This window comes from Coregonus clupeaformis, chromosome 39 (assembly GCF_020615455.1).
Source record: "Coregonus clupeaformis isolate EN_2021a chromosome 39, ASM2061545v1, whole genome shotgun sequence".
NCBI classification, from domain to species: domain Eukaryota; kingdom Metazoa; phylum Chordata; class Actinopteri; order Salmoniformes; family Salmonidae; genus Coregonus; species Coregonus clupeaformis.
In genome coordinates, this window is record NC_059230.1 from 17,757,708 (window position 1) to 17,811,131 (window position 53,424).

A 53,424-nucleotide genomic window follows, 5' to 3' on the forward strand; every position below is an offset into this window, starting at 1 on the left:
AAAAGAGGATCACGTTTTAGCAGACAGTCACAGTCACTGTAAATCTTTGTCAGACAGACTGTTGACACATGATCTACGATCCCATTGCATCACAGGACACCATCTGATGCCAAGTCCACCACAACAACATGTCACCAAAGTGGCTCTAGTGAAAAGTGACCGTATGTCTGCCTGGCATCACTAAAAAAGCTTGTAAAATGTAATAGAGTTCTTTTACAAAAAGCAAGTCATCACATTTTTGTTTTGCACATTGACACTACCACTGAAGCCTAGTCATCTACTTTTGATCTGTTTTAATGTGTTTATACTACAATCTTTTATTCATTATTGCACTGCGGAAAGAATGCACACTCGAGTGTTCAGTACAATGCATAGCCTAAAGAAATAGTTCATAAAATGTTCCCTGTACTGTATTCAAAAGCAAGCATAATGTTCACAAGCATGTATTTGGTAGGCTAATGTGTTATGTAAGTGCATGAGAACTTCACTGATCAAAAAGGGCTGCAACCCCATTGGCCTAGGGGCTGGATCCAATTGAATGGAATATTTACTGCACTAAGTACATTTATGCAAAAGCAAAAAGCACTGCCTAATGACCAAAAGTGTTTAATGTATCTAAGACTCAATTAGAAAACACCATAACCCACATCGTAGTGCTATTAATAAGGAATGTAGCTTATTTACCCCAAAATTGCTATGCATTATAATGAATGAACATCTCAAATTGTATAAATGTTTAGTGTATTGTATAATCCATGTTCATGTATTATATTCACAGCGAGTTCACACACACACACACACACACACACACACACACACACACACACACACAAACACACACACACACACACACACACACACACCAAGGATAGGGGCATGGTAGACTGTGGAAAAAATCTTCTGCTATGTTAACGTTACAAAAAATGTACATTTAATTTCGCTCAAGCAAATGATCCGATTGTGACTTTTTACCTTCGGCATATGCATTCATTATTATCTTCCCCAGTGCCCTAATGTTCCCACAGACTTCAGAGTCCACTTGTATTGTTTGAACTTCATTTGCTTCAAGGCATGCACCTATTCAACCTTGTTAAATTGGGTTGGACTGTGGATGCATGTAAATAGATTTTGAAAGTGTCTGTTATTTTAAACAATGAAATACATAAAATTGGTCTAGACTAAACGAACAAATAATGATTCTTATAGAGCCCAGTTATAACTACTTTATCATGCTTAACCTAAGGTTAATTTGATTTGTGTCAGTATGACTAGCTATGCTACAGAACATTACGTTTACGATCAATTCATTTTGGCTTTATAATGCATAGATGAAGTAAATTCTTCCAGTTGTCCTTAGTAGAGCTACACAGGATGCTTCTCTTGCTGCAACCTGATCTGAAGTGGTTGTGCCTAAGGCTCCTCAGACCTTCTGTTGGGTCAGACTGCTCCGACTCACTGCCGTCTGGGTTCTGTGAACTGAGTGCCCTATTTTTCACCATTGCTCTCTATGAAATCCTCTCAGGTGTTTGGTAAAAACGTCTGGATGTATCGTACAGCATACAGCTATTGTCAGATGGAAGATGGAGGCAGACTTTTGTAATTTTCCTCTGGGTTTTATAGTATCTGTCTCAAGGGGGTAGAACTCACATGAGAATAACAGAACGTCTACATTACAAAGAGGTTGTTTGATGCTGCGTGTTTGTCATCAGTCAAATACTTACCTCCAGCAGTATTCTATTTCTTGTGAAAAACATGTTTGAAACCAAACTCTACCACTAAGGTTAAGGTGATGTGTTCACTTCTCTCTAGTTTATGGGGCTTGGGCAGACAACAGGGACTTGTCTTTAAAAAAGAAATCACATTTATTTCAGAAAGGTATGAAATTGAGAATGTTTTACTCTGAATCTACCTAACCCATAGGCCTGCTGTATATAAACTTAAAGTACAGTATAATATGACAAAATAAATAATTCATTCAAATCACACCTTCCCTTTCAAAGTGTTTGAAAGTGTTGCCAATTGAAATAAGTAGGTAAGCCTGAATGGGGTTAACGCTGGGTAGAGGGTTAGCTGTCTCACACTTTTAAGCTGCTCCTCTGCCAAAAGGAGGGGGCTACTATAGGGTCAGGTTCTGGCCTGGAAAAAATGGAAAGCCCACTCGTTATAGGGCCTCGCCTTTGATCAGGAACAACGAGGAAGTAGCAGAGCGTTTCAGAGACGGATCAAAACAAATGAAATAAAGACCCATATGTCAACAAACATGGCGGCTGGATCTCAGTCATCATTCACAAGGGGGTCAAATTAGTATTAGGGTCACGTCTGGACAGGCCTTTCTGTACAGTGACCTCCGGTCGTCACGCTTATGGAGGGAACACCAAATAAACCAATAGAAACCCATCCATCCCTCCATAAGCCTCCCCGGTTCATAAACCACTGGTGGTCAATCAAGCCGTAAGCGCCCTCTTTAGCTTCTCAAGGAAGTGACTTCCACAAACGAGCAGCTGTATTTCGTCTTGTTATATTTCTATTGTGGTCAGGGATCCCAACACTATTAAAGTGGAATCACCTTAACCCAGTTGGACCTGCTTTTGTTGTAGTTGAAGAGTTTTGGACAACGAACGATCTGCTGGTTTTTGTATGCGCTCACGCTCGACTTGGCACATTATCTCTGCTTCACGTGTTTCACCCAAGTTTGTTCAGGGTCTGTAACAAAGAAAGTGGCTTATTATCGCCCGCTAGAGAAGTTGTCTGCACATGTACGATTCAGTAATTGCTGCCGCTGAACAAGCAGACTGAATTGGACGTGACACTGAGCCATTATTAGGAAATCAAATGCTGTTTTTGCAATTATGTTAGTTTGGCTGAGCACAGTGAATCGCCCTTGTGAAGCCCATAAAAAGTTAATCTAGCCACAATCACAGGGCTTCAGTGGTACCACGTAAAGAACAATGAGGCCGATCAATAACAATAAGCTGATCCATTCCCCCAAATAAAAAAATAAAAAATAAAAAAAAAAAAAAAAAGAACAATGAGGCCGCAGGAAAAGTTTGAGAGGAGCGACTCGGAGCTCCACTATCCAAACCCAGACTTGTGGTGCCTCTGAATGTGAATGGGGTGGAGGGTTTGAGTGAAATAGTGGACTGGACATTAAAGGCACGTTTTAAAGTTGTTTTGTTTTGACTGTGGGGGCATCTGAGTTCATTTCATTATTTTCAACAAGAAAGGGTTATTTAGGGGATTGTGGTTATGCCCCAAATAACCCTTTCACATGCCCCATCCCATTCACATTCAGAGGCACCACCAGTCTGGGTTTTGAATTGAATTCAAAAACATGATCTGATGGTACCATAAATTACGTCTTATTTTGTTTTTGTTTTGAAGAAAAACAAAAGAAAAAAGACATTGAACAAAACAAAGGTTCAAACTCATTGTTACATCCCTAGTAGGCCTACAGTCCTATTTAGCAACATGATCATAGCATTGAATCTAAACACTGATAGTGAAATACTTCAGTTTCAGTTTCAGTTTACCTGAAAGCTGTAACTATTTAGAGTAGACAGCTGTGCTCATAATCAGTCTTAAAGTAGATATGGCTTGAGGAGAGATGTATTACAGCTGCTTTGGGAATAAACGCAGCAGATTAATTAAACTGAGCCGAAGCATTACTTTGAAATAGCCTCTACCTGCCTAAGCAGCCTGATGCTAATATAACATAGCAGAGAAGGGCAGCTCCATGCAACTTTCTCAGCCTTCCTTAGTAACTGGTGACCCAGGACCCCACCTCACATGGGTAGCTGGGGGAGAGCAGGTCCCAGCAAGGCAAACAGGTCAATGCCATATAGGATTGTCCTCAGACCCACTAGGAAGCATGTGACCTTCTTCCCATAACTCCCTCTCTCATAGTCAGAGAGGAAGGCCTTGGCTGGCCTCAGGCCCATGAGATTGCAGTTTTAACAGTGCACACTGTTCAGTTTGTCTTGAGCATCAGTCCGGTCAGACGGACAGGAGCAGCCTAATGTCAGTGTAGGCCGACAGTATGAGTCGGTAGGCCTCCAGTGCTTGTGTCCACCGTGTCCACACACAGTGCTCTTTTCTTTGAAACCTTTCTGCTATATTTTATTGTGTTATGTAAGGGATCATCAATGATGCTTTGTGCAGGATCATCAATGATGCTTTGTGCAGTTTTATGGAAATATACCATGACGCAGGAGGTGATACGGCTCCTGAGGCATAAATTGGGAAGTAGTATATTTCCATAGAAGTGGAGTTGATTATCCTGCTTATACCCCGGACTTAAACAAAGACTAATAAACTCTGTTCTAATCTATAGTACCCTAATTCCATGTAGATGAGTACCTTCAGGCTATGCTCAAACCTTACACACCAACCTAAGTACTCAGTTCTGCCAGGACAGCAAGGTCTCTGCACATCTTCCGAAAACGTCTGAAACCCTACCTCTTCAAAGTGTATGTTAAATAATCCCATAGAACCCCCCCCCCAAAAAAAAGAAAAACTCACTTGCATTTCCTGAAATAACACTTGCACTTTATTATGTTTTTCCTACTAGCACTGACTTTGCTGATAGCTACTTTATTGAGAAAAAATGTACATACTATTATTGAGATTTAGGTAACTGCCAAAATAAAGGAAACACCAACGTAAAGTCTCTTAATAGGGCGCTTGGCCACCCTGGGCCAGAACAGCTTCAATGTAACTTGGCATAGATTCTACAAGTGTCTAGAACTCTATTGGAGGGATGAGACACCATTCATCCATGAGTCCATCATTTGGTGTTTTGTTGATGGTGGCGGAAAACACAGTCGCAGGCGCTGCTCCAGAATTTCCCATATGTGTTCAATAGGGTTGAGATCTGGTGACTGAGACGGCCATGGCATTTGGTTTAAATCGTTTTCATGCTCATCAAACCATTCAGTAAACACTCGTGCCCTGTGGATGGGGGCATTGTCATCATATGGGGGCATAGCCATGGTAGCCAAAAGAATGGCCTGCCCAGCATTTTTATACATGACCCTAAGCATGATGGGATGTTAAATGCTTAATTAACTCAGGAACCACACCTGTGTGGAAGAAACTGATTTCAAAATATTTTGTATCCCTCATTTACTAAAGTGTTTCAATTATGGCAGTTACCTGTATGTGGTTCTCCCACCTAGCTATTTTAAAGATGCACTATGCAGAAATCGCTGCGCAATTTCCTGGTTGCTAAAATTATAATAGTTAGCCTAATTTCAGTTTATGTAACAGAACAAGCAGTCATTGTGTAGAGAATCATTGTTCCATCTAAACTGCTGTGAAATATATTTTCCATAACCAAAAATATAGTATTTTCAGCTGTTTGAAGCTGGTGTACAAAACCCGAAAGTAAAAGACTCAAAAACTAAACTTAAGAACGGGAAGCATAGAAATAGCGCACATAGAACAGCTCTACCACATCGTAGACTTGCATTCAATGGGAATGAAAGATCTATAACTCACATTTCTATGTGAATTTGGTCAGGTCGCCCAAAAGGTTACATGTAGCTTTAAGATGAATGCACTGGATAAGAGCATCTGCTAAATAACTAAAATGTAAATGTTATGTGTTATTTCTTTATAATAGACTGAATTTCATGAATGATAAATGCACAACATTGTGGAGCAAGAGAGATAATTCCATGCCATCGGGTTATCTAAAAGGGATACACCACCTAAATTACAATATTACTCATCATTTATTTTACTATGCAACATGTATGATTTGTGCATGCAAATAACAAAATGCTAATTGGGGTCCATCCATTCGAATATATTTTTTTGTCATGAATGCTAAAAGGGGCTGTGGGAAGCCATGTATGGCTAACTGTGGGTCACAATCACCCATTGCCAATGCATTCAAGGTAAAGAAACACACAAGTCATTTCATAATTTGTGTGAAGAATCCCTTTAAAATAATGTATATTTATGCATTATTGAAGTGCTTATAAATTCTTACCAGCAGCGGCTCAATGAGTGATGTGTTGGCCATGGTTTGGTCTAGGGTTGTGATCCAAGGAGATGATGTTTGGTCAGATTGGGTCAACGAACAACAGCCTAGTAAGTACAGCAGACAGTGGTCAACTGTTTAAGTATGTCAGGAGTGCTGACATCTGGAAATATACACAAACACAAATCAGATTAGGCCTCCGTTTACTAATCATAACTGAACATCAGCTCAAATGTGTGGAGGGAAGATTGAAGAAAGCATTTATTCTCATTGCTAGCTGCATTCTGTGGAGTGGTGTCCATGGTATTAAATAATGTAAGATATTGCAAGCCTATACAGCATCCTTTACCATTAACAAAGTCGATTGTTCTCTCCTTTCCAGGCACAGGCACAGTGTTTGCAGACCTGTAAAGGGGTTAGCGGAATGATATTCACAAGTTAACATCAATTGTGACATCGGTGGCAAAACAAGACATTACAAGATATGACTGAACATTTTGTTTCAGATCAATTCATATCTAGGTAAAATGTAAGACAAATACTGAAGATAACAACTAGATCCACAAGAGTAAATTGATGCTGAGCGCTATGTGAAATGACATACTTTCTAGTTCATAAAGCATGGTTGACTGGTACCACAGACTGGCATATCACTGCCTCTGGTTCTACTTGAACAGATGCTATACGTGGTCATGTGGTAGAGAGGGGGGGATGCAGTATGGGGTTGGCTGGGGTGGTTGTCTTTCCTGGGATGGCAGTTCAGTTGAACATGTAACATGGGCGACAACAAGTGGAATTACGCTGCCCTCTTATGGCCATTTCTGTTTCATTATATATTTTAAAGAGACTGGTCCCATTTACTACCATGTAAACACGTTTTAGGGACACTTATTGTAAAATGGAACTGGGACAGTCACTGTCTGAGAATGAGATACTTTATAGTATTATAAGAATTCAACTTTTAAACTTACCTCATTTTGGAAGATTTAAAGGGAGGTCAAATATAACTGAAGAGAATGTGTTAACATTGTGTCTCACTTTGATGTAACATACAAAGAGCCAATAGTAGCAATAGTTAACAATTAATGTTATTAAATCATGTTTTATTATAAACACGTATAAATATGTGCGGGTGGAGAGCCAAAAGGTTTGAGCCTTTTAACCTTCCTGTGTTGCATTATGGTCATAAAGTGAAGCAGTATAACAGGGTAAAAGCTTGAGAATAGGGGCTACCTTTAGGAGAAAACACTTTACATTAACTATGCCTTATTAAGCTTAGATATAGCTATCATGAACAACTTGATGGCCAGCCAACTAGCTATTTCCTCTTTTGCTTCAGTTATGAAAAGTTTGAAGCAACGGATAATAATGGTAACGTTAAAATGTGTCACTTTTATGATAGCATTATGTAAATCATATTCAACTCAAATAGTAGCCTGTCTTTGATCCTGTAATGCAGTGTTCTCAACTCTGGTCCCCGAGTAACCCCAGGGTTGCAAATGTTTTATTCAAGCCCTATACAGGCACACGTGATACAACTAATTATCAAGCCCTTGATTAATTGAATTATAATAATAATAATAATAATAATAATATGCCATTTAGCAGACGCTTTTATCCAAAGCGACTTACAGTCATGTGTGCATACATTTTTAGATATGGGTGGTCCCGGGGATCGAACCCACTACCCTGGTGTTACAAGCGCCAGGGTACTGTGTGCTATTATTGAGTTGTAACAGACATGTGCAACCCTTGATGGTACTCGGGGACCGGAGTTGAGAAAGGGGGCTATAGGACGAAGGGGAACCATAGAAATAGCCATAAAATATTATATTTTATTGGAGGGGAGGAGCTCTAATCAATTCTGAGAAGCCAGGTGGGGGCGGATCCGTGGGCGCGGCTAAAGTAGCTCCACCACCACGGTTTCTCCTGCCTCTCCTCTCTATTCTGGTTCTGCTCACTAATGGCATAGCGCTCAAACTGGTTGTAGGGGTCAAAGCGCTCATAGGTCCCCATGGACGGGATGTTATAGTCCTCCTCTATGTCAGGCTTCACCACAGCCTTCTGCAGAACAAAGTCCACCCGGCCTGCTTTCTGCATGCGTGCCGGGAGGTGGATCTTCTTCATGGCTCTGGTGTAGCCTGGTGCAGAGGCAGTCAGGATGTGGATGCCAGCAGTTAGCAGGCGCCAGTAGTCTCCGTTTTCAGCTAGAAAGAGAGGAGGAATGGAGGGAGAGAAGGTCTTTTGACTCAATAGGTTACACACAGCCTGACATCTCAAATAGGACGTGACTATTATTTTACACAATTAAAATGGGATCTCGTATTTAGTATTATAGAGCTTTAGTATTATAGAAAATGAAACTACTTGAGACTAAAATCCTCAAAGCTATGTATTCATCTAATAACTACCGCTTAGATTCCCAAAGCATTCAATGAAAATGACCAATCGCAATCTGTAAGGCTGACTATAGATATTACCTGTTGTGATGTCATGCCTTATTCCTCTGACAGATATCCTTGCGCCTTTGATTCCATTCCCATCCGCATCCTTTACTATTCCCTTTATTCCACGGTGGACCTGAGAAACATTGAGAAGCAGGGTTAGCGGAAAAGTCATCTCAGATTTGTGAAAAGGAGTGATTGAAAACAGAAGGGTTGGTTGGGGGATGTTTTGGAATGAATTGCTGGCTTTAAGGTCTCTCACCGACTCCATGAATGTGAGCAGAGCCTCTTTGTTGTCCTGCCAGCCTGTGTATAACTCCTCCTCAGCTGGGAATTTATCACAGCCCAACTCCACTGTCACTTCCAAACAGTTAGTGTGGAGGTAGTTGAAGTCCTGCATACCTGGCCACATGACAAGAGGAAATGCGTACCAGTGAAAGAAACTACAAACTCACCATTGCCATAATCCATTCATGTAGAAAGACAATAACTAGAAGCACCACCAGGTGGCATTCATACTTCATAATACAACTTGCTTAGTAAATTCCGGTTGTCACTGAGCCTTCATCAGCTATTTTAATCTAATGTTATAAATTAACTTCAACAGTCCTAGACTGTTTTTGATTTGACCATGTTTTTTAAAGTAAATGTCCACTGAAAATCTAACTTATAAAAGTTAATTTTCTGTTAACTCATACCCAAATAATGTTGTTGACTCATCTTACACTCCTATATGCTATTTGTGGCCAAAGCATAAAGTGGAGAAAAAAAAACACAAAGAAAACCCCTCAAATGTTTGCAATTTTCTCATAGAGGATGACGTCATGCTCCTGAGATTAGTTTTTTTTGGAAGGAAAACTTTTCCATTCAGCGAAGCTGTGAAACCTATTGTTATTATTATAATTGTTTTCCTTGATATGGTCAAATAACTCAAGCATAGATTGGTAACTTTTTTTGTAATTTGGCACACAGAAACTTGAGGCCATAAGTAACTTGGTCAGACATAATGGCACCGATTGTCCTATAAGTGGCGCTGTTATAAGCAGTCTCACTTAAACCCTCATATCTGTCGCCCCGTTTGACCTAGAGACTTGAAACGTTGTATGTAGGCGTCTTTCCTGATGCTGAACAAATTTGTATCAAGGACCCATAAAGTCTGTCAGTATAGATTTTGGAAAACCTTTGAAAAACGTATCATGAACCATAAGTCCAAATAACACCACATGTGTTATGCAGTAGGCCCATGGTACATCTCTTAATTTAGTTTGAGAAAAGCTAAGGCATTGGTTAAGAGATGGCTGAGTTATTGATAAATCAGGAAATCAGATTTTATGCGTCTATTTAAATCCTTTTAAAATCCACTTCACAATGGCTTATCAACTTGCAACTTTTTAGGGTCATCAAAGATATTACCATGATGAACCATGTTAGATTGGCATTGATATCTTAAAGAATAAGGAAACTATTAATAATTAACTTCTTTGACTATGTAACGCTAATGCTTAAAATACACTGAATAAAAATAGAAACGCAACTATGCAACAATTTCAAAGATTTTACTGAGTTACAGTTCATATAAGGAAATCATTCAATTGAAATAAATTCATTAGGCCCTAATCTATGGATTTCACATGACTGGGAATACAGATATGCATCTGTTGGTGGTCACAGATTCTTTTTTTTTAAGGTAGGGGCGTGGATCAGACAACCAGTCAGTATCTGGTGTGACCACCATTTGTCTCATTCAGGGCGACACATCTTCATATAGAATTGATCAGGCTGTTGATTGTGGCCTGTGGAATATTGTCCCACTACTCTTCAATGGCTGTGCAAAGTTGCTAGATATTAAAGGGAACATGCCGTCGTACACGTCGATCCAGAGCATCCCAAACATGCTCAATGGGTGACATGTCTGGTGAGTACGCAGGCCATGGAAGAACTGGGAAATGTTCAGCTTCCAGGAATTATGTGCAGATCCTTGCAACATGGGGCCATGCATTATCATGATGAAACATTTTGTGCTTATGGAACATTTCGGGGATCTTTTATTTCAGCTCATGAATCATGAGACCAACACTTTACATGTTGAGTTTATATTTTTGTTCAGCATAAAAAAAGAAAAAGAAGAGAAAATCTCAAATCTAAAAGTCAGATTCACTCCAAATTTGGTCTTTGGACTCATAACAGTAGTCCCTAAAGAGTTTGAGAAAATAATATTGATGCATTCAAAAATGGCCACACAATACCAGTAGATGCATATGAGCACATATGCTAATGTACTAAAATATTTGGAATGTCTTATTTTGAGAAAATCTGATTTTACGTGTCCATTTAAACCACTGTAAATCTACTCCACAGTGGCCTATCAACTTGAAACTCGCTATCATGGATGTAAGACACTGAATATGGTATTGATATCGCAAAAAATTAAGGAAAGTATTAACAACTCACTCCAGATTTTGTATTTAGACTCATTACATCAGTCTTTAATGGTTTTGAGAAAGAATGGTTGCTGCATTCAAATATGGCTACACTGTACCTATAGATGCACAGTAGCACATACTTTTTAGCATTAGCAAATTATGCTAATACAAAAAATTACACAAACAAAAAATATTCTCATGAATCATAAGTAATAGGGATGTAACGATTCACCGATATGCATCGGTCCCGGTTCAAATGTTTAATCCCGGTTCAAATGTTTAAGATACAAGTGCTTCGGTCCGCGGGAGCCCAAACCGATCCAAACGGTAAGAAAATCGATTAAAATGCTACGAAACATTATCCTGAAAATACCGCTAATCTGCTGTGACTGAATTGATGCGTCCTATCCTTCAGCCTATCAAACTTATATAAATTTAACTGTGTATGAGATTGATCTACAAGTCAGATAACAACTGTGCGCACAGTGCGGGAGACGCAGCTGTTCGTGCCAACGAGAGGTAGGCTTACCCTATCTCTGTTCTAATATTCATAGGCTACATCTGCTACTTCAGCATTCAGATGTTTATAAAATGGATTTCGCAATATGAAATCATAGGCTTTATTAATTGAGGGACAACCAATGTAATTTGCTGTGTCATTGTTACCAAATGCACTGTAGAAAATTGTGGACACAACTCATCTTGAGTGGACACAACTCACATCTTGCTGATTGCACATCTAACTAAATATTTACATATTACTAGCTCAAAACATTTTAATCTGCTCTATGACAAGTTAATCAGTGGGTGATGAGGATTTCAGATAAAAAGTAGGGGCACAAAAACATAAATAGCCCACCCTTATCTGATAGTGGTAGATGCTCAGTCTGCCCTATGGCTCAGCTCAGTCCCTACACACACACAAATCATATCGAACCGAATCGCATCGATTCGTTCCACTAATCAAACTGAATTGCACCGAATCGATTAAAACTAAAAGTATCGTTCCTGTATCGTATCGGAGCACATGTATCTAGATACGTAACAAATCATGCTTGTAAGGAGAGATGCATTTCCCTAATAGATATACTCAATGAATTAGCCTCTGATGAATTTCAGAATTATTAGTTGCTGCATTCAAAGTTGGCCACGCTACACCACTAAATGGCACCATATCACACCAGGGATATAAGAACTGAAGTGATGGACATGGAGCCGTGTAATTTGGTATGTAAACCTTATGTATATGTCCTTAGAAGCTGTGTGGATATAAGATATAAAGTCACTGCAACCTTAGATGGCTGCACCAGACCAGTTGGTGGCACTATTGATGTCATTGGCACCAGTGGCACCATAGGATACTAGAGCAATAACTATTGATCAAGTGGACTTTGTCTCATGCAAATGAATGCTAGGTATAAATTATGCAAACAAAACAATGTGAAATATCATGAAAATAAGCTTAAAATATTCAACAAATCTTAATATTAGTCAAATTGACCCCAGAATTATATATAAACTCAATACATTAAGTAATTACTTTAAGAATGAATACCTTCTGCATTTCAACCTACAGCACTATACTAAACTTAACTTGCGTCATCCTTGTGGTATTGAGAGATAAACATGGTACTGCTTTCACTGATTGCACATAAAGGAAGATAGTTCCTACATGATGGTGTGCTTGCTATGTTATCCAACTGATCTTCTGTCCTTTCTGTCATCCTGTGAACCCCGTTCATTGCTGCTCGCAGCTATATTTATAGGACATGTTTAATAGAAATCTGGAAACACTGGACAGTTACTTTAAACTTACCACCTGCGAAGCTGTACCACTTTGCTCCATTAATGATGCCGTCCTGGCCGATGCTGCCAAAGTTCCCACACCTTTCAGAGTTATTTCCTGACATGGTGGCATGGGCATCTGCATATGTTCTCGCTATCTGCTTGAATACCTGCAGCAAAAAATAAAACATATGTCTTTGTCATTCATAAGAAAGATAATGGCTAGTTCTGTTTACTGTTAAATAGATTTGTTATGCTAGTTTGATTTGTTAGCAGCTAAGATACATTTTTCACTTCCTTTACATGTCTGTTATATGACTGCAAAGGAAATCTCCCCCCAACATTTTTTTTTCTCAAGGATGTGGTAATGAATAATCATAAATGCAGAGCATGAACAATCAATTGGTCAGCTCTCTGTAATAGACACACTTCAGGTCATAGAGTGCTGTGCATTCTGGAGAGTACTGTCCATGTTTGAGTGGAGAGTGCATGTTGCTGTCAGTCCTGCTTACCTGTTCGTCTGGCGTGGGGGAGAACATCTTCTCCTCTAGTGGGTGTTTGGAGAGGTCGTAGGGATAGGACACCACCAGCTCCCCTCCGTGGAAGTTAGCTGAGAGCACAAAGGGAATGGACCTGATCCACTTCATGACTGCGTATGTCTCTGGAGCTACCTGTATTATATAACACTCATACAGACAGGCTAATAAATCATACGTCACCATCTTCAGCTGGTCATATCACAACAAAAAATGATGATGGCATGACAACAGGAAATGATTGGTGAAGCTCAAAGCTCAATTAAATATCTTGATATCAAATATTGACGATACATCAATAAGGACACACAAACTTGATTTACTATTTAACGGATGCCCCGCTTCACGTTTCTTTTAAAATATGTATAATTATTTTGCACATTTATGCAATAGTGTGCAACTGCAGCCCGCTATTCGGGGTGTTCCTGCATGCCGCCCCTCAAGCATCCCATTGGTTCCTTCATGAACACCCCCCATCGAGCATCCAATTGGGTCCTGCATGAATGCCCCCTCCCCCGCTCCCACGAGCACGACATCTTCATGCCTCCCACCTGCTGTGTACCGGACTAGCTGGCTAAGCTAGCACACAGTGTACTTCGCTCACTCCTGCCGAACACCTGCCGTCACCGTTGTTAATAGACCTGCGGAAAAACAGTGCCCAACAGGCAGGGACGAGGGACACTGTCTACCGGTGTACAGCTAGCTAGCTACCATTGTCACCCCCACCCCTTCTTCTGTGGGGTTTATCGGCGGCTGGCATCCAACGTTATTGTGCATTAACGCCACCTACTGTACTGGAGCGCGCCCACCTCCCACCTGTCCTTGCTTAACCCTCCCGTTGTCCTAGGGTCAAAATGACCCGCCACTGTGTTGAACCAACTTCATTTAATTTTTATATTTTTGGGATCATTTGTGAGAAGGAGGCAGTGAGACTTTAAAGAAAGTATCACTGCCTCCTTCTCACAAATGATCCAAAAAATATAAAAATTAAATAAAGTTGGTTCAACACAGTGGCGGGTCATTTTGACCCTAGGACAACGGGAGGGTTAAAATGTGACCAATAGAAGTATAAAGAGGGGTTCCTGCAGATGCAGGAATGCCCACATGCAGGAATGCCCCAAATTGCAGGCCACAATTGCACCATTCTCAATTTATGCAGTGCTTTGGTCTTATACTGTAATGCACTGTCTGCTCTACCTTGAGGATTTCCCAAGCTGATACGTGAGAATCAAAGACCAAACCACTTCAGATCACACGATTGTTATGTTCGGGCCTCTGATTGGACAGTGACTCACATGCTCAGGACCTGTATGTGCAGATGTTTCATTTCTCTGACATGCCAGCATAGCTGAGGCCGGCGCAAATTCCTACTATTTATGTGTCCAGGTTAAACGTGGTGGGGCATCTCGTTGTAAACAAACAGTCGGTTAAATTCATGGTTAATGCATCATTTTCTGACCTTTTAGAAGCAATTAATAACCTAAACAATGTCATCATCGAACCGAACGACTGGCCAGAGATCAGGGCATTCCTCAGCAAAGACCCAGTGCAAGCTGATAGTATTTTTGAAAACCAAATTGAATTCAAAATGAGTGATGACATCTAAGTGTGTCAGCTGTATGGTGATTTGCGATTCATAACCTACAGTTAATAATAATATGCCATTTAGCAGACGCTTTTATCCAAAGCGACTTACAGTCATGCGTGCATACATTTTTTTTGTGTGTATGGGTGGTCCCGGGGATCGAACCCACTACCTTGGCGTTACAAGCGCCGTGCTCTACCAGCTGAGCTACAGAGGACCACAGACAACACCAAGGCCGACAGACAACACCAAGACGGAATGTGTTTGAAGTTATCATGCGCCCCGAGAACAGCCCGCATATCCTGAAAAATGCATCGCCAGTGGCACGCACACACTTCGCGCAGATCAGGACCTCCACAATGATGTGGTCGACTGTCTCCAAGGTGGGGGTTTTTCCTGGCAGCCGGATGAGTCAATTGAAGGAGGATGCCATGAGTGAATTGACTGTATAGGCATACTGGCCTCAAATTTAATAAAGCTTGCTCTGTAATGGAATGATGCTTCTAATTGCGCATTTTAAATACAAAAATGATTCTGTAGATTATACGATAGATAGGCTATACTCTATGGCCGGATTGAAAGTAACTTTTTCCAAAGCTACATTCATTTGACAGACCTAACTTGAATGATTGTCCCTCTTTCTTCAAATTAAAGGCCTAGTCTATTAATATTTTGTTAAAGCCTATAGGCCTAGAGCTTGCATAGGTGCGTAGGACAATGTGGTAAAGTACTAATTTATTCCTTCTCCACTATTTTTGAAAAACCCTCTCACTTGGTATCAATTGGGGTAATTTGTTTTTTTGTTTTGTTTTTTTTGCCTCACTTTTCTAGAAAATAAATCAGTTAAATAGTAAATCGACTTTGTCCGGCCTAATGCTAAAATACACGTAAAGCATTTGTCATTTGATATTTGACATGTGTTCATATCCAGTAGCATAAACACCACACAATCAATGCAAACATGCATATACAGTGGGGGAAAAAGTATTTAGTCAGCCACCAATTGTGCAAGTTCTCCCACTTAAAAAGATGAGAGAGGCCTGTAATTTTCATCATAGGTACACGTCAACTATGACAGACAAAATGAGATTTTTTTTCTCCAGAAAATCACATTGTAGGATTTTTAATGAATTTATTTGCAAATTATGGTGGAAAATAAGTATTTGGTCAATAACAAAAGTTTCTCAATACTTTGTTATATACCCTTTGTTGGCAATGACACAGGTCAAACGTTTTCTGTAAGTCTTCACAAGGTTTTCACACACTGTTGCTGGTATTTTGGCCCATTCCTCCATGCAGATCTCCTCTAGAGCCGTGATGTTTTGGGGATGTCGCTGGGCAACACAGACTTTCAACTCCCTCCAAAGATTTTCTATGGGGTTGAGATCTGGAGACTGGCTAGGCCACTCCAGGACCTTGAAATGCTTCTTACGAAGCCACTCCTTCGTTGCCCGGGCGGTGTGTTTGGGATCATTGTCATGCTGAAAGACCCAGCCACGTTTCATCTTCAATGCCCTTGCTGATGGAAGGAGGTTTTCACTCAAAATCTCACAATACATGGCCCCATTCATTCTTTCCTTTACACGGATCAGTCGTCCTGGTCCCTTTGCAGAAAAACAGCCCCAAAGCATGATGTTTCCACCCCCATGCTTCACAGTAGGTATGGTGTTCTTTGGATGCAACTCAGCATTCTTTGTCCTCCAAACACGACGAGTTGAGTTTTTACCAAAAAGTTCTATTTTGGTTTCATCTGACCATATGACATTCTCCCAATCCTCTTCTGGATCATCCAAATGCACTCTAGCAAACTTCAGACGGGCCTGGACATGTACTGGCTTAAGCAGGGGGACACGTCTAGCACTGCAGGATTTGAGTCCCTGGCGGTGTAGTGTGTTACTGATGGTAGGCTTTGTTACTTTGGTCCCAGCTCTCTGCAGGTCATTCACTAGGTCCCCCCCGTGTGGTTCTGGGATTTTTGCTCACCGTTCTTGTGATCATTTTGACCCCACTGGGTGAGATCTTGCGTGGAGCCCCAGATCGAGGGAGATTATGAGTGGTCTTGTATGTCTTCCATTTCCTAATAATTGCTCCCACAGTTGATTTCTTCAAATCAAGCTGCTTACCTATTGCAGATTCAGTCTTCCCAGCCTGGTGCAGGTCTACAATTTTGTTCATGGTGTCCTATGACAGCTCTTTGGTCTTGGCCATAGTGGAGTTTGGAGTGTGACTGTTTGAGGTTGTGGACAGGTGTCTTTTATACTGATAACAAGTTCAAACAGGTGCCATTAATACAGGTAACGAGTGGAGGACAGAGGAGGCTCTTAAAGAAGAAGTTACAGGTCTGTGAGAGCCAGAAATCTTGCTTGTTTGTAGGTGACCAAATACTTATTTTCCACCATAATTTGCATATAAATTCATTAAAAATCCTACAATGTGATTTTCTGGAGAAAAAAAATCTCAATTTGTCTGTCATAGTTGACGTGTACCTATGATGAAAATTACAGGCCTCTCTCATCTTGTTAAGTGAGAGAACTTGCACAATTGGTGGCTGACTAAATACTTTTTTTCCCCACTGTAAATGGATAGGAATTCATACTGTACCTTATCAAACCAGTAAGCGTCTGGGATTGGGATGTGGTCGCTACGGAAATGCCGGTGTCTGCGGCGGCTGTAGGCAACAGAGGTCAGGTCAGGGAAGTTCCTGTTCAGGTCAATGTTCTGGGCGTTACCTCGACCCAGGGTCCAGCTGTGGTAGTTCTGAGCCTGTAGAGTTTCATACAGTGGATAGTATACTGTTAGTATTGAGCAGTGAATATTGTATTATTGATATTTGATTGGTGTTGTCGCCTAACGTGAGGCTGCTGAGGGGAAGACAGCTCATAATAATGGCCGGAACGGAGCTAATGGAATGGCATCAAACACATGGAAACATGTGTCTGATGTATTTGATACCATTCCACTTATTCTGCTCCTGTAAGGTTCTGTATTTATTTTCTTAGTCAACCTTGTGTTCTTGAACGTAGCCCTGTTTCTTTGTGTTCTTGAACGTAGCCCTGTCTTTCATTTTTGTTCATTGATTTTACCTGTGTTAGTTACTCACCTGGTCTCATCAGCTCCTTATTTAGTTCAGGTCATTCTGTTTATGCCTTGTGAGGTATTGTTCGTTTTGACTCTACTAAGCCTTTTCCTAGCTCGTTTGTGAGAACCAGTTATAGTCTTCAGTCCTAGTTTTGATTCACCTGCCTGTTTGCCTACCTGTGTATGACCATTGCCTGCCTGTGACCACGATTCCTGCCTTCTGCGAAGGCGAAATAAACACATGCCGCGCTCTGTGCGTGAATCTACACCTTTTACTCGTTGAGTATTCATTACAGCTCCAGCCATTACCACGAGCCTGGCCTCCCCAATTAAGGTGCCACCAACCTCCTGTGGTGTTGAATAAACGTAACATTCCGACCTGCCGTTGAATTCTGGTAAAAACCTGGTAGAATGTGTGTATACTTTCAAACCCAATAAGTCTTCCATGTTGATTCACCATCATGTTGGAATTACGTTCAAATAACATGGCAACAACATTGATTCAACCAACCTCCTCATTCTCGGGGTCGTTGGTGCCCTGGACCTCAGCAGCAGCCAGCTCATAGCCGTCAGGGTTCATGGAGGGCAGGATGTGGATACGCGTGGTGTTGATCAGGGTCTGGACGCGTTGGTTCCCCAGCAGGTACTCTGAACACAGGTACTGGGTCAGATAGATCAACAGCTGGCGACCCAGCACCTCGTTCCCGTGCATGTTGCCTATGTACTTCATCTCCGGTTCAACTGTTGATATGAGGCAACAGGATAGGGACATATATTACATTTATTCTACCAGAAAGTCCCTTGAGATGAATTATCTGTTTTTCAAGGGAAACCTGGCCAAGACTGCAGCTTACAGTCAAGTGCAACAATCAGAAAATACACACTCTCTCTGGTTGAACTCTGAACCCAGTACTCTCTCTCACTGTACTGTATATTTGAGGACAATTTGTACTCACGTAATTCATGTACTCCAGGGTTGTTTGAGAACTCAATCACTAGCAGGTCTTTGCCCTCCACACTGCGGCCGATGCTGTAGGTGGTGGCGATTTCGGGGCATCGCGCTGCAGTCTTCTTCAGGATGCTGTTCATCTGGGCGTTAGACTGATAGCTGAACTGGATGATAGTATGAGTCTCCTCAGGGGTATTACCTATACTGGCCTGGGCTTCTTCCTGTGTTACTATGATAAAGACGAGATGGTGACATTTTATAATAATGGCATATTCGTTAAAGTTATTATAAAGTGTAGCCAAACATGTAAAGATCAATAGTGTTCCAAGCCAGTTATGACACTTTTGAATTAACTAGCAAGCTTGACTTGAGTCAATGTCATAGAAAAGTTAACATTTGAAAGCATAACCATGCTTCAATAAACTGCCTCACTTAAATAACTTTGATGGATATCAGAATACCATTTTACTACATACGGCCTTAGTCTTTCATCTCATGCTGAGTAGAGCCCTGTAAAATGTCAGGACACTGAGGAATTAGAGAAAGTGGAAAGTCTACATTCTGGCCCCGGTCTGCACTTCTATATAAATGTGCTCATTTAGGCAAATGTGCCAGACCTAAAAGGTAAGCAACCAATCAAAGTTGAGACATAAGACCAAAGACATCAGTTCAAAAGAAATATCAGCATGGAAATAATTATAAAGCTTAGTAGGGTTGCCAGACATCAGCTTGTGTTTCAGTTAGAATCTAAGATCCGTTTGGAAACAGATTTCATACTACACTAAAAGCTGTTATGCTAAATTTGGTACCACCATCTGTGTGCATATCTATAACCATATCATATTGTATATATAATATGTAAATTCATATCTATGATATATTTCAGGGAAATGGCTATATGAACATTCAACTGTTATTTTGTCGGTATAGGATACTGTAGCACCTGTTTATGGCAGCAAAGAGCAGCTGTAGAGATAAACAGAGAGAGTACAAAGGAAGAGAGAGCAATCACACAGCTGGAGTGTGTGTCGGTTGCAGCCACAGAGAGAAACAAACTGTACTGAACTCAAGTTAGACTGATCACTTCTCTGCGTGAACATGATATACTGCAGTTGTCTATCACCTATCAGTGTGAATTCATAGATTTGTTCAAAAGGACACAGTATATCTTGTGCGAGTCAAGATATGAATGGCAGATACGTTAACAGCATTGCCTGCGGATATAAAGTGACATCATTTGTATGTGTTCCCATATGGCTCACACATGTTATTGAAGTTGTCAAATCTCTAACATCTTGCTTATGGGTTCTTTTTGAGGGCTTTGTATAGTTGCTACAAATATAGATCCTTTCTAGGTCACAAAAGCCTACGTGTCACGACTTCCTCCAAAGCTGCCTCCTCTCCTGGTTCGGGCAGGCTTCGGCGTTCGTCGTCACTGGCCTTCTAGCCACTGCCGCTCCTCATCTCATCATTCCATTTGTTTTGTCTTGTTTATTACACACACATGGTTCATATCCCCTCATCAGTACTTGTATAAGTGTTCCCTCTGCCCCCTTGTCCTTGTGTGTGATTGTTTACTGTGAGGAGAGTGTAGCTCGTTTGAGCTCTGTGTATTTTGTATTGCCAGGGTTTTTCCCCCGTGTGCCTGTTTAGTTCCAGTGCACCTGTTTTGCGCACTGGATTGTTTGATGCATTTCTGCGTAACTCTGTATTCCAGAATAAATTCTGTGTTCTGTGATTTACCCTCCTGCGCCTGACTCCTTCAAATCACCCATCACACTATGTGGGGGCAGCTGCACAAAAATATAAAAAACAATGGCATGGAACTATATTTAACTATACATTTTTGCTATATTCCTTTCAAAAAGGCTACTTGTATTAATTTTAACACAGAAATGGATTACCCATCCACAGTTTTCTTAATCCTGTGAAGTAATTTTTGAATCACCCATTTAGTAGCCTACAGTGCATTCGGAAAGTATTCAGACCCCTTGACATTTTCCAAATTTTATTACGTTACAGCCTTCTTCTAAAATGGATTACATTTGTTTTTTTCCCTCATCAATCTACACATAATGACGAAGCAAAAACATGTTTTTAGAAACTGATAAAAAACGGAAATACCACATTTACATAAGTATTCAGACCCTTTACTTTGTTGAAGCACCTTTGGCAGCGATTACAGCCTTGAGTGTTCTTGGGTATGATGCTACAAGCTTGGCACACCTGTATTTGGGGAGTTTCTCCCATTCTTCTCTGCAGATCCTCTCAAGCTCTGTCAGGTTGGATGGGAGCGTCGCTGCACAGCTATTTTCAGGTCTCTCCAGAGATGTTCGATCGGGTTCAACTCCGGGCTCTGGCTGGGCCACTCAAGTACATTCAGAGACTTGTCCAGAAGCCACTCCTGCGTTGTCTTGGCTGTGTGCTTAGGGTTGTTGTCCTGTTGGAAGGTGTACCTTCGCCCAGTCTGAGGTCCTGAGGGATCTGGAGCAGGTTTTCATCAAGGATCTCTCTGTACTTTGCTCCATTCATCTTTCCCTTGATCCTGACTAGTTTCCCAGTCCCTGCCGCTGAAAAACATCCCCACAGCATGATGCTGCCACCACCATGCTTCACCATAGGGATGGTACCAGGCTTTCTCCAGATGTGACGCATGGCATTCAGGTCAAAGAGTTCAATCTTGGTTTCATCAGACCAGAGAATCTTGTTTCTCATGGTCTGAGAATCTTTTAGGTGCCTTTTGGCAAACTCCATGCGGGCTGTCATGTGCCTTTTACTGAGGACTGGCTTCCGTCTGGCCACTCTACCATAAAGGCCCAATTGGTGGAGTGCTGCAGAGATGGTTGTCCTTCTGGAAGGTTCTCCCATCTCCACTGAGGAACTCTGGAGCTCTGTCAGAGTGACCATCGGGTTCTTGGTCACCTCATTGACCAAGGCCCTTTTTCCCCTGATTGCTCAGTTTAGCCGGGCGGCCAGCTCTTGGAAGAATCTTGGTGGTTCCAAACTTCTTCCATTTAAGAATTATGGAGGCCCCTGTTTTCTTGGGGACCTTCAATGCTGCAGAAATGTTTTGGTACCCTTCCCCAGATCTGTTCCTCGACACAATCCTGTCTCGGAGCTCTACCGACAATTCCTTCGACCTCATGGCTTGGTTTTTGCTCTGACATGCACTGTCAACTGTGGGACCTTATATAGGCTGGTGTGTGCCTTTCCAAATCATGTCCAATTAATTGAATTTACCACAGCTGGACTCCAATCAAGTTGTAGAAACATCTCAAGGATGATCAATGGAAACAGGATGCACCTGAGCTCAATTTAGAGTATCATATCAAAGGGTCTGAATATTTACATAAATAAGGTATTTCTGTTTTTAATTTTTTATAAATTTGCTAGCATTTCTAAAAACCTATTTTCGCTTTGTCATTATGGGGTATTGTGTGTAGATTGATGAGGGGAAAAAATAAATGAATCTAAAGGGGAAGGGGTCTGAACACTTTCCGAATGTATGCTGTATGCTGTATGCTGTTGCATGCACTTTCTGGCCATGGGCATGGTTGTTCATGTGGCACTGATCAAAAGTTCTCATAAAAGGTCAGTGGCAAAGCAGTGAGAGCAAACAAGTTTGGTACTTGTGTTAGACATAATTTTTACATGCAAATCTGATTGGATACATAGTTTGATTATTGAAATATCAGCCATCTAACTTCAACATTGCTTTTTTCTTTCTGAGGGCTAATCGAGGACATTTTCTGGGACAACTCGAGCCGGGGACAGGCCAATAAAAATTGGGGGACATCTGGTCACCTTACCACAAGGGCTCATGTGGCAACCTGGCGACCGTCATAAATCTGCGTAGCAATGGCCTTCTCAGTAGGCACTCCAAGGATGCTTCTGTTATTAGAGGGGGTTGGGGTGTTATTTTTCTTTAGATTGATATAATCTTGTAATAATATTGACACACAGTTGTACATTTTGCTCATGTGATTGTTTTATGTCTGAAAATATTATTTGAGTCCACATCCTACTGTACAGTACTTATTGTCATACTGTATTCACTATCATAGATTGATAGTCACTTTTATGATATGACACCAGTTAAACTGTGGTTGTTACCTCGTAGGCCCTCCAGTGGGTCGTAACAGCCCTCCTGGTCGCTGACAAAGAAGCGGTCACAGTCCAAGAAATAGGGCCAGGCCATCTTGATGCCCTCGAAGGCATGGCGACAGTTCTTCCTCACCACCTCGCAGGTACTCCTGCACGGCTTGAGCACCTTACATTATAAAAGAAAACATGACTTTAATGAAAGTTATGACATTATCCGGTGTTATTACGTTATCCTTTGTGAGCCACACACCTTCTCCTTCTCACAGCGAGGCACCAGTACTGAGCAGCCAAGCATGCGGATGTCTGGGGTGCACTCTCCACTGAGCAGGTTTTGGACCACACTGAGGAGGAGGTATTCGGGGCCCAGCTCGGCCTCCTCGCGGGTCCTGTGGCCCAGGATGTTGGGGAACATGGTGTGGGTGTAGGACATGTCGTCGCAGTAGTTCATCATGATGTCCACGCACTTGGCTGGGAGAGAGGCAACCAAGGAGCAGGTTCAGATAGATGGAAGAGATTCTGTATTATATGGTCACTGATCTGAATGTAGACTCATAGCTTACCATGTTGAATCATTCACGCATAAAATACACATAGTACATCTGTAATATAACATTATTATGCAATGCTTCATAATACCATGTATTGTTTCATAATATTATGCAATCTTTACAATTAAACTTTGGTGGGACCTTTGGATGCTTTGTAATGTGGGTGGCAAAATATTTTTAGAACTATGAATTTGTTATAAATTATTTTCAGGTGGGCGTAGTGTCAACCTGCTTGCAAGATGTTTCATATTATCCGATATGTTCTCTCCATTGTAAAATCAGTAGGTTTAGGGGTATTGGCCAGGTGTTTTTCTCTTGTATCTTTACATTTGTTCTCAGTTCATTTATTTAAGAAACATTGCTAAGATGTTCAGTAAGCAATCATCACTCATTTCCTTGACATGGAAATTGTACATAACCTGATATTAAATGGTCATATGTATATGCATGCAAGAATCCATCCCTTTGTCTAAAACGTTTTTATTATCTCATATATAGCTACCTCTCTGCAGTACCAAAAATGATCTAGTCCAAATATTTCTATTATGTCTGGAGATTAAAATGTGAATATTTCATATAGCTATTTATTATCCAAAAATACACTTGATAGCTCGGAGTTGCTTTAAGGCCATAATATCCATTTAATATCCCACTGCCCGCCTAAAGCCATAATAACCTTGTCAGTCAAACCTGTACACACATCACATTTACATGAGTTTTAAGGGTTTCTTGAGGAAAAAAATACATACGTTTTTCAGGTTCTGGTTCTTTGCAAAAACGACCTGAAAGACAAACCATTGTTAGTTGCTTTCATACATTCAACACTAGATGGCAGAATCACATTTATCGCCACCGTTATTAGCGACTATTGTCTGTTTTTATGAACACTATCTGGCTTTACCATCTCTCCTCACAAATGTCTGCATGTCCAGCCTGGTCTCATACACTTGACGTAACATAATAAACATAAATTCCGTAGACACTCAAATTAGTATGATATGTTACGTTTGGTATGGTCACATAAGACAGATGGTTACTCTAGCATTTTAGCTAATTAGCAACTTTTCAGCTCTTTGCAACTACTTAGCATGTTAGCTAACCTTTCCCGTAACCCTAACCTTAACCCTTTTAGCTAACCCTTCCCCTAAGGCTAACTTTAACCATAACCCCTAGCCTAGATCATGTTAGCCAGCTAGCTAACTTTAGGCACGTAGCTAGAATTTGTAACATATCATACGTTTTTCAAATTCGTAACATATTGTACATTTACAAATTGTACATTGCAAACGAATTGCACTTTCTAACATATCATTCGAAATGGGTGATGGACATCCACAAATTAATACATACCATACGAAACTTAACATATCATACTAAATGGAGAGTCTCGGATTTACTTACAACATAATACGAAATGCTCTGAGACCAGGTTGGTCTGTCAGTAAAATCATATTCATTTTCTAAGTGATGAATATCTACCTCAATATTTCTATATAACTGTACAATTCTATCATTCTCTAAAGAAAAATAAGCATTTTATTTCGCACTCATTTAAGACACAGAGGTTACTTTTACTTTTGTTACTGTTGGCAGCTTGTGAATTAAAATAGGCTACAATAGTTTGCATGTCTATGTTTTAGATAAAATTCCTCACAACCATTGCCTTGTAGATAAAGACATTTCAGGAATAACATAAACACTGTCACATCAGTCCTGTGAACAAAACACACCATGTGTGTTATCATAAAAAGCGGAGTACTTTACCCAGTAATTCGTCTCCAGGGTCGCAGCGCGGAGGGGCACACCAGATAACCGTTGCCAGTGCATTCAGAAAAACAATAGTCTTCATTTTCCTCCGCATAAATTCCATATTTTGTGATGTGCCACCTCAAGGCTACTGCACCTAATTACACGAAAACGTTGAGAGCTTCCCTAAAAAGTGAGTTTATTACAAGTATTACGGTCGAATATCAAATTACAGAGGGAAATGTTCCGGACAGAAGTGGAACAAGGCTGGAGTATGAGGATTGTGCCTGAAAACACGCTGCAAATAAACTTTCTGAAATACACCTGTTTCCAATTCCTATACTGTAAACAGTTCTGCTCACCCATTTCAACCATTTCCACCTGTGTTAACATTTAATTTCTTACCTTAAAATGCATGTATTTATTGGCCATGTATGTGGACACTGGACAGTGCATATGCTCAATAAAATAAATAGAGCAGATACTTTTTGCTCGATGCATTTTTCCCGCCCTTCAGTCATCGCTCGAGCCAATCCTTTGAACGCTTTTAACCAATCAGCAATCAATCATATCAATCACAAATGTTGAATGGTGTATCCAGCCAGCCTCTAGCACCTGCAAAACAGCTGGTGATCATCAGCCAACATGAAATGCCAGATGGGCATTAGATATGAGATATGCTTCTAAATGTCTCTGTTATGTTATCTCATATGGCCTGGTATCAAATGATGGTTGTTATTTGACAGCTTTATTGCACATTTTTCACCAACATCTTTACTCACACAAGTAGGCTACAGCAAGTGCCTTTCATAATTAAATACTTTGTGTCTATACATCTAAAGAAACAAGTTCTGATAAAGCAACTATAGGAGCTAAACAGTCATACTGTATATTGAATTCTGGCACACACACAATAACGTGTTTAAAGCACTTACTTGACCATAACATTCTTATGCTATAGCACATCTCTTTCATTTTAAGATCAAATAAATATTATCGTTTCTGATACAGTGCAAAATAGTTTGATAAAGATAACATCAGGTATTCATAAATATCCATATAAACATTTCCAGCAATCACTGGACATTTTATATGGATATTTGGCAAAATAAAGTTTTTTACACATCCATTTCAGTCAAAATTATCTTTATGTAGTACATTCAGTTACAACACGCTAATATCATAGTAAACATGATATTTGCCTTTGGCTCTTGTAACTAGTAGCTCTGAGAGAAATACAAAGTGCATTAATATCCAGTGATTGACATTAAGAAATTGTGAACAACTGCAGTAGTAGTCTAACCCAATGAGTCTAACACAGTCCATAGTTTACATAACATGGCCATCTATTTAGCAGTACTTGCCACCGCGAGTACCATTCATTGAAAAGGATACATTTTAACTTCAATAAATTGCTTGATGCCCGTGGAAATTGCACCAGTGTCGCAATGGCTACCAGCCAGCAGCTAGCTAAGCTTTCCCATCCTCCCTATTGACCGTTGACAGTCCATAACCTTGTAAACTCGGACACCCAGAACTAACATCTTGCGTAATTGCGTCAAATGCTCCATGAAGTTCTGGGGGGGAGAAGTAATAGAAAATGTACGAACGAGACTAGCGAAGTCTCCACCCCTTTAAACGGAAACTCTAAACCATTTCATGCAAGTCCATGGGTCAAATGTCCCTTCCCCTACAGAAATGCTAAAGATGCAAAATAGTGATTCGTCCAAATGATCAGTGACGAAAAATCAGCGTACTGGAACAAAGTTCCTCGTTAGTCGTCGCATCCCACAGTCTGTCGACATATGCTACTAGCATTTATGTTATGTGCATCTGTCAACAAGATATTAATAACCTTCATAGCACGTCCCTGTGTTCTATATAGGTATCAACAGGTCTGTACATTTGGCTATGTCAGCTTCTTTATAAAGAGGTTTTTATGGTAGATAAGTGCCCACTAGCATACCTTGCTACTCAGCAGAGACAATAATTCAGTCTCTAATGGTGTGATCCATCCGTTTATGATTCGACCGAGCCCCTGGCTGATTCAATAACATTGATTAATTTGATTCTGGCTCTGTGCCAGCGTGTCGTGTGTGTGGGTCTGCCAGTGAACCATGGATCATTAAACGCATTTTTTTACCAATATCGCCTGAACAAATGTCCCGGAATGCGATCATTCTCTGCACAGTCCACCTTGCCCTCTTCCTCCGTCTACCCCTCCGGTTTCCTGTCTCCCTGTAACCTCCTCCTCCCCTCTTGCTTTTCCTCCCATAACATCTCCCTCTCTCTCACTCTCTTTTCTTCTCCACCAATCCCTTTTTCTCACCATCTCTCTCTCAGCTCCTGCCCTTTTTCCTTAAGGAAACCTTTATTTTTGGGCTGTCTGTCTGTGGTATATTTGTTATGTCCAAAATTATGATATTAACTGATCCTCTGGAGAGAGTAGTCGTTCTCTGTGTCCAGAGAGCTGTTGTGGCCAGACGATGGGTACAGGTCACGGCGCAGCAGCCGGTTGATGACGGTAACCAGGACCTTCTTGTACTGTTGACGCAGGAGGGAGTAGGCAAAGGGGTCGGACGCAGCCTTGCTGTATGTCAGGCACTTACTAAAGATTCCCCAGTGGCGATTGATGCCCACGAAGGGAAGCAGCTCCGTCAGCCTGAGGAGAAGGCAGAGGCCAAGTTAGAGTTCAGAAAATAGCCTTTTAGAAAGGGCAATTGTTATCCGATTTTCAAAGCATGGTATTTATCTTGCAGCGAGTTGTTCTGTTTGCTTTCGAGAGTGTTTAGTGATAATTCAGTTGTTATTCTATGAAATGCCATGAGGCTCTAAGGTTGCAAAGTAGAATAGAATAAATGTGTCTTTATTGATCGGCCGACTAGCATTATACTAAAGGTAATAATAATGTACAGAAAATATATATTCATAAGAAATATGTATACGATGAACATTGCTACATTAATATTGACCACTGGTATGCATAAATGCTAATTATGCATGCAGTTGAGTGACATAGGATAAATCCTGTCAATAAGCAGCAATTTCCCCTTCATCAACCAATTCCGACTGTTTCCATTGTGTGCACAGGGGGTTAAAGGTCATGCCAATTACTGTGACAGTTTTCCTCATTAATTTGTTTCGTTATTCCACCCCCACCCCCCTCTAGACCCCACCTCTCAGGTGGGGTCAGGTGGGGTCTAAAGGCCCACACACTATCTAAACCAGGGGTATTTAACTCTTACCCTACGAGGTCCGGAGCCTGCTGGTTTTCTGTTCTTCTACCTGATAATTAATTGCACTCACCTGGTGTGCCAGGTCTAAACCAGTCCCTGATTAGAGGGGAACAATTAAAACAAGTAGTGGAACTGGCTTCAAGGTCCAGAGTTGAGTTTGAGGGATCTAAACTATCGCCCAGTACTGTATAACACACCTGCATCAGATTTCATGTAATGTTCCCTGAGGAATTTCTATTGCGCTGAAGTAAAGTTCTAGACTGATGCATCTAAAAACACTCCTCTTGAATGTATGTGGAGTTCTATGGAACCCCTGTTATTCCTAGTCAGGCACCTGCCCATAACTACAATGCTGCATTCCCTCTAGACCAGTGGTTCCCAACTCCAGTTCTCGAGTACCCAACAGCACACATTTTTGTTGTAGCCCAGGACAAAAAAAACCTTGAGGTCCTGATGATTAGTTGATGAGTTGAATCTGGTGTTCTTGTCTGGGGATACAATAGAAATGTGTACTGTTGGGGGTACTCGAGGACTGGAGTTGGGAACCACTGCTCTAGGTCATGCTGTGCATTCTTGGAAATTAAAGTATCTTTGTGTGATAAATGTCATCTCATGGTTCAGTGAAATTACATAACAGATAATGGATTGTTTAATGAAGGACGTTTCAGTTACAGATGGAGATCATTGTCATAAACACAAAAAAATCCTCATTGTGCATGCATATTGCTCAACCTTGCATGCATATTGCCTCACCTTTCAACGGAACTTTGTTCAATCAGTATATACCCTTTGATTATAGCCTATATATTTACTGTTCATTAACTGAGTTTTATGAACAATGTCTGTTCACCTGGTGATGTGTTAATCTCATAAACCCTATAATACCCCTTTAATAGTTTGTGTTTACAGTAGGTGAATAAAACACCTGTTTGTTCAGCTGCCTGTATCGCAGTTTACTGGACATCCACTTACCTCGTAATTACATAGGGAGCAAAACAGATGATGAACGACCCAATGAAAATGCTGATTTTCTTGGTGGCTCTCTGTTTCCTCCGCTTTTGCTCTACCAGGCACCTTTGTTTCACACTGAAAATAGAAATTAACTGATATTAGTCCAGCAGAACAAATGACAAAACATGATACATGTAATATTACCTTAAATTTGTCTAACACCTTCTTCTAAGCATGTTTCCTCAGGGTTGACACTATAACCTCTTATCATAGACTACTGTAAAGTTATTACAGCCCATTGTAACGGCTATTCATTGCACACCTCATAAGTAAAGGAACATACGTACTTTGGGTGAATATCCACCAGCAAGAACAGGGTCTGCATGGTTATAACGTCAATCCTCTTGCAGTGGAAGCGTGCAACCTTTAACACCTTCAGATAGGTGAAGCACAGGATCACCAGGGAGAGCATGAAACTAGTGGCGTGGAAAACGACGGTGAAAATTGTAAACTTTATCCTGTCGCTCTCCTTGCTCAAATACAAGGTGCACGAGGCGTAAATGTGGCTATAGTCAACCCAGGAGAACAGGAGGGCGATTACGGAAAACGTTAGGGAGTGGAACCACGAGTAGCACATCATGATCACTGCGTCCTTGTAGCGCATTTTACTGGAGTAACTCAAGGGAAAGACCACCGCTATCCACCGGTCTATACTGAGTGCTGCCATACTCAACATAGTGTTCGCAGTCAAAAAGGTCTCCAGAAAGCTCACTGTATGGCAAAGGCAATCCCCAAAAGGCTTCTGGTTTCCGAGAATCCCCACCAATGTCGATGGCATGTTCAAAAGGGTGATAAGTATGTTGCAGAAAGACAGGTTCATGGTGAATATTCCCGGCACCTGTCGGCGGATCTCGGTGCTCTGGACAAAACATAGCAGCACCAGTAAATTCGACAACAACGAGACAATTGCGACCACAATGATGAACAACGCGAAGATAATTTCCACAAAGTCCATGTCTCACTTCAAAAAGTCCACTTGCGTTTTGCATACACCTGTAAATAATAAACACTTAATATCCACCATGATTGCGCCGTCGTTTATCTCCAATTGGTCCTCATTGCAGAACGTAACTCCTGCAAGTCTCGCCGTCTCCAAATTGGTGGAGTGCTGTCCAGAGTGCTGAAGTGCGGAGACGCGCGCGCGCCTTTCGAGCCCCAGACCATTTCGTTAGTGAAACTTGTGGATTTTTTTTCTCTCACAACAGACCACACAAGTATTTGGAACAGCATTCACTGGTATAATTGAGCGTTCGGGTCCCACGTGGGCTGATGTTTCGTATCTCCTCTCCCTCCTACGACTACCTCCGCAAGAAAAACAGTGGGACCGCTGCGCGCCGCATTGCCTTGTAAAAAGAACATGCGTACTAGAGAAACAAGATGACTGTTAGGGGAGCCTGCCCTGTCTAGTGCAGTCGTTTGAATAATAACAACGAGCTATCACATTAAGAAAAAGAGAATGTCATCCATGGAGTTTTATAATATGGGGAAGTTTCCCCAATTGGGTCATTCGTAATTTTAGTAATTTACTAATGTGTTTGCGAAGTGATACACATTAGACCACAGCTGGAATTATTATTTTTCATAATGAACTAATATAAACAACTTTACTGCATGCTCATTTAATGATTAACTTTTCCGAATCGATAGTGGGTCAGCGACACACCGCGCAGTGATAGGCCTGCGTGACGGATACTCAATAATTATGCGCGTCTCCCGTAGTCAAACGGCACCAGCTACACATTGGAGGGGCGTGCAGGGAAACAGGCAAATATATCCGTTTCCCTGACATGAATTATTAATAAACCCTGAACAATTGTGTAAGGTTGTTAGAACTGAAATCTGTCTCAACTGTTTTGTAGTAAAATATTAATATGAAGAATAATGACCAATTAAGAATGCAATGTTGGAAGAGAAGGTAGACAGACCTGTATTGCTGAAATCCATCCAGCCCCAATAGTTTAGATTATTTCATTATAATATTGGTGTAATATTTGACTGGATATGGTCATGTCAAAGAAAGACATTGGTAAATTATGTGTTTGATATTCATGAGGCAATAACTCTTACCTCATTTGGAGGAAAAGTACTGTACATCCCTACAGTCTACTAGTATCATTTACATGCCAGAGACGAATTAACTCATCACTGATGCTAATGCAGTAAATGTCCTGTATCTGATAAAACCATCCTCAGTGCAACTATAATGATAATGTGCAACTTGATATGCAACTGGACTAATACAGTGGGGGGAAAAAGTATTTAGTCAGCCACCAATTGTGCAAGTTCTCCCACTTAAAAAGATGAGAGAGGCCTGTAATTTTCATCATAGGTACACGTCAACTATGACAGACAAATTGAGATTTTTTTTCTCCAGAAAATCACATTGTAGGATTTTTAATGAATTTATTTGCAAATTATGGTGGAAAATAAGTATTTGGTCACCTACAAACAAGCAAGATTTCTGGCTCTCACAGACCTGTAACTTCTTCTTTAAGAGGCTCCTCTGTCCTCCACTCGTTACCTGTATTAATGGCACCTGTTTGAACTTGTTATCAGTATAAAAGACACCTGTCCACAACCTCAAACAGTCACACTCCAAACTCCACTATGGCCAAGACCAAAGAGCTGTCAAAGGACACCAGAAACAAAATTGTAGACCTGCACCAGGCTGGGAAGACTGAATCTGCAATAGGTAAGCAGCTTGGTTTGAAGAAATCAACTGTGGGAGCAATTATTAGGAAATGGAAGACATACAAGACCACTGATAATCTCCCTCGATCTGGGGCTCCACGCAAGATCTCACCCCGTGGGGTCAAAATGATCACAAGAACGGTGAGCAAAAATCCCAGAACCACACGGGGGGACCTAGTGAATGACCTGCAGAGAGCTGGGACCAAAGTAACAAAGCCTACCATCAGTAACACACTACGCCGCCAGGGACTCAAATCCTGCAGTGCCAGACGTGTCCCCCTGCTTAAGCCAGTACATGTCCAGGCCCATCTGAAGTTTGCTAGAGTGCATTTGGATGATCCAGAAGAGGATTGGGGAGAATGTCATATGGTCAGATGAAACCAAAATATAACTTTTTGGTAAAAACTCAACTCGTCGTGTTTGGAAGACAAAGAATGCTGAGTTGCATCCAAAGAACACCATACCTACTGTGAAGCATGGGGGTGGAAACATCATGCTTTGGGGCTGTTTTTCTGCAAAGGGACCAGGACGACTGATCCGTGTAAAGGAAAGAATGAATGGGGCCATGTATCGTGAGATTTTGAGTGAAAACCTCCTTCCATCAGCAAGGGCATTGAAGATGAAACGTGGCTGGGTCTTTCAGCATGACAATGATCCCAAACACACCGCCCGGGCAATGAAGGAGTGGCTTCGTAAGAAGCATTTCAAGGTCCTGGAGTGGCCTAGCCAGTCTCCAGATCTCAACCCCATAGAAAATCTTTGGAGGGAGTTGAAAGTCCATGTTGCCCAGCGACTTCCCCAAAACATCACTGCTCTAGAGGAGATCTGCATGGAGGAATGGGCCAAAATACCAGCAACAGTGTGTGAAAACCTTGTGAAGACTTACAGAAAACGTTTGACCTGTGTCATTGCCAACAAAGGGTATATAACAAAGTATTGAGAAACTTTTGTTATTGACCAAATACTTATTTTCCACCATAATTTGCAAATAAATTCATTAAAAATCCTACAATGTGATTTTCTGGATTTTTTTTTCTGATTTTGTCTGTCATAGTTGACGTGTACCTATGATGAAAATTACAGGCCTCTCTCATCTTTTTAAGTGGGAGAACTTGCACAATTGGTGGCTGACTAAATACTTTTTCCCCCCACTGTATAACCCTCATCACTGGCCTCAATGATGTAAATACAGTATTTTGTCAAACATAAAGTGAAAGTATAACAATTATGATATAACAGAACTCTAAAACCCAGAATAGCAGCATTTTATGGACAATAGACTAATATGAGTCATCAGTCAATGGGGGTCAATAAAGGTCAGACGGTCTCTTATAGCTATGGTTTGTACTAGTCCAATTGATTCCTCATGTATTTCTCATTTTTGTATTATTCCACAAGGCACAATAAACTCCAGCCCCCACAGAGTACATCTGGCTATTATAATCACAATCCCTAATATGGTAAGTCTACTGTTAAAATATAAATGACAGTATGCAAGACCATATGTATTTTATAAAGCTCTTTTTACATCAGCAGTTGTCACAAAGTGCTATACAGATACCCAGCCTAAAACCCCAAATAGCAAGCAGTGCAGATGCAGAAGCCTGGAGAGGAACCAGGCTCCGAGGGGTGGCCAGTCCTCTTCTGGCCAGATCGTTCTTTAAGATGTAAAAAAAATTCATAGATGACCAGGAGGGTCAAATAATAACCACAGTGGTTATAGAGGGGGCAGCAGTTCAACACCGCAGGAGTAAATTGTTACTGTAATGTATGCTATGAAAACTAATCTCCAGCTCTAAGCAAGTAAATCAGTCAATATAACCCACATTTGCAGTACTAAACCAATGTGCTAGTTACTGCAGATTAGTAATATAACTAATCAACAGCCCTGATGAAGTTAAGGCACTATAGCTCATATACAGTGGGGAGAACAAGTATTTGATACACTGCCGATTTTGCAGGTTTTCCTACTTACAAAGCATGTAGAGGTCTGTAATTTTTATCATAGGTACACTTCAACTGTATGATTTTTAAATAATTAATTTGCATTTTATTGCATGACATAAGTATTTGATACATCAGAAAAGCAGAACTTAATATTTGGTACAGAAACCTTTGTTTGCAATTACAGAGATCATACGTTTCCTGTAGGTCTTGACCAGGTTTGCACACACTGTAGCAGGGATTTTGGCCCACTCCTCCATACAGACCTTCTCCAGATCCTTCAGGTTTCGGGGGCTGTCGCTGGGCAATACGGACTTTCAGCTCCCTCCAAAGATTTTCTATTGGGTTCAGGTTTGGAGACTGGCTAGGCCACTCCAGGACCTTGAGATGCTTCTTACGGAGCCACTCCTTAGTTGCCCTGGCTGTGTGTTTCGGTCATTGTCATGCTGGAAGACCCAGCCACAACCCATCTTCAATGCTCTTACTGAGGGAAGGAGGTTGTTGGCCAAGATCTCACGATACATGGCCCCATCCATCCTCCCCTCAATACGGTGCAGTCGTCCTGTCCCCTTTGCAGAAAAGCATCTCCAAAGAATGATGTTTCCACCTCCATGCTTCACGGTTGGGATGGTGTTCTTGGGGATGTACTCATCCTTCTTCTTCCTCCAAACACGGCGAGTGGAGTTTAGACCAGAAAGCTATATTTTTGTCTCATCAGACCACATGACCTTCTCCCATTCCTCCTCTGGATCATCCAGATGGTCATTGGCAAACTTCAGACGGGCCTGGACATGCGCTGGCTTGAGCAGGGGGACCTTGCATGCGCTGCAGGATTTTAATCCATGAAGGCGTAGTGTGTTACTAATGGTTTTCTTTGAGACTGTGGTCCCAGCTCTCTTCAGGTCATTGACCAGGTCCTGCCGTGTAGTTCTGGGCTGATCCCTCACCTTCCTCATGATCATTGATGACCCATGAGGTGAGATCTTGCATAGAGCCCCAGACCAAGGGTGATTGACCGTCATCTTGAACTTCTTCAATTTTCTAATAATTGCGCCAACAGTTGTTGCCTTCTCACCAAGCTGCTTGCCTATTGTCCTGTAGCCCATCCCAGCCTTGTGCAGGTCTACAATTTTATCCCTGATGTCCTTACACAGCTCTCTGGTCTTGGCCATTGTGGAGAGGTTGGAGTCTGTTTGATTGAGTGTGTGGACAGGTGTCTTTTATACAGGTAACGAGTTCAAACAGGTGCAGTTAATACAGGTAATGAGTGGAGAACAGGAGTGCTTCTTAAAGAAAAACTAACAGGTCTGTGAGAGCCGGAATTCTTACTGGTTGGTAGGTGATCAAGTCATGCAATAAAATGCAAATTAATTACTTAAAAATCATACAATGTGATTTTCTGGATTTTTGTTTTAGATTCTGTCTCTCACAGTTGAAGTGTACCTATGATAAAAATGACAGACCTCTACATGCTTTGTAAGTAGGAAGACCTGCAAAATCGGCAGTGTATCAAATACTTGTTCTCCCCACTGTAACTGTCTATGTGTGTGTGTGTGTGTGTGTGTGTGTGGGCTACAGGTCTGTATGAGTCCCCCTCCCCCTGTTTTTTGAGGAAAACAGCTAACTTCCTACTATTCTACACATTTTGACATGGAGCAAAGGGGTCCCCTGCCCAGCTGGGGAACCTGGGCTATACAGCCTTGGTTAGCCCGTGCATTAAAATGCCCTTGTGTGGGTGTGAGTCAGAGATTAAGGGAGGTGAAGTGAGGCAGCGTGCGTTGTCAGCTCCCTACAAATGACTGATCAAATGGCTGTGAGCGGGCTAGCTATAGCTGAGCTCCTGGGGGAAAAATGGATGGCTATTTATAGCAATGATTAGGTGTCACCTCCAATATAACTCTCTCAGCTCCCACCGCATTAACAAACCTCAGGTGGGCACTGGTGTGATGTGCAGTATTGGGCCCCAAATGAGATAAGGTTCTTGGATGGTTCACCTAGTTGGAGTTGGAGTTGTTAGCCGTGCTATTTAAAGATAATAGGTCTGGAGTAATACTGGCTCTAAGTTTACACGTACTGTGACCTCGTTAAAGGCGGGCGTTGCAATTTGATTGATGATAATCTTTCTTTGTTGGCACAAGATCTATGAGGACTTACTGAAGATTGAAAGTGCATAAATACATAAAAGATGGTATAGTCTGACAGGTTAGTCCAATGGGGATTACACACTTGACATCACGTCACTTACAACAGTGACGTGATGTCCCCTGAGCAATGATTCACACAATTGGCACCAACTGACAATGGATCACAGAGATGAAGAGGTGTCTGTCAGACAATGAATGCATTTAGTTTGCACTTCTATATTGCTTGCAATGTGCATCGCAGTGTTCAGTCTTTCTTTCAGTTCAAGTGTGAGGCTATGTTCTTCAGCTCTTATGTAACCATGGTTGAGCTTTACACAAACCAACAGACATGGCACCTTAGGATAGCAACTAAGATGATCAAGAGAAGTAATGTTATTCCCCTGTTATTCCCCCATGGCTGACAACGTACCTGGGATGTCAGTTAGTGTGTACCCATACGGTAACAACCTTAAAATAGCCGCCTGTTGTGAAGTGCCTGGAAGTACATAGCATAGGTTGAGGGAAAAGAGCTCTTGGATGATCACAGGTTGAGAAAGTCACACACACAGAATGGCAGGTTTCTGAGAAAACCAGCAGAATCAGCAGTGGTCACCAACCTTTTCTGAGTCAAGATTACTTTCTGAGTCAAAATGCAAGCCGAGATCTACCGCTCAGATTTTTTAAAAACATGACTTAAAACGTAAGCCTATGCAACATTAACCAATTAAAAACAGTTATGTAGCAATGAGGTTTGTGCAGTAGGCTATAGGTCCAATACATTATCATTGCATATTGCTATGCTTGAATTGACCTGCCAATGTTGTTCTTTTCAGACCATTTTAAAATTATATATTTTTTTTAATTGTATATGATCACACTGGTAAATGTGTTGTATTACTTGTGAGGCACAGCTGAGTGAGCATAATAATACATATATATATTTTTTTACTGGACTGATGGCCTGCATCTGATGGTCAGTCTGAGGAGAGGGAGGGATCAGCGGTGAGGCTCCCGACTCACCGTCCCTTCGCTCTCCCTCCCTCCTCTGTGAAAAGGGGACACAGTCTTCCAGCTTATGGCTAAACTCAAGTCGCACTGCATTATTTCCTCATGCACCAATTCATGTTGTTACTCCTATGATCAGAGAAAGTGAAATATTCCTAGATATTAAAAAAGACACACCCCGTTAATAATCACAACGCAAGCTTATCGGAACACTTTGCTATAGGCTACTCCTTCAATGCAGCAGCAGTGCTGGTTGTAGCGTAAGTGGAAGTAGGGAGAACACGCATTTTATGGCTCATACACCCATGTGTTCTGGAGCAACAGTGAGTAAAGTGTATTCCAAGAAAAGCTGCCTATTTATATGGATAGATACAAATTCCAAGTGCAGCTGGCATGAGCATTCCCTTACAGCAAAGTTAACTTTTCGTGCCTGTTCGAAAAGCTACATGCCTAAACCATGTCTGTTCCAGTGGCAGTGGGAAAATAGCACGGTTTCTACATTATGAAAACGTTTGGAAAAACATTATAAAACAGTTAGTTAGAAGCAATTGATTCCAATAGAGGTCTAAGGGTCAGAGGTCACCCCATGTCTTATTCATTCGATGATGTAGAGATAGTTACTGAGGGCTAGGAATATAAGGTTATAAGGTAATTTAACCCTAAAGCCTGTAAATCTTTCCTCACCCTCAATGGACATTACACCATAACGTATGGATCAATGTCTAATTTTTGAGGTTAGAAATATTTTGAAAGTAGGCCTATAGTTTTGCAAATAAAGATTATACTTCACTTCATTCTTATGTAATTACATCACTTAGTTCTTTGTCAATGGCAGTCAGCTGTAAAAGACAGCTCTGTACTAAGACATTAGGACGTATGTCATACATTATAGGAAGTCAACAAAATGTCATTTTTTGACATACAATCAACATCCTAAGGCACTGATTTGACAATGCCATCGAACCTGAATATAAAGTAATAGAAAAGTAGCCAATGGGAGTGCAGCGATAGAGCTGGGCTAGGCCAGGGACATACAGTATATTTATGTAAAATGTATATTTATTTATTTTCTAAATATATACGGCACTGGCAAGGCTGATGTTGATTGGCAGCTCTGTGTAGTGTTTACAGGAAATAGCAGCCAGGGACTGCACAACATACCTGAAACCCCAGACACTAGAACACTAAACGAATAACAGCTTCCAGGTCTAGCATACTAATTTGACGCTTGTCAGCAACCAAGTTTTCAAGAAATGTTACTTTCAAAACATAGAAATATGATTAAATAAAACGCAGCACCATCTGATACAAAATGCATCATGCGGGGATGATTTCTGTATTTTGATAGTTACATATCTTGAAAACTTGATTGCTGACATGCAAAACATTTTGGGACTATGTCAACAATGGACTAATGAAACAAATACCAAAATATAATTTATGGGTGGAGTTTTCCTTTAATTGCTTATAGATAGATACAGTGGAGAAAAAAGTATTTAGTCAGCCACCAATTGTGCAAGTTCTCCCACTTAAAAAGATGAAAGAGGCCTGTAATTTTCATCATAGGTACACGTCAACTATGACAGACAAAATGAGAGAAAAAATTCCAGAAAATCACATTGTAGGATTTTTTATGAATTTATTTGCAAATTATGGTGGAAAATAAGTATTTGGTCAATAACAAAAGTTTCTCAATACTTTGTTATATACCCTTTGTTGGCAATGACACAGGTCAAATGTTTTCTGTAAGTCTTCACAAGGTTTTCACACACTGTTGCTGGTATTTTGGCCCATTCCTCCATGCAGATCTCCTCTAGAGCAGTGATGTTTTGGGGCTGTCGCTGGGCAACATGGACTTTCAACTCCCTCCAAAGATTTTCTATGGGGTTGAGATCTGGAGACTGGCTAGGCCACTCCAGGACCTTGAAATGCTTCTTACGAAGCCACTCCTTCGTTGCCCGGGCGGTGTGTTTGGGATCATTGTCATGCTGAAAGACCCAGCCACGTTTCATCTTCAATGCCCTTGCTGATGGAAGGAGGTTTTCACTCAAAATCTCACGATACATGGCCCCATTCATTCTTTCCTTTACACGGATCAGTCGTCCTGGTCCCTTTGCAGAAAAACAGCCCCAAAGCATGATGTTTCCACCCCCATGATTCACAGTAGGTATGGTGTTCTTTGGATGCAACTCAGCATTCTTTGTCCTCCAAACACGACGTGTTGAGTTATTACCAAAAAGTTATATTTTGGTTTCATCTGACCATATGACATTCTCCCAATCCTCTTCTGGATCATCCAAATGCACTCTAGCTAACTTCAGACGGGCCTGGACATGTACTGGCTTAAGCAGGGGGACACGTCTGGCACTGCAGGATTTGAGTCTCTGGCGGCGTAGTGTGTTACTGATGGTAGGCTTTGTTACTTTGGTCCCAGCTCTCTGCAGGTCATTCACTAGGTCCCCCCGTGTGGTTCTGGGACTTGTGATCATTTTGACCCCACGGGGTGAGATCTTGCGTGGAGCCCCAGATCGAGGGAGATTATCAGTGGTCTTGTATGTCTTCCATTTCCTAATAATTGCTCCCACAGTTGATTTCTTCAAACCAAGCTGCTTACCTATTGCAGATTCAGTCTTCCCAGCCTGGTGCAGGTCTACAATTTTGTTTCTGGTGTCCTTTGACAGCTCTTTGGTCTTGGCCATAGTGGAGTTTGGAGTGTGACTGTTTGAGGTTGTGGACAGGTGTCTTTTATACTGATAACAAGTTCAAACAGGTGCCATTAATACAGGTAACGAGTGGAGGACAGAGGAGCCTCTTAAAGAAGAAGTTACAGGTCTGTGAGAGCCAGAAATCTTGCTTGTTTGTAGGTGACCAAATACTTATTTTCCACCATAATTTGCATATCAATTCATTAAAAAACCTACAATGTGATTTTCTGGAGAAAAAAATTCTCATTTTGTCTGTCATAGTTGACGTGTACCTATGATGAAAATTACAGGCCTCTCTCATCTTTTTAAATGGGAGAACTTGCACAATTGGTGGCTGACTAAATACTTTTTTCCCCCACTGTATGTGTAACACTTTATTTAACCTTTGTCTATTGGTCAGTTGACTGTGAACAAGACAACAGGTTGTTGTTTTTAATAGCTACCTGGAAAATAATTAGATCCTTGCATTCTATATTTAAAGGGGAACTCCACCACAAAATTGGATTTTGACATGGGCCGAATTCAACAGGGCACAACATTGCGGAACATTCAGATAGATAGATATTCTGTAGAACAGCATTGCCTTTCTGACATGGGGAGTAAGCAATCATGTCATCTGTGACTCTGCATCTCACTTTTAATAGTAGTAGTAATACAGTGAGGGAAAAAAGTGTTTGATCCCCTGCTGATTTTGTACGTTTGCCCACTGACAAAGAGTGAGAGACAAAATAACAACAAAGAAATCCAGAAAAACGCATGTCAAAAATGTTATAAATTGATTTGCATTTTAATGAGGGAAATAAGTATTTGACCCCCTCTCAATCAGAAAGATTTCTGGCTCCTAGGTGTCTTTTATACAGGTAACGATGTAACGATCCCGGCAGTCTGAGTCGGGTCCTGTCTGGTGACTAGTTTTTCTGTTCGTGATCTCCAGTTTCCCGAGGGTTCGGGAACGCTCCGGGGAGCTCTCTTGATTTCCGCACCTGCATCCCATCAGCAATCTGCACACCTGGTCCTGATCATCACCCTTCTTAGGCTCTGGCCTAACATCCAGTCCCTGCCGGATCGTTAGCCATGAACAGTAGGTTTACCAGAGTATCAGTCTTAGAGCCTAGCGTTAGTTTTGTTGTTTTTGCACCTTGTTGGTTTGTTGCCTACTTACCCCCGTTTTGTTCCATCTGCAGTCACCCGTCCGGAACCTTCATCCAACCTCTGCCTGGTGGTCGGCGGCTGCCGACCCAGGATGGGATCAACCACTGCACCCCCAACAACTAATCAACGCCGCCCGCTCTGTTCCCTGGATTATTCAGCATCACTCTTGAATTTGTAATAAACACTCACCTTCGTTTCAACTTACCTTGTCCTGGTCTGCTTCTGGGTTCTGGCTTAGCAACTCGTGACAAACGAGCTGAGATTAGGAGCATACTCTTAAAGGGAGTGCTCCTAATCTCAGTTTGTTACCTGTATAAAAGACACCTGTCCACAGAAGCAATCAATCAATCAGATTCCAAACTCTCCACCATGGCCAAGACCAAAGAGCTCTCCAAGGATGTCAGGGACAAGATTGTAGACCTACACAAGGCTGGAATGGGCTAAAAGACCATTGGCAAGCAGCTTGGTGAGAAGGTGACAACAGTTGGTGCGATTATTCGCAAATGGAAGAAACACAAAATAACTGTCAATCTCCCTCGGCCTGGGGCTCCATGCAAGATCTCACCCCGTGGAGTTGCAATGATCATGAAAACGGTAAGGAATCAGCCCAGAACTACACAGGAGGATCTTGTCAATGATCTCAAGGCAGCTGGGACCATAGTCACCAAGAAAACAATTGGTAACACACTACGCCGTGAAGGACTGAAATCCTGCAGTGCCCGCAAGGTCCCCCTGCTCAAGAAAGCACATATACAGGCCCGTCTAAAGTTTGCCAATGAACATCTGAATGATTCAGAGGAGAACTGGGTGAAAGTGTTGTGGTCAGATGAGACCAAAATCGAGCTCTTTGGCATCAACTCAACTCGCCGTGTTTGGAGGAGGAGGAATGCTGCCTATGACCCCAAGAACACCATCCCCACTGTCAAACATGGAGGTGGAAACATTATGCTTTGGGGGTGTTTTTCTGCTAAGGGGACAGGACAACTTCATCGCATCAAAGGGACGATGGACGGGGCCATGTACCGTCAAATCTTGGGTGAGAACCTCCTTCCCTCAGCCAGGGCATTGAAAATGGGTTGTGGATGGGTATTCCAGCATGACAATGACCCAAAACACACGGCCAAGGCAACAAAGGAGTGGCTCAAGAAGAAGCACATTAAGGTCCTGGAGTGGCATAGCCAGTCTCCAGACCTTAATCCCATAGAACATCTGTGGAGGGAGCTGAAGGTTCGAGTTGCCAAACGTCAGGCTCGAAACCTTAATGACTTGGAGAAGATCTGCAAAGAGGAGTGTGACAAAATCCCTCCTGAGATGTGTGCAAACCTGGTGGCCAACTACAAGAAACGTCTGACCTCCAAGTACTAAGTCATGTTTTGCAGAGGGGTCAAATACTTATTTCCCTCATTAAAATGCAAATCAATTTATAACATTTTTGACATGCGTTTCTCTGGATTTTTGTTGCTGTTATTCTGTCTCTCACTGTTCAAATAAACCTACCATTAAAATTATAGACTGATCATGTCTTCGTCAGTGGGCAAACGTACAAAATCAGCAGGGGATCAAATACTTTTTTCCCTCACTGTAGTAACTTTTTTGACAGTATTCCAGGGCACTAAGTGTCTACACTTGACACTTACATGCGACTTCAGCTATCAGAATACGAAGATCGCATTGAAAAGATGGGTCTAGAAACACAGAAGTCGCTTTGTGGTCTGAATGTGTTCAGATCTGGCTGACCACTTCAGGTGGTGGTTAGGGATGCATTGTGTGCGGATTTCTTCTCAGTCTGACTCTGGACACAATCAGGCTACAAATAGCGCATACAGTGGGCGACGTCATCAGCACTCCTCCCACAAGTCTCCAGAAAACGTGTGTTTTGGGACCGAGAGTCACCTTTTCATTATAACGTTGGAGGAAATATGTTCCTAGTGTGTGAGGAACGTGTTTACTGACCTCATAAATTCTAGCCAGCCAGCTAATATTTAGGAAAACGCTTTTTTGGTTTGGCTAGAATAATGCTAACCCATTTGCAACCCCACTAGCGTTGCTTGCTAGCTTGCTGGCTACAGTAGCTACAGAGGTTAGCTGGGTAGTTAGCTACAGTAGTTAGCTACTGCCATCAGTTGTTGTTGTGTTAATATCATATTTTGCCTATTCCACTGTTTGTAGAATGCATACTGGCATTTGAATATTGCGCAGGAAAAGGGAATTCGGACACACTGGGGACACAGTAGACACATTTAAAATGTAGGTGTAGCTGCATGATGGGTTCGTAATTCTATGATCAGAATACTAAAGCTGCATGAACTGAATGTGACAAGTGATGCAAGCAGAGAAGTTTGTATGTGTGTTGCAAGCTTAAAGTCCTATAGCCATGCCAATATCTAAACATCACACCTAATATTTTTATCATATTCCCTAATATTACATTAATTCCATAACAATTCCCTAGTTAAACTGTACCATCAATAGCCTCTAAGAAGGTACGGTGCATTCAGAAAGTATTCAGACCCCTTTACTTTTTCCACATTTTGTTAGGTTACAGCCTTATTCAAAAAATGATTAATTTAAAAAAAAGTCCTCAGTAATCTACACACAAAAAAAAGGTTTTTCGAAATTTTTGCTAATTTATACAAAATAAAAAACTGAAATACCTTATTTGCATAAGTATTCTGACCCTTTGCTATGAGACTCGAAATTGAGCTCAGGTGCATCCTGTTTCCATTGATTATCCTTGAGATGTTTCTACAACTTGATTGAGTCCACCTGTGGTAAATTCAATTGATTGGACATGATTTGGAAAGGCACACACTTGTCTATATAAGGTCCCACAGTTGACAGTGCATGTCAGAGCAAAAACCAAGCCATGAGGTCGAAGGAATTGTCCGTAGAGCTCCGAGACAGGATTGTGTCAAGGCACAGATCTGGGGAAGGGTACAAAAAAATTGCTTCAGCATTGAAGGTCCCAAGAACACAGTGGCCTCCATCATTCTTAAATGGAAGCAGTTTGGAACCACCAAGACTCTTCCTAGAGCAGGCCGCCCGGCCAAACTGAGCAATCGGGTGAGAAGGGCCTTGGTCAGGGAGGTGACCAAGAACCCGATGGTCACTCTGACAGAGCTCTAGAGTTCCTCTGTGGAGATGGGAGAACCTTCCAGAAGGACAACCATCTCTGCAGCACTCCACCAATCAGCCCTTTATGGTAGAGTGGCCAGACGGAAGCCAGTCCTCAGTAAAAGGCACATGACAGCCCGCTTGGAGTTTGCCAAAAGGCACTTAAAGACTCTCAGACCATGAGAAACAAGATTCTCTGGTCTGATGAAACCAAGATTGAACTCTTGGCCTGAATGCCATGCGTCACTTCTGGAGGAAACCTGGCACCATCCCTACAGTGAAGCATGGTGGTGGCAGCATCATGCTGTGGGGATGTTTTTCAGCGGGAGGGACTGTGAGACTAGTCAGGATCGAGGCAAAGATGAACGAAGCAAAGTACAGAGATCCTTGATGAAAACCTGCTCCAGAGCGGGTGAAGGTTCACCTTCCAACAGGACAATGACCACAAGCACACAGCCAAGACAATGCAGGAGTGGCTTCGGGACAAGTCTCTAAATGTCCGTGAGTGGCCCAGCCAGAGCCTGGACTTGAACCCGATCTAACATGTCTGGAGAGACCTGACAGTAGCTGTGCAGCAACGCTCCCCATCCAACCTGACAGAGCTTGAGAGGATCTGCAGAGAAGAATGGGAGAAACTCCCCAAGCTTGTAGTGTCATACCCAAGAACACTTGAGGCTGTAAACGCTGCCAAAGATGCTTCAACAAAGGACTGAGTAAAGGGTCTGAATACTTATGTAAATGTGATATGTCCGTTTTTTATGTTTAATAAATTAGCAAACATTTCTAAAATTCTGTTTTTGCTTCGTCATCATGGGGTATTGTGTGTAGATTGATGTTGGGGAAAAAACAATTTAATCAATTTTAGAAGAGAGCTGTAACCTACCAAAATGTGGAAAAAGTCAAGAGGTCTGAATACTTTCCGAAGGCACTGTATGTTTCTCTATAATAACCCAATTCCTTTTTGTGAGTTAGACTTGCTTACCCACCCCCATACAGTAGGAGTAGGTGAAATGGTCTAGCCCACTTCACATGACTACAGCCTCACTCATCCCCTTGCTGATTAAATGGTTTGGTTGGTCGACCACAGGTGGTCAAAGCTCTGTCAAACCTTTGCTTTGTTCACCAGGCCACCCTCTTTTATGTGGAGACCAAACAGTGTGGACAGAGAGCTAGCAGGTAGAGGTGGGCAGGACGCATAAATAATGCCTTTTCAGTTGGATGAATAGAATGAATTCCTTCGACCCGGCCATAACACAGTGTGGTCACTTTTGAAAGGGCTCCTTTCTTGTTTTATTGATGGCCCGGTTTCTCTACAATATTCGGTTATCTATCCATCTATCTATGTGTTTATTCATTTCTTCAACTATATCTACAGTAGCAGGGGCGCAACTTTGGTTTTAGGTGGACATAATTATTATAATTTTAAAAAATATCCAGTCTAAAATACACTCAAAACAGCCTACCCGACCACTCGGAGGCGTCTGCATGGTCCTAAAGCATACTGTTGGCTCGTTTTGTATAACATTCCAATTATAAAACTGGGGGGGACAAAAATGCAATTTCATAATGTCCCCAGTGAAAGTTGCTCCTCTGTACGGTAGTATAGTACATGTAGGCATTACCCTACCAGCCTTGACTGGTCATACCTGTTGAGTCATCTACAGATAGTCATTTTAATTGGGTAGAAAGAGGTCACATTTCTGATTCACCAAACTAACTGTGTCCTTTTCACTCCCTGTAGAGCATAGTGCTGCTAAAAGGTCATGCCATGCTGTACGGACGTTGAAGTGAGAACATTCAGTGACTGGCCATTAACAGCCCTCTCGCAAACAAGGAAGTGAACAAATCAAATCAAACTATATTCAAAGAGCATTAAAACATTTATATAATTAAAGCATTGAACATCCTCACACACTTTACAGTAAAATAGACAACAAAATACATTAAAATCAAGAATTAACAGAATTCAGAAAGTGACTGAGGTAACTGAGGAAAAGCCCATAGCAGCTACTCAGTGAGAGAGGACTATGAGAGTTGAGCTCTGAACTCAGTGAGTTTACAGTAACGTGTAAATGGAGACTGTGGGAAGAGATTGACAGTGAGCCATGGCACAGCGCAGGCAGACACGCTGCATTCATTATCATCCGGAGACAGGATCTCTTTGAAGCCTGCCCAGGAACCAACTAGCAGACAGGAGTGGTCGGCAGGCAGGCAGCACTAACAGCGTCTGCAGCACGCAATGAAAAGGCCCTCATAAAAAACCCTAGACCAGTGATAGAGAAAACACCACCAAACATATTTTAAAAGGGGATGGTGTAATGACATAATGGGTCACTTGGGATTATGTGTGTATAATGTTATTTGTGTGGCGGTGACAAAAACATGTTATGGGAGTTTTGTTAACGGTTGCATGGCCACTCTCAAAGTTTGATATGTTTGTTTGAATACAGATTGAAATACAGATTGTACATCTGAAATATTTGGCAGATTTTAACTGCCTCTGTCTGTCTACTGAAGAAAAGTTTAGTATATTACGTTTGGTTCTGCTACAGAGGGAGTAAATGGAAGTGCAGGCTGTTGATACTGTTGTCTATACAGTGATAACAATCTTCTACATGATAATGATCCCCTTCATATTATGACCCCCCTGCAATTATAGCATTATGTCAAATGGAACTACTATGTAACATAGATGAATGTTGTACTACTGTCTGTTTTACATAATGGGTTAATGTTATTGTAAGCATATAAATATAATTATATGATTGGAAGACTGCAGATTGGAGTTGATGATGATTGATTACTAATGCCTGACGAGTGCCATTTGATGATATGCGGGTTATCTGAGCTCTGGTTTGTGATCCCAGTTCTCGATAGTCTTGGGTTGTTTTTGTGGGTTTGTTGTCCTGAGAAATTCTGTTTTATTTGGCTTTTACAACTCTGACAAACATTAAGGGGAACAAAACAGGTGTGCTTTGAAAGTGCTCTCCTCTCACTTTCTCTTCTGTTCAGTGGATATGTAGGATATTCAGGATTTCACCACCTGTTTACCCCCCACACACACAAGTCCACACGCGCACGTGCACGCGCGCACACACACACACACACACCATCTTTACTAGATTGCAGTTTACAAAGGCTGAGTTCTAAGAAACATCCCTCAGTTCTTATCATAATAAACATTTTACACATCTGCTACTCTCGTTCACCCCCCACCCCCTTCTTTACCTTTTCACAATGTATGCAACGTCACCCAGGGGGAGGAAATGTCCTAGCGGGAACTAATACACGGTCTGCATCTAATACAGAAGAACTAAACTGACAGCTTCGGCACTTAAGCCGTCCATCAAGATCCATCAACGCCACACAGACATGGCCACTCTGTTCCTGGGTCCAACCGGGGGCCCCGGAAAGTGCTGGGCCACTGTTACGTAATGGGTAAACGATGCATGACTTATGTTCCAAAGCCCCTGGGCACCGCACTCACTACTATACAGACTTCAGCACTCAGCCTGGAGCAGGAGCTCTTATGCTAACATTGCTAAGCAATAAATTCATTGCACATTATAAGGGCCTCCATAACGCAGTCTTAACTAGCACTAAACTACTACATTATGTCACCTGTTATAATAATTTGGGATGTGTTATTGTGGTACGTGAGTGTGGTGGGCAATGTTATTATATATGTTTAACACAGTGCCTTCAAAAAGTATTCATACCCCTTTACTCATTCCACATTTTGTTGTGTTACAGCCTGAATTCAACATTTATTAAATAGATTAAATAGACATGTTTTTAGAAACGTTTGCACATTTATTGAAAATGAAATACAGAAATATCTCATTAACATAAGTATTCACACCCCTGAGTCAATACATGTTAGAATCCCCTTTGGCAGTGATTACAGCTGTGAGTCTTTCTGAGTAAGTCTGAGTAAGTCTCTTTTTTGCAGTTTTACTTTAGTGCCTTATTGCAAACAGGATGCATGTTGTGGAATACCTTTATTCTGTACATGCTTCCTTCTTTTCACTCGGTCATTTAGGTTAGTATTGTGGAGTCACTACAATATTGTTGATCCATCCTCAGTTTTCTCCTATCACAGCCATTCAACTCTGTAGCTATAAAGTCACCATTGGCCTCATGGTGAAATCCCTGAGCTGTTTCCTTCCTCTCCGGCAACTGAGTTAGGAAGGATGCCTGTATCTTTGTAGTGACTGGGTGTATTGATTAACCATCAAAAGTGTAATGAATAACTTCACCATGCTCAAAGGGATATTCAGTGTCTGCTTTTTTTTTTTTACCCATCTACCAATAGGTGGCATTGGAAAACCTCCCTGGTCTTTGTAGTTGAATCTGTGTTTGAAATTCACTGCTCGACTGAGGGATCTTACAGATAACTATATGTGTGGTGTACAAAGATGAGGTAGTCATAAAACAATCATGTTAAACACTATTATTGAGTCCATGCAACTTATTATGTGACTTGTTAAGCAAATGTTTACTCCTGAACTTATTTAGGCTTGCCATAACAAAGTCGTTAAAATACTTACTGAGTCAAGGCGTTTCAACTTTTCATTTTTTACTAATTTGTAAAAATGGCTAAAAACATAATTCCACTTTGACATTATGGGATGTTGTGTGTAGGCCAGTGACACAAAATCTGTAACACAACAAAATGTGGAAAAAGTAAAGGAGCGTGAATACTTTCTGAAGGCACTGTAACTGTTGCTTGAGAGGCAAGAAAATCAAAACCTGTGCCATGCTTTTTGGGAGTGCTTCATTATCTATTCATAGCGATGTCATAAAAATCGGCTTAGTAAGTGATTTAGTAGTGGCAATTGGGCAACTTTCTTTTTTATACGACCGCTTTGCCAATATATTGGGTCCTAATTTCACACAAGGCAGTCATCAGAAGAATGATTCTGCCACAGTCTCGGATGTCATTACTTTTTCAGCAGGCCCATGCAGTATTAACTAACCAGTGTTACATAAATCTAATCCGGGAAGTAAATGAAGGCTTCTAGAAACCTCTGCCGCACCACCAGCCGACTTCTCGTTCATCTTTAATTAAGCATAAGGTGCAGCGTTGATTCATCTGTTCTTGACGAGCTCTATTTTCAGCCGTCGTTGCCCACTCTCTGGGGAAGGAAGAGGGGAGTCTTTAAAAGAACGAAGGGCTATAAAAAATATCCTGGTAAAATGTGATTGTATTGAACAGCGCTACTTCCATAAAGAACGGACCAGTCTTGTTTTTGGACATGTTGGGCAGGTATTAAAACCAGTTTGTTCCCATCTACTCAGCTATGTTAAAAGAGTGCAGCGTGTGTGTGTTAAGCACCTAAAATATCTCATACTTCAACATGAATTGGCCTTAAATGATCCATTCTCTGTATCTAACATTGCGTTGTGCTAGTAATAGAACGTAGAATATAAAATCTCTTTAAGTTATTGTAATTTGTTGATGAATTATCTGGGAAAGAGAATATAAATAGATGTTTTATGTTCAACATTGAGAATGTGGATCAGTTAGTGTGGTTGAGTTGGTACAGCAGGCGCTTGCAATGCCAGGGTTGTGGGTTCAATTCCTACAGGGGACCAGTACAGAAAAAAGTATCAAGTGTATGCACTCTGTAAGTCGCTCTGGATAAGAGTGTCTACTAAATTACTAAAATGTAACTAATAAATACAATTACCAGCACACTTGCAGCAATCAGACAATGGTTTCAACAGTGTTAAGACAACTAGATAATCATATCCATGGACAAATCTAGTAAGAGCACCTGGTTACAGTCTACATTCAAACCAGGTCCGAACCAACTGTATAAAATCTCTCAAACCAGTGTTACAGACAGACCTTATTAAACAAACAGCGCAGCGTACAGTAGTGGCTGTCTGTTCTGGCATTACTGTTTGCCCACCCCTGGTCCACATGTTGCTGTTTGACTTTTCCATATTGGCTGCCAGACGTGTCCACCTCCAAGCAAACATAGCATGACTGACCAGCAAAAACACTGGCTCGTGTTAGTGTATTTGGAGAGGCCTCCTTGATGAAAGACAAATACACATTTTGTGTTCAAATACAGTGTATTATGATGATTATTTGTGTACCTGGCTCCCTGAACAACAGGTGGGCAGCACTTTCACAAGAAATCTGGGTGTGACACTGTTACAATGTTATTTAGACGTTATCAAACGGCGATATTTGGGCGCGATTGTGTAAAAAGAGCTGTCTACGTCTCAGTTTGTTAACCACAGCCATGGTTCGAATGCCATGGAAACGACGCCCCCAGTCTGGCATCTATGGTAACCCCATTCCCCTTCCTGCATCAAGGCTGTCTATGGCAATATAACACCCACTTTGTCAGCTAGGGAACCACATTTTGCTAGCACAGATATCATTAACATAGTGTCTAGAATGGCTATGGCAGTTGTCATACGATGTGACACAATGTCATACAGTGTGACACAATATGCGTATACTGTGTGACATGGTGTGTATATACTATGACATGAAGTGCATACTGTTTGATGTGAGGGGTGTTTATTACTGTTCTGTCTGTGGTCAGCTCACTATATTGTACATTACAAGTGACTATTCCTATACTGTTGCCTCTGGCCTGGTAGGAGTTGACTGTGATATGATCTGGAACATAATGTCAAGGGCCCAATGAAATAAGAGACAGAAAAATGGTAGCCTACTGTGCCCAGAGTGAGGTCATCGGGCCGTCAGTGTTGTGACAGGGAGAGTCCTCAGGTTTGCACTAAGTGGGAGTGTTTGTACAGCATCCATTTACATCCATTTGGCAGGCAGGCAGGTAGGCAGAGAGATGGACAGGCAGACACAGACAGACAGACAAACCAAACACAGACAGAAGGTCTTAGTCAGCTCTTTCCATTACAGCTATTCCATTAAAAAGCCCTGCCAAGGGAATATGTGACTGCTCTACCTACTGACAGAAAGGAACTCCAAGAGAAAGAAAGTTAGCCTAGTAATATTTTTCACATCTTATAGAGCAGCACCGTCTTCAAATGTTTTTCTCAACAATAGACAGTAATTTTCTAATTTCATCTCTTCAAGAAACGTCAATCCGTAGTCTAAACATAAAGCAATTGAATAGGATGAGAGGGACAGAATTTTCCTGGAATAGATGATAAGCAGTTACCCATATTCACTGAGGGAATATTTCCATGCTGAATGTTTTTTCATGTAGGAAAGGTATTTATTTCTGAGTCGAGTTCTCCTTTTAAACACAAAGTGAAAGTGACAGTCAATTATGGTGTTATATTTGCTTAGATTCTTGGCCAAAAATCTATTTGGACAGTTTGGACAAATTAGAACTTCAAAATGAATATCCCTCACGCCTCATATCCCTCCTAATAGAGCTGTAGACAGTGCAGTGAAGCTAAATGGACGACAGAGAGGCTCGGTCCCAATTGGCATCCTATTCAGTATAAAGTGCACTACTTTTGAGCAGAGTCCTATGGGTTCTGGTCAAAAGTAGTGCACAATAAAGGGAAAATGGTGCCAGTTGGGATAAGGGAAAATGGTGCCAGTTGGGATACAACCAGTGTCAAAACACAAAACAAGTGTGACCCGGGTTAGTGTTGTGCAACCGGTGGGATTTTCTCTGTATTTTGTGGTTGTCTGGGTCACAATAATTGTTTATTTAATTTAGCGTGGGAGGAGAAAGTTGGAAATGATGATGTGTTGGGTTGAGGAACTTAATGAAAAGACGTAGCTTTCTGTTTTCCCTTCAGGGCTAATTGTTTTTCAGTCCAGCTCTAACGTTTCCTCATAATGCAACATTCATGCATCTGGGTATTCCCTAGATATCCCTACTTCCTCATCCTTGATATCCGAGCAGTGTTCCTGGTGCTGGTTCTCATTTGAGAAGCAAACCATCTTGAGGTAGCCTGGGTCCAGATCTGTTTGTGCTCTTACCAACTCCATTGCTCATTGTCAGACATAGCATAAACTCTGGAGCCTGAGGCAGAACTTTGTGATAACAAGAATTAACATAAAGGACGGGTATGAATGGAGGAGTGTCACTCAGCATCTCTCTCTCTCTCTCTCTCTCTCTCTCTCTCTCGGGGGGCTGTGTGTCAGAGATGTGTGGAGGAACCTAAGGGCAAATTAGAAAGTGGCAGGTAGTCCTTTGTGAGTCATAGGCTAAAGTGAGTCTGAAATCATAGAGCACCAAGAAGGACCCTTATTATTACCTTTCCCTATAATAGGGATTGTTGACCGAGTAGTGCCTGATTGAAAATAGCAACCACATTGTAATGGTTCATGTTCAAAATATGTATATTTTATTTTGTGCCTGGTCTTTTTCATACTCTGTTAGACTGTTATATACGTTGTCCAATCCTTGCTTGATTTTCCTGGTCTGGTGCGTTCCCAGGAAAGTTTGCGATCGACAGGAACGTTTCCCGGAGCATATTTTGTTTACATTGCTGACCAGAGTGACAGGGGTTTTAAACACAGACTCAAGATGAATGAGGATACTCAGACTTTTCCCCAGAGTCAGAGTGTGTCTCATATTGAGTAACATGTTCGCTGAGCCACTGGATCTGGGACACAATTGGCTGTTTAGGTTCATTGTCCTTGATTGGCTCAGGAAAAGAAACCGCAATGGCTATCTTGTTGCACACTATCTTGTGTTAAACCCTTAGAGTCTAAAAGAGAGTGTCTGGGTGTTTTGTCTGGGCATGAAGAAAAGAGAGAAATCACGTTCAAATGAGATCAGTAAGTTGTAGTCCAGCTGTCTATGGTAATAAAATGGCATTGTAGGCTCAGTGACCACTTACACATACTGCTGATGACTTTGCCTGTTAAGCTTGTTAGGGAATAATTATACATTTACTGGGAAATTAAAGAAACAGGCTTTGATATTGTTACACAATTACTAATTATCCCTTCAGGTTGTACATAGTCTGTGTCAAATTAATAAAAAACATTTGCATATATTTAACATATTGTAGGGCTATGTTCAAATACTTTTCAAATGCATCCTTCCTTCATTCATTCAGGTTTTGGAAAGGGGCCTAGTAGACTGCATATCTTTCACTAAGACCCACAAGGGTCTGTGTTGTATCTGAACTTCTCTGGATCTCCTACTCTTCTCTCGTGCATCTGTCCCACACAAAACGGATGTCCATGTTAATTTCACTCTAATTCCAAATTAACTAATGACATTTTTTATTTTTATCTTGTTGCTTTGTATCTGACCCTGGATCGCCATTGTGGAGTTAGCCTATAAGC

General features: G+C 41.4%; 2 protein-coding genes across 2 annotated transcripts; both read right to left on the minus strand.

Annotated features, from left to right (window-relative positions):
• Positions 1 to 7,613: 7,613 nt before the first annotated feature.
• On the minus strand, positions 7,614 to 25,542 carry LOC121554457 (carboxypeptidase Z-like). The gene is made up of 12 exons (XM_045211978.1): positions 25,200 to 25,542; positions 24,185 to 24,217; positions 23,138 to 23,355; positions 22,897 to 23,053; positions 18,791 to 19,012; positions 18,346 to 18,575; positions 17,358 to 17,519; positions 13,148 to 13,306; positions 12,667 to 12,805; positions 8,690 to 8,829; positions 8,464 to 8,563; positions 7,614 to 8,190 (listed from the first exon to the last, which is right to left on the minus strand). The coding sequence occupies exons 1-12, from the start codon at positions 25,303 to 25,305 to the stop codon at positions 7,838 to 7,840; spliced, it is 2,019 nt and encodes a 672-aa protein (XP_045067913.1). The 5' UTR covers positions 25,306 to 25,542; the 3' UTR covers positions 7,614 to 7,837.
• Positions 25,543 to 27,478: 1,936 nt separating this feature from the next.
• Positions 27,479 to 30,702, minus strand: LOC121554456 (G-protein coupled receptor 26-like). The gene is made up of 3 exons (XM_041868054.2): positions 29,716 to 30,702; positions 29,390 to 29,503; positions 27,479 to 27,843 (listed from the first exon to the last, which is right to left on the minus strand). The coding sequence occupies exons 1-3, from the start codon at positions 30,381 to 30,383 to the stop codon at positions 27,606 to 27,608; spliced, it is 1,020 nt and encodes a 339-aa protein (XP_041723988.1). The 5' UTR covers positions 30,384 to 30,702; the 3' UTR covers positions 27,479 to 27,605.
• Positions 30,703 to 53,424: the final 22,722 nt, after the last annotated feature.

What these genes read in the sequence shown, in the direction of transcription:
- LOC121554457 (XM_045211978.1), bottom strand. Translation starts at nt 25,305, where the DNA reads ATGGAATTTATGCGGAGGAAAATGAAGACTATTGTTTTTCTGAATGCA. An exon ending in CCCTGGAGACGAATTACTGG is followed by an intron (nt 24,218 to 25,199) that starts GTAAAGTACTCC and finishes TTTGTCTTTCAG; the next exon opens with GTCGTTTTTGCAAAGAACCA. An exon ending in AAGGCATGACATCACAACAG is followed by an intron (nt 8,191 to 8,463) that starts GTAATATCTATA and finishes CTCTCTTTCTAG; the next exon opens with CTGAAAACGGAGACTACTGG.
- LOC121554456 (XM_041868054.2), bottom strand. Translation starts at nt 30,383, where the DNA reads ATGGACTTTGTGGAAATTATCTTCGCGTTGTTCATCATTGTGGTCGCA. An exon ending in CTGGTGGATATTCACCCAAA is followed by an intron (nt 29,504 to 29,715) that starts GTACGTATGTTC and finishes TTCTATTTTCAG; the next exon opens with TGTGAAACAAAGGTGCCTGG. An exon ending in GCTCCCTATGTAATTACGAG is followed by an intron (nt 27,844 to 29,389) that starts GTAAGTGGATGT and finishes CCTTCTCCTCAG; the next exon opens with GCTGACGGAGCTGCTTCCCT.